We start from the raw sequence: 71,709 nt of genomic DNA on the forward strand, positions 1-71,709 counted from the left end.
ATGGAGCCATGGGTGGAGGTGAGCAATCAGGGTAGCAGTCCCTTCAGGTTGACGAGGATCTAATGACCAAAAATATGGAAATTATAGTTTTCCATCACATATATATCCCTGAAGTCCTACTTAATGTGGGGAATGTAAAGTTGGGCACGTACAACGGATTCCACGCCTCAGGACTATACAATACAATCAGTGACATATCAGTATCATACAGCCTAACCAACTCCTTTTGCTGTATTCCCAACAAAAGCCAAAGCCCTTGTGCTATTTTAACAACAGTTGGGCTGTCTTTTTTTCTTGGATCTTGTCTATTGTTACAAGCAAATCTGTCCTTAATCAGCACTGTGCTCCGAGGGGTGATTCAGCAGTACTTTTCATGATGAAATTGTATGCTCAATGGTAAAACCTCAAGCCAGAGACGATAAACATCACAAACACATGTTTGTTTACTCGCCAGCCAGCTCTGAACATGTGGATGCGGTGTCGTAAACCAGTGATACTGAGATGTGGAGAGCCTGATGCATGTGGGAAATGGATTAGTTACAGATTTAGTGTAAGCCCTTTTTTCTGTCTCGCTCACACACACACACACACACACACACACACACACACACACACACACACACACACACACACACACACACACACACACACACACACACACACACACACACACACACACACACACACACACACACAATGACCAAAGGCAGCTAAAATCTACCCTCAAAGCGTATGTGTGAAGCTATTCTTTCCGACTGTAAAATGGCCGTTGTCATCCCATTCACGTGACAGCGCTGAACTCTGACGCGCAATTCTCACCCTTTACTTTGTCGACCTGAGGAATACGAGTCCCATGGGGGTGTTGTAAAAGCATCAGGAGAGGGATTTTTTTTTTTTTTTTTACAACAAAGGGTCACAGTGGGAGCATGAACATCACAGCCGCTTCACAAAGCTCAAGGACCTCACAGCAGTGTGATTAGACATGTAGTCCATCACAGCAACTTCGGTGTCTGGGCTAAAAGTCAGCCGCTGCTTTAACTGTCTTATGTCTGAGTTATATTTTCTCTTTTTTCTTGTATAACTCAGTGAGAAAAAGGGCGACATGGTTTGGAAGATTTGATAATCATTTTAATCTGGTCAACAGCCTGAGCTTGTCTCGTTTCTTATCTCAGTATACATGTATGTACAGTACTTGTGCATGCCTTTTCATTTCATGCATATTTTGCACGCTGTCTACACGTGAGTGGCACACACGCACAGGGACATCGATGTGGCTTATCTGCTTAGGTGTCTGCGTCTCTGTCTGCCGTATATAGGCATATAGGCACGTGTGAGGCCAGATCTTGCCCACCCACCCCACTCTGCCTCCCATGCCTGACTGGGAGTGTGGGAATGTGTCATCCGATATCATACCTCCACCAAGACCTATGAGGACAGAGAAGGTAATCCAGTGAGAGAGGGTAAAGGAGTCAGAGGGGAGTGTCCTGATATGATCTGATCAGATCAACACAGCAATGCAAATGGGAGGAAAGTTAAAGGAGGTGATATATGCTGCACTCTCTGTGTTACAGTGCAATAATTCATAACCTTAAAGTGCAGTTAGGTCTTGTTTTAGCAAGCTGAAACAAAATATGCCCAGCAGATGATGTAGGAACTTGGACTATGCATCAATTTAAATTCTTCACAAAGGGATAACAGCTGCTCAGGTGCTGCAACCTGCCTTTTTAAGCTGCAGTGGAAACACCCTCATGGCTGGCCCAAACCTCAACTTAAATGAACACCAGTGGGGATCATTTAAATCAGTGTCACACGCTTAATATTGAATCAAGGCCAAAGTATACTGAAGCTGTTTTGGCAGTTTGTAATGAGCCATTCACACATATGTAGGTATTTTCTTTAATTTGGGGATTTCCTTCAGGCCAAATCAGGATGTCACACCATTAGATTTTCCATGGTGTAAGTGTTGCATGCTTTATGTGCAGTCTTAGTGTATAGTATGTTTTTCTTAAGAGTAACCATCAACGATTCTGGTCAAAGTGTAAGCAAGAAACATCGCTCTGAAGAACTTGACATTTAAATGTATGTAAGTTAATAAAGAACATACACAAAATGCACAGAGTGGACATGATGAATGAGGACAAATGAAACCTGAGACAATCATAGGCAACTCGATTGAGATGAAAACCCCTTTTTGTGATTTGAATTGCTCAGTTGGTTATTCAATATTCAGTATCCACATGAAAAATATTCCATCTGTTCAGGTTTGATCATTTGATAACTTGGGAACATATGCATCATCATAATGAAGTCACACATTTCTTTTTAGATGTCTTACAGGAGTAATAAAATCAACAGTAGTGACATAATGCAAATGTGTGACAGCACCTCAAATGCAGCCCATCTGACCATCACATGGTCTCCAAACCACAGAATACTAAATACAAAGAGAATCTGTTCTAAGTAAAAGTGTACAAGATAGAAACTAGAGATAAAAATATGGAAATTTTGAATAATTGATTAAAGTTTGGCATTTTGGATCCCTTGGCTGTCCTTTTAGTTTAGTTCGTAAACAGAGTTTGAAAGGAATCTGTGTACTTATTTGTTTGGCTCCTATGAGACCCTCAGTATTAATTTCAATTGAGCTCTTCACAGGAGAGCAAGGGAATTGGAAAAAAAAAAAAAGACGAGTTGTGTAATTGCTCATAAGCTCACTGTTTTCTTTTTCTAATCCTTATCAGCCACCTCGTTTAGATAATGTTTCCTTAATCGCTGAGTCTATATATATACCAAGTAGGGTAATTTCCCTTTCTCTCCTCCTCTGTCTTTGCTCCCAGTGGAGAGACAAGGAAACATGTGAAAAGGCTGATGTAATAACACAGATGTGACAGAATTAAGGAAAGCTTGTATTATATACAGTCTATACACGTAAGTGTTGACCAAAGAATGTTTCCTTGATCTGCTCTGACAGATTGTGGATTGAAAAAAAAAAAAACCAAAATGCAGTAGATGACTCTACTCAACCACTCAGTCCTTATCTTGATACACTACGCAGACCTCCCATCAAAACTGAGCGTCAGAGTCAAGAGCATCAGCTCTGAGTCATTCCTGGTGAATGCAATATGAGCTGTTTTTTCCACTGCTGTACACATGATTGTATAAAATAGAACAATCAAATGTGCTTTTGAAACTGAATTTCACACCCTGTCCTCATGCCAGTGGGATCCACACCTACATAAATGGCAAGATATTGGAGGCATGGATGGAGTTTAAAGGAGCATGGCCATTCTCAGTATTTTTATTTTATTTATACACCTACCGTGTATTACAATGAGTTTCGGGTGATCGATTTGCAATTGGATAGTGCTTCACCACATGAAAGTACAGGTGTAAATGCACCCAAAACGCATTGAGGATAGATTGTGATCCAATTGTGCTGGTCATGCATTGTGACCACTTTGCACACAAGTGTAAATGCAATTTTGTTGTAAATCCACATACATATATGAAATATGTAATCCTATATTTCTGCAACTGTTCCAAACCAGCGAAGTAGTAGCCATTAGCCAATTTTGTGCAACAAAAGTTAAACTTGGCAATTCATGTTCCAACCAAGCCACTTATGAAGCAATGGCTAAGCAAATGGTGAAGAAAAGTGGCAGGGTAACTTGTGACTTGTTTTAATGAACTGGTTGCAGTGCCGGGTGATTAACCCGCATTTTTCCCTGGTGGAGGGGAGGAGGAGGATGTGCCGTTCAGTTGTTTGAGCTGGACAGAGCAATCAGATCTCAGTGTGGAACCTAGAGACACATATTAATACCAGATGTGAATGGGATATGGTTAAATCATATCTAGATTTAATCTAGATACAAGACACATATTTATGTAAAGAGACTCAATGTCTCAGCAGAACCAGCTTCTTTCAGACGACTTCCCTGTCAAATCTGGAGATTCTGCTGCCCACTCAATACATAAATAAATAGTTTATTCAAATTCAGTACTTTCAGAGGCTCTGGGTTAGCAGTTAGCAGATTTCAGTCCTAATAATACCAGATTTTATAAGAATTCTTCATTTCCAAAATGCTATCTATCCATTCTGAAAGACAAACAATCATTAGCCAACTTCAACTAATTATTTATAAGTCCTGAAGCACACAATCTATCAGAATTATGTTTGTTTTCTGAAATAATAACAGTAAATAGAAATGATCATACAAAAGTAACAAGCCATACAGAAGTATGTTAAATAAATAACATGTAGAAAGCTACAAAATAACAAAAAGACAATGTAAAAACAGATTAAATAAAAACACATTGAAAGTCAGTTTTACGTAATGACATTAACTATTTGTAAAACACAAACAAAAAAACCAAACATAAGTATTCAATTGAAAAGATGAGTCTTTACAGTGACTTTGAATAAAGTCCCTCTCTACTTGTTTATCTTTGATGTAGCTCTATTCAGTTCACTTCATCTAAGAAATTCATTTTGTCACCTTATCTGCCTTTTTGGTATTATACAAACTGTCTTCATTGAAACATGCGGGAAGATAAATGGGGTAAAGTGTCTTCAGTTTGTGTTAACATGGAAACACAGAACATTTTAGTCTCTGAACAACAGAGCAAAATCCTTCAGCTGAGTGGCTTATCCAGGCCATGAGTCATCCTCGCGTTTTGTTTAGCAATTCCAGAAATATTTTGCCATTCTGTGTCCTGTGATCATGAGCATTTTTCGTGCCGAAGCAGTGAAAATGTGCCTCCATTAAAACTACATTTCTCAGCTCTCATACACACACAAACACAAAGGCATGCGTGACTATGCTAACTTAAACATCCAGTCAAAAGTTGACCTTGCGTCTTGTACTTGTCCTCAGATGAGACTTCTTCTGACAAGTTGATTTTGTTGATGTAGGAGATGAATCCATTTGGGATAAATTGGCTGCGACTGATGTTCTCATTTTTCTATCTGAATGTGTTGGACTCCCATAGGAGATCAGTGAGACATGAAGGCTTTTTGTGCTCTTCCAAAGAACCATGTCAGTGAATAAAAGAGAGAGCATGGCGGTCCATTGAACCTGTCTATTTACACAAATCATAGCAAGGAGCTGATAACAGAGTTCAACAATAGAGAGAAAATGGTTGAAGTGCTTCGGATCACTCATGATATGGTTATGTGGCTACAGAGTGGATATGTTTTATCATTGCAGACATCTACAAAAAGCTATGTTCATATCTCTCTCCATGAGTGGCCTAAATGTATAATCAAACCAACCGCAATGCAAATCATCCGTTTTGCTGTGCCTGGATGTCTCTACTGCACTAATTCAGTACTTCCACATTCATTTAAGACTAGGAATGATTTTAAAATTACAACCATCCCTCCTCAACTAACCTTGTGTCCTTTCAGTTTAACTTTGTCTTCAGAATCCCATCTTTTCCTAACTGCAGCAAAACCATTTCCGTGGCAGAGCAATGGTTTTAAAATAACCACATGCACTAACACACAGAGATGCATGTCAGGTTTTTCCAGATGCCCCAAACAATGGCTCCATTCTTGGCAAATTCCCCTCATAGTAAATTTGATTACACATTCTAACTTCTTCTTGCTTCTCAACCACTTTGTCCTTCTCTGTCTCTCTATCTGTCTCCGAACCTCTCACTAGCAGTTGGTGTCATTTGGGTTTAAGGACAAGCAAGTTGATGCTCAGTTTATTTGGATAAAGTGCTCATTTAGTTGCAAGAGACTCTTTGCGAATTTAACAGAGATGTGGAGGCTGACAAGAAAGAAAACTATGAAGGCCCTTATGGGGTTAGACATTTTGTAGCTTGAATCTAATGTAACATCCTATGTTATAATATATTGTAGGTCATACATGAATCCCATTTATAAGTATCAGTGTCCGTCTTATTCACTCTTGGTCTGGAAACAAGGCTTGCTACCCAAAGCTTACTGGGAACACAGAGCAGTACCCACCTTGGCTAATGTTTGCTATTTTCACTAAATTGTGCTAACAGGGCAGGTAACATAATTGCATAATATTAAACTACACCGGAGCCAGGTAGAGCAGCACATTAGCCAACTGTCTGTCAATCACCGCTCACACAACAGACTTCTAAAGCTACTATAAGTCTTCAAATCTTATAAACTGAGCAATAATTTCCAAGACCTTTTTTTTTTTTTTTTTTTTTTTTTTTTTAAATGGGAGTCATATGGAGGCAGGTATATTTTGGAGACAGCATCAAGCAGTTGGTTCAGCCTCAAGCCATGGTTGTTGCTGCTTGGTTCTAAATTTTAAGAAAAATGTGCTTTGCAAATGTGTTATGAGGAAGGAAATGCATTTAGCTCACTTGTTAGACAACTTTTTGTTGGGTAACAATGAGTGTAACCAGAAACTTTGTCTGTTTACAAGAAAACTCCACATGGTACCTTTTTGTTTTTTAAGAGTTCTGATACAGATCATTTTTGGGAAAACAAGTTGCCTCAAGAAAGGCAATTCACATAACTACTTTTTCAGGTAATGACTCAACTTTCAATGAAGTGTCTGTGTCTCACTAAAGGCAGACTGTTTTACTTCATGTCAAGACACTGGGTAATATAATTCTTTGCTAAAGAATAGTTTTAGATAAACTATTTAAATAAGTGTTTTCTTAATGGCAAAAGTTAGATAAGAAGGTACCACTCATGTCTGTACACTAAATATGTAATTGCAGACAGTTAGCTTAGCTTAGCTTAGCATAAAGACTGGAAGTTGGAGGAAATGACTAGCCTGGTTCCAAAGGCTAAAAAGCATTAGCCTGTCAACACTTGTAAAGCTCGCTAATTGATATTAATTCTTGTTTGTTTCATCTGAACTCCAGGAAAGTCACTGTACATATCCAGGAAAAACAGCAAATAAACCTTCATAAGCCCCTGCTTGCAATCCTTGTGCTAAGTTAAACTACTGGTCTCCTTGCTCTACCTTTGTATTTAGATTCAGGTATTCATCTTCTAACTCTTGACAAGAAAGCAAATGAGCATATTTCCTAAAATGTCAAACTAATCCTGTAAGCCTTCCTATAGTGTGGACATGGGAAGAAAATAAGAAAAAGTAGAGTGTAACAGAGAAAAAGAAGGAGAAAAATGAGACTTTATGTTGAGGGGGAAAAAAAGAGGGAGTGGACAAACAAAGGCGAGATATACTACTTGCCATATGCCCGATGCCTGACTGTTTGTATGGACAAAGAGAGAATAACAGCTGCAAGTGTATGCCATAGCCAACTCCGACAGGCTATGAGAGTGTCTGTTAGCCCACATCTTTGATAAATAGCACTTTTACTTTCCTCAACATATTATCTAATGGTCTAAGCATGACTGGATGTGAGATAGTGTGTAGATTATTTGGTGTATGGCGATATCAAGAGGCCATATGTAAACAATATCTGTCATTCCTTTGTAAAACAAGAGGGAGAGTGAGGGGAACATGGGGGGATTCGTTGAGAGGAGGGTGAAGAAGTGAGAAAGTGAAAGCCAGGGTAGAAGGGAAGGAAGAAGGAGTAGGATATTTAGCATAATCTATTTATTTGTTCATTTATTTATGCTTATGTCATATTTTGTGCTCCATTAGGACAGAAAGCTGCTTCATCAATCACTATCAGGACAGCTCTCTTTCTCTCCTCCTAAGGCACTGTATCCAACAGATGCGCCGATGCAGCTGCTCCAAAAGTGGCCTGCCTCCCATTTTCATTCCTATCTGTCTATGAATGCACACACACATACGTACACACACACAATTTGCAAACACACACACACAGCTGGGATTTAGTCAACAAGGTAATTACAGGACTACAGTCAAGCTCCAAACCAGCAACACCACTGAAACACTGATTGATGTGAATGAGAAAAGTTGATGGCAATGAAAGGATAAAGGGGGACAAACTTCAGCGATGTGTGTGTGTGAGAGAAGGAGAAAAAAAAATCTTCTTTGACACATTATGAGAAAATATATATACCTTGCCAACATTAAAATGCTGCTTACATGTACACATCAATGAATCTGTATTAATATTCACATGATGTATATATTATACAGTATATTTTGCTTCATGACAATTCATATGTATTTTTGAATGCAGGACCTTCACTTGTAATACAGTATTTTTTTCATTGTGGTATTGCTACATTTACTTAACTACAAGAGTTGGTTTTAACTGGATATACCATATACTACATATGTGTAATTTATTTGAAGTGTAATTCAAGTAAACTAATTGGAAATGTCATTTAAGGCGCCATTTAGGTGATGGTAATGGAAACACATGGCAAGTACATGTTTTTTTTCTTCTTCAGTTTTTGTACAACAGCACAGACTTACACACATTTTGTATGCAAGGTCTCAGTGTTGTAATCTGGACCCAGCTGAGGTAGTATTATGGTCCATCTCCCTCTCTCCCTCCTTTTCTCAACCAGGGGAGAGACGCCATTAAAAATAATGAGCTTTCCTTCACCTCCTTGTGCTTGAAGCCAGTCAACAGATTCTTCCACTCTGGCACAGAGTGCTCACTGTACCCAGGCAGGGTTTAACACTTTTTTCCCCCTCAACTTTTAACAGTGTGAGAAAAAATCCCAGTTGTAGCAAGTAACCCATTAATGGCTTATGTACAGGCAGTTCACCACGATCCCTCTGGTGCTGTGCCTGAAAGTATAAAAGTTGGGTTTTTTGTTGGGTCACAAACAGGCCAGGAAATTAAGTTTTTCCACTGACTATACATAGCCTCTGATAGGATCCAAAAGTCAACAGTCACTTCTTATATTTTGTCAGCCAGATGTTTTATGGCTCTTTTATTTATTTTATTATAGAAAGGAGCTGTGTTGGATTAGTGTTTCATTCACAGCTTAGCTACAGTTTATGGTTAAAACATCACTTTTCCACTACATTGTGCCATAGTTGCTGTTTGGAATAAACTATGTTAATGATAAAAGACGCACAATTTGGGGTATCCTAAAGCTTTAATTGGGCTCGGGCACATACCGCAAACTTGTCATGTTTTGGTTGATCATGACCTTTGCAGTGAAGGCTGACTGAGCATGCACTTGGATTTTAACCAGCATCTGATTCAAACTCATACAGGAAGACATACTCACACCTGGGGGCTTTTAAGTGCAACTACAGCTTTCTAATGAGGGGCATGGGGCTGCTTTATACTGTCTTATATGAAAAAGTGAAATGTAATGCTCTATACAATGTTGTATAATGTGTTCTAATCTAACACAGTGGATAAAGATTAGGATTTTTAAATTTGGTGGATGAATTTAAATGTATCATCTCACTCCTGGCACACACACATTATGGATTGACATCATGGGAATGTCTCATCTAACTTTCACACACTCTTTCTATCCTATGCATCCAGCAGCTCTATAGGAATCACTGATGCTCCTCGCTCAGTGCATAACAGACTCAACATTGCGTCATCCATTAATCAATCTCATTTCACACGGGCATTGTCTATTTTTTTCTCTTTCCGCTTGTCAATAGCTCCGCTGCAGTTATCAGGTCAGTGTATTTTCCACATGCAGGCCTCTCGCATGTGGGACACGGACTGGGGTACGGTAAAGTAGGTGACAGAGCAGCCTCTGGGCAGCAGAGTGGTCCAGTAGTTTTACTGTTGAATGACTGTTCCATAACGAAAAGATCCCACGTCAAATCTTGCACATGGCTCATATGTCCACCCATGTATGCTTTCCAGCTTTTCTAGAGCAACACACACCCTGCCATGACACTACTTAATCACAGAGTTTATTTTTACCTGATGTTCTTATTGCATGCATTTTTGCATTCAAGTAAAGCGAATAAGGAGCTACTACAGTGACATTTCCTAAAATCTCCGCAACCAAAAAAAGTTCTGTTTTCCACGAACAGACGCATATGTGTTAAATGTGAGCTTAGTATGGTAAAACTATTTCCAAGGTTGATTTCAAACTTTTCCTTTAGTTTCATTCCTTGCAATCAAAACTAACTGAATCCAATCCAAGTGCCTTCGTGCACCCACTAGCAGACTCAGAGAATGTCACTTAGGTGTGTCGTTTAGATAAATCACTGGAATAAATGCCAGCAATGTGAATGTTAGAGCTCTTAAGAAAACAGACGGCTTAAAAGTGAAAAGGCACATACTGTAAAAAATAAGTTCATAACAGTGAAGGCGGTTGTTGTTTTTTTTTACTAAGACTAGTCAAAATGCTTTTTGACACTGTAACAACAGTATTGCTTATGCTTATTCAACCACTCTTGACCGTGTTCAGCCACCTTGTATACACAGACTGTCACGTCTGGACAATACTCAGCAGTGACTCTTGCAACAGCACGGTTGACAGGGTCTTGAAAACACACACACACTCACTGTATTTCTCTTTCTCTTTCAGGCACAGACAAGCTCATAAACACACACATTTTCAAAATCTCCCCATGCACAGTCCCATATCAGTGTCTGCTCTTATAAAAACACAGAACCACTTGCCAATCAGATGACAGCAGGAAAGACAGCTCAAAAAAAGGTCAAAGGCCACTGGAGTGTTTATATGTCTAATCAAGAACAAGAGACTGTGGGCCGGCATGTATGTGTGTGTGAGCCTCTTAGCTGGAAACACTTGGCTTTAAATCCTCCTATGTAGCATTTATAATCAATATACAAACATTTGTAAATGGTTACTCTTTAACCATCTCTCACCTCTTTGCCATAAGCACCAAAAAGGCTGGTTTAATCAAGCCAGAACATAGTAGTGTACATTGCAAAAGTCCTGACAGTCATCATGTTTTTAGAATGAATCAGAATTTAGGAATTTGGTGGCTTGGTCAAGGATGTTCTAGATAGCTGATGCTGGCCTTTCATCACTTATCCTTATCACTATCCATCATTCTATCTTTACTTGCTTCTCTATTTTTCTTCCTGCCTCTTATCTTCTTCCTCCTCAGTATAACAGGTGTTACATGACCACTTACCCATAAGCTATCCTTTCTGTGTGCTTTTATGGCTCCCACGCTTAATGCAGTGCCAACTTTTCAGGGGCTTTATGTGTTTTTCTTGGTGACGTAAAATATTCATGACTAATAAGCAACAAAAAATACTGAATAGTTTTGAAAATAACACTCTTGATTATGATTTATAAAAGTTTTAATGTTCAAAAGCTCGGGTTTTCTGCCAAATGATCGCCCCGCCTACTTCAAACTAGCCAGAAAAACACAAATACAGAAATCTTGTAACTGAAATAACCAAAACTGTGAAACTTTGCCAGAAAACTTTGGGTTGATGTAGGACCCCATCACTCACAGTAAGAAGCTGATTGAAAAAATATGTTTCTTTAAAGGGCTGAAAAAAAACAGGGGCATTTGGCCAGAGAAAACTAGATAGTCCCTCCATTCCTTGGTAAGTGTCTTTCATAACCCTCAGTTTCCTCCTCTTCCTCTGACTCACTTTCCAAGCAAAATATATATTACTGTACGTGCATGGTGAATATCTTTCATAACCCATGACTTCCTTCTCATTCTCAAGCCTTTGCTCTGCTTTTCAACTAAGCAAGACGTGTAGTAAAGTTGTCATCTTTGCTGCTGAAGTGGGTCAACATTTATCTACAGCCGGCTGGAACAGGAATCAGCCCAGGGATGCAGAGAAGTCATTCACCCATGTCTGCCTGCGTAGGAGAGTCATATCTGACAGGCCAGCCATTATGAATTATGGACAGGGGAACAAAATTTTCCAAATTGGACCCCTCATTCACACTCACTCCAGCGCCGTCACCACCCACCCACCTATCCAGGACAGGTTTGCATACATATACTCAATATGATGATCTTAATATTCAGGTCACTCTTTCTATTATCAAAGAAGTCACTTGATTCAAGAAAACTCTGCACACTAAAATTATGTTTTCCCTTGTTTTACAATACAATGTTAGGCCTTCATACTTGTCTTAGTAATAGTTAAGACAGAACTCTACAATACTTGATAGTGTTGAACCACGACCTCAATATTGATACATTAAAAAAATATGTAATTGAAAGTAACCTGATAGGGGAAAGGGGAAAAAAGTAACCTCAATGACAAATACATTGCAATTCCTGTGGCTGCCTCACAATATAAATCATCCTGTTTTTTGTTCAGTGCTTTCAGTTCGAAGCAGTACTAGTAATAATAATAGTAATCATAATGATAATAAGCTTTATTTATATAGCACCTTTCAAAAAACCTGTACAAACTTACACAATTCAGTTACATATCAAAATAATTACAATAAAATCAAGAAATAAACAAAGAAAATGTTGGCATTACCAGTAGAGCTATAGCAATTAGTCCATTCATGGATTCATTGCCAACTATTTTAATAAACATAAATGGTTTTGAGGCATTGAGTAATGTGACCTCGATGAGATCAAATCGGTCCAAGTGTGATGGGAAAGGAAGCAGATGGAGGACATGAAGGAAGCGCTGCCGGGATGTTCTCATCAAGTTAAGTCAGATTCACAACTAACTGCCTAACAGTCAGAGTGACTCAGACACAACATGACAGGCTAAACTGTCGCAGTAACCACATACAATATTGAGAGAGACAAGGTTTCATCCCTTTGTGGTTACACGTTGTAGTTTTGTGGGATAAAAATTGTTGGTTGAGACAATCTGGAAATGTTTTAGTCAAAACATCTGTAATGTTACACCTAAGTGTTGAGGATGTTATGAGACTGTAGAGAGGCCAGGGATGCCCAAAGCGACTGTAGATATTCACCTGGTTGGATATGGGGAGATATATGAGAACTAACAAAAAATCTGTATGTTATTATGAGTGTAAGAAACTCAAAGAATCATTCTGAACATAAAGAACAATTTTCAAGTTATCCGTCAATATTTTAGTTAGACTCCTAAGGCAAGAAACATTAAAACCCCTCTCATATATAGCAACGTTCAGTCTGTAAGTGTTACAAGATTTCGATTAATTAAGTGTGTCATTTTGGAATGAAACTCTTCAAAAAAGTGGAGGAACTCATTATTGCTAATGATTGTCTTTGGCAGACAGTTTCGCTTACAGGCAGGTACTTTATCAAACCGCGGTGACGACAGGCTGCATGTCAGAACCCACCTCCAACTAAAACACCCATGTAGTCACTTTTCACTATGCTTACAGTAACAAGTATTCAAAACAGCCCAGAGGAATCCATTGTGACTTATTCAGGAGGGAGGAGGTTTCTATACAGTGCTGTCTTAAAACATCCTCATCAAAAGTCCACAAATTAGTCACAGGAGGCAAAGCTGGCTCATTTTTACTACAGATCGAATGCTGCCCCTCAGCAATATAATTACACCAGGGTTTTATGCTTCATTATATTTTATAGTGGTTCTTTGAATGCCTCCCCTTCTGGTATACAGAACTTTTTTTTTTACATGAGTGAGTCTCATATGAGCTGGCATGGTGGATTAGTTTCAGATTAGGAGTATGATCATCATTAGCCTTTTAGCCATGTGGTGCAGGAGATGTTTGTTCTTACGTAAGGAACTCTGTCATACCAATATGACCAGCAGTACTTTGGTGGACACTTGACCAAGTAAATAATCACACTTTAACAAATTAGTATGTGACACTTGGAGCAATGAGTCCCTTTGGCATGTGCCTGACAATCTTTGCCTGTTGTCTCCACCTAGTGATGATTATTGTACGGTACATTTTTTTGAGTATGAGTTGTTTTCATAGTGGAAAAGTGACTAAATGAAATATAGTGAAAATAGTCACTAAAGACACTAAATTCAATGAATTTTCCCACTGTGCAGTGCACAAAGGAAGTTATCACCTCTGGAAAACAGGGTTAGATGATGAAAATTGCAGATGATGGTAAAACAACCACAGTGAGCAACCAGAACACTAATATAAATATATGTATACAGTATATATTTATAAAATATTTTGATTTTATTTTTCTTTATGAGTGCCCATCTTCATCTTTTAAACAGCACATCTGATCTTTCTCAAGAAAATAGAAAACACAGGATACTAATTAAATGTTCAATCAAAAATGTTTCTATAAGAAAAATGTACTTTATATAGACTATGGATATATTTTTGAGGATTTCTGGGTCTCTCCTTTTTATATGTAGAGATTAACAGGGTTTTTTTTTTATTCAACAATACATAAATGGGTAATATTATGTCATGAAATCATTTGTATATTTGTATATGTAGTTGTATCCTTCACTTTTTGTTGCTAGTTTTTTTTTTTTGGAAAGGAATATGAGTGTTGCTGGACTATTCAGGAACTAAGTGGAAATGCTGGATATGTGTATTGATTTTAAAATATACCTGACACTTAAATGCACTGCGTAACAGTTACAAAGATAATTGTTTAATCATTTCAGGAGGAGGGAGTTCAAACTACTGTTTTGAGTGAGAAAACGTTCAATTTCTAAATAAGTGTGAAAAGTAAATTAAAAAGAAGGAAAGAAAAAGAAAAAAAACATAGTATGTTGATTTCTTACATTCTAAAAGTTTAATTCATGGCACAAAACACAAATACAAACTTTGCACACTTGCAAGTAAACAATGGCAATGTCACTTTGTGGCCACAATGTAACACAAATCTAAAATGAAATACTTTTCACTCAGGAGTTTATACCAAATCCCACCAGCTTTAAGTGCTATCTCATTTAGACTTGTTCACATTTTGCTGTGCCACCTTTTTATTAGGAATAATATCAACTAGACTGTATGCTGTTTTCCTCATGCAGGATGAGTCTTGTGTTCAGTACTTTAACAACAAATTCTACTGATGCTGTATCACAACCACCATGGGGTCAACTGAGGTACAAAACGGTGTCGGTAGATAACAAAAAGATGTCTCTTTGAAAAAGAGAAGGTATTTTTTTGTATTAGTGTGCACAAACACAACTGGCTAGATCTGTCCTCTAGGGATCACACTTCATAATCTCTCTGAGGCAGACAGTTGCATAGCAGGAGGTGTCCAAGTCGAAGTTTAAGGTGAGAGTGAGCAAGCCCGAGTCCTCTTTTCCTTCTGCTGCTGTGACATTCAGATGCCCGTCACTTTTTCTACTGCTGCTTCCTGTCATCTCCCCTCCTCCCTCCTCACCAGCTGCTCTCTGTAGCTTGTAGCTGAGGTTGTGTAGAAAGGCCAGCAGGGGGCGGTAGCAGCCGGGCAGATTCAGTTTGAGGCTGCTGACTCTGAAGCGACAGTCTTCCAGTCCGTCTCTGGCCAGTCTCTCCTGGTACCAAGTCCCCATGGCGTTTTCTGGATATTTCACTGTGTTCCCTGGCATCGGTAGTAATACCTGATAAAATAATAAACGCTCAGTAGCAGTAGTGGTAACAGAAGAAATAGTAGCATTTATAACACAAGTATTTGTCTAAGCGCCATACTTGTCCAAGTGAGTAGACTCCCTCTTGTTCCTCTTGGTCTGTCACCACATGTATCTGGAAAAGCAAAGAAATGAAAGGTCAGTGACACTGAATGAATGGTCCCTCTTGTTAACAGCAGCTAAAATGACCAAAATGAAACCATAAGACAGCTGATTAACAGTTTGTAAAGAGAAACCTGTAGCAACTCCTCTAAAATATGAGTTCAGCTGCTTGTTTTTCTATTTTCTGTTCTATTTTACCTGAGCACTGGATTCTTGGCTGTCATCCGGTTTGTTTTGCCCTGCCTGGATCCACACCAGGTCTCCTTGCCTGGCACTGTGGCCCAAGGTAGCCAACCTGTGTGCCACCGCCTCGTTCCACACTCTGACAACCACAAGCAGATGGATCAGCACATTTATCACTGCTGCACTGTAATATTAAAAACTGGACAGCTAGCTTTCATTTTTAAATGGAAGTGAATTCAATTTATTATGACTTATTTAATGAGATTTACTCATGATTATGTCTGATCATTAAGAAAAAGAGAGTAAATCATGGATCATTCATGGCAGGATTTGTTTATGAACTGAAAGCATGAACGCAAGTGATTCTGGGTTAAACACCAAAAGGGGACAATGTGATCAAAGTCATCTTCCAGCTGTGACAGCAAACAAAAGAGAGCCATGTTTGTGTTTCAACGTGGCATGGCATATTCCTGCTGCTGACCTGCTACAGTAGGCGTGTGGGTAGAAGACTCTCATGCTGTGGGGCAGGCTGAGCCAGGCTTGGGCACAGCCATCTGGACCTGTACCGTAGCGGTTCAGAGCCCGCAGCATCAGCCGCTCCCTCGCCTTGGACAAGGGCATCAATGCCAAAGACTCCTTAGCATTATCTTTTATTAAGAAACAGAAAAGACAAAGAATGAAAGATATTAAAAAATCTCATAGTATGTTGAATCCCTATACAGCTATAAAATTGCTATATTTGTTGGTCTCAGCAATATTTGCTGTTCTCAGCACTGCAAAACCACAATGGATTTTCTACAGAATTATACATTTCAGCAGTTTCTTTTAGTTAAATTGAGGAACTAGGTATTAGGAGCAAAGTCAAAGAATAGACAGAAACTCATAGTTCCTCCACAGTTCCTGATGTTCCTGAACTTTCACATCATCTTTTATTGTTGTCAGTCAGGCTCTAACCTGTTTGAAGGAAGTGTCTCTTTGCTTGACTCTGAGGGTCATCACCGTCCTCCGGAGTGAAGAACAGATGCACAGCATTCACCTGACCCATCAAGAAGAACATGCATTATAACCCAGTACTGTACATCCTGATCCCTCTGGATTTTCAGAAACAATGCAGTGAATGAAGCCAACTTTGATGAACCAACAGCAGCTCATTTTTATTTCACAGTATTCGGAGTTCATAATATTTAGTTCTGTATATGGAAAATCATCTGCAACACTTACCATGTCTTCTTTTAGTAGAGCCAGTCCTACTTGGTCAGACTGAGCGCTCTGCCCAGTCCCAAACCTCTGAGGCCCATAGTAGTTGACAAAACCTCTGGCCTGAAAAGAACAATGAAGGTGAATGTGGCAGTGGCCATCTACTGGTATTTTAGCTTCTTTGAATATTAAAAATGAGACAGAAACAACAGTGAAAACATTGGTCCTTACTTTCAACAAATCATTAGAAGACAAAACCTGAAATGTATTTCTACTGAAGATGTAAATCTTAAAAAACAGGAACAAAAGGAAGAAATGGTGCATTTGTTGGGGAATTATTTTCAGCCGTGTATTTATACACATTTGGTGATCTAATGGGTATTTCCAACAGTAGGACAGTTTGTGAGGGATTTACTCAAAATAATCTAAATCATAATGAAGAAACATGTCTCTCTGTGCAGCTGTGTGGCTCATTTATGTCCTTTTAATCATTAACCTAAGGATGTGACATAAATGATGTGACATAAATGATGCCTTGTTCTCATCCTCAAGTTGTAAAGACTGTACCGCAGGCCTTATCACTCTTTCAAGAGAGGAATTGTAAAGGAAATAACAGTCTTCCTTTTATGTAAATAAGGCCAAATACTGTAACATTGCTTTTGGTCTAAATCTCTATTATAAATTCCTTAGATTTCATTTGTATTTTAGGATGGGGCAAAATAAATGTACTACATATAAGGATGGACAGGACTTCAAGTAGATCCTTTGTGGTGGTTTATATGTGAAAAATTCTCATTTGTGCAAGAGAAACAAAAAAAATGCATCAGATCTTGAGAAATGCAGGAGGTCATGTGTGTTGTCTCAAATTATAAAGAAATAAAAATGAGTAGTACCTTGACATTCTCCACTGCTTCTTTTACCAGTGATGCCAGGTGAGTATGTGTTTCTGCACCAGAGGGGTGTGTGTCAGCAGTCCCATGAGGCCTCAGGTGGCGGACCACCAGGTCAAAGTGGTTCCCCTGCAGTCGTCCAAGCCTCAGAGGCTCGCTGACAGAGCGGACCTGAGAGAGACGCATCCCTCTCTTCTCGAACTCTGCTGTCTTCTCTTTCAACCTAATGAAAAAAAGACATTGAACAAATGACTTGGAATAGATGTTAAAATGGTTTTAAAAGGAACAGAAGCTGTAGCAAAGAGCCTTAACATCTTGCACTGTCACAGGTTTTTGTCTTACTCTTGTCAATTTGTGAATGTCAGTATGTAATTACCAAACCAGACCCATGAAAGAAACACAACACTACCGTTGAGGTGACACTTTCTTGACCACCATGGACTGGTAGGTGATGGCTCTCTTATCCTTGATTCCAGCATAGGTGAAATCTGACGGTAGGATGCCGAGCGCAGCTGCCATGTAGCTGATGGCCTCAAGAGTCTCCAGGTTCTCCTTACGCAGAGTGAACGCTAAAACGGAGGACACATTTTTCTTCATAAAAACCCTTACTTTCTCATTATTATTTTAAAAAACTAAAGAAAAAAAATTGCAGATATCAATTACAGTGTGACTTTGTTTGATGATTTATGCCGAGTCATCTTGTGACAATTGACTGACTAAGGGCCTAAATGAACAGTAAATGTGTTCTCCTGTGCTTATTGAGAGTGGCTTTCCCATTTTTGTAAAGTCATGCATGTCAGGTGATGTTCCAGCAGGTATGATCAGAAACAGTGGGTGAAAAAGCACCTATTTTCCGATATGATTATAACCGTACCGGTGTAAACTTCCTCTTCCTTACGGTCCTCTGCTGTCCTCTTCTTTGGCCTGCCTCTCTCCCTCAGTCTAACTGAGATGGATGTCCTCTCCTGCTCATTGAAGCTTTTTGTCTCCACCAGTTTGCCAAACCGTCGGCTTAGGAAGTGGTGGACAGCAGTCCTGTGCTCCTTATCATCATCAGGTTGAAATGTGTATGACGAGTCTCGCACTTTGGCATCTATGAACCTGAAGAAGTCCTCCGCTTCCTCCTCTGTGACCAGCTGGGAGAGCTCTCTGTAGTCGGGGTCTTCCCTCACCCTGATCTCGGGCTGAATGGTGACGGTCATGAGGAAGGGGAAGCGGTGTCTGACAGCACGGTGGACATTGGCTCTCTGGTGTTTGTCAGCGAAGTATCCCAGAGATAGCTCCTTGTTTGCCGGCTTTACATCTTCTTCCTTCTCATCTCTGAGACTCACGACAAACTGCTCAAGCTCCTCGCTGACTGACTGGCCTAAAATCATGCTCAAGTCAAAACTGCCCGGGCTAGGTATGGTGACATCCCCCCTACAGTCAACTGAGCCATCAGTATCCTGTATGACCTGTAAATTATACTGCTGCTTCCATTCTGTGCTGGATTCACTGGCCTTTTCTGGGAATGCACAGTGTGGTGTCTGAAAAGCATGTGTGGCTGCTGGTGTATTGACCTGCTGTCCATTGATGTCTATTTCAGTCACCACAAAGTCTCTAATAAAGTTTTTAATGCTCCCAAGAAAGCCTTCATGGTTGGATATGAAGCATGCAGGGACGTTCACAGCATCACTGTCCTGCTTCATGGTCACTTCATCCACACACTTAGTCCTGTTGCAGAAACGGACACAACTCAAATGTTACTGAGGATAAAAGTAACGTTAAGAGTTCAGGAAAGATGACAGATGCTTATTTCTGCTGTAGAAGAGGTATTACATGCACAACATAGCAGCACAATAACAATAGCGCCCTACACGTTAACTACCTCGAGTAGGCGACGTAGAGAGCTGTTCAGAAAAGTACAGCGCATTTCAGTCTGTAAAAGCCGATATATAGTAGCTACGAATGGATAATGACAACGTAACTGCTTGTTTTTGCGATGAACCCGCCTGTAGCATTTAAAAACAACCACGCTGAAACGATTCAGTTTACTTCCGCGTCATGTGACGTAACCAACCTGGGTGAATTTTCTTAAAGGGGCCGACACCTGTCTGCTTTTGTTCTCAACTCAGCTTCAGTTTCAGTAAAGATATATAGCCCCGATATCACATTGTTTCTAGCCCTAAAACTTTACAGAGGGAGTCCTTGTCCATCCTAGCCCCCCCGTCCCTGGCTTGGACGTATTTGTTCGTATTTATTAGTTTTTATTTTTATAAATTCATGTTTTTAACTGCAATTAATTAATTTTATTGTTGTGTTTAATCTGTTGTGTGGTCTGTGGTGTTTTTTCTGTATTCCTGCTGCAAGCTAAGTGCCCTTTTGGGACAAAGAATAAAATGAATAGGAATCTGAATCTGAAATGATTTTTGTTGTTTTGTTGCAAATTACGTCATTATAACAAACATTATTTTACAGCATTAAAGTGAAGAGTGTGAGAGCTGACTACTACTACTACTTCTACTACTACTACTACTACTACCGCTACCAGTCTACTACTACTACTACTACTTCTACTACTACTACTACTACTACCACTACCAGTCTACTACTTCTACTACTTCTACTACTACTACTACCACTACCAGTCTACTACTACTACTACTACTACTACTTCTACTACTACTACTACCACTACCAGTCTACTACTTCTACTACTTCTACTACTACTACTACCACTACCAGTCTACTACTACTACTACTTCTACTACTACTACTACTACTACTACCACTACCAGTCTACTACTACTACCACTACCACTACTACTACTACTTCTACTACTACTACTACTACTACTACTACTACTAGTACCACTAGTCGTCTACTAGTAGTAACTACTACCACTACCAGCCTACTACTACTACTACGTCTACTACTAATATCACTACTAGTCTACTACTACTACTACTACTGCTAACTACTACTACTAGTCTACTACTACTACTACTACTAGGTCTACTACTAGTCGTCTACTACTACTGTACTGCTAACTTCTACTACTAGTCTACTACTACTACTACTTCTACTACCAGTCTACTACTACTACTACTACTACTACTTCTACTACCAGTCTACTACTACTACTACTACTACTACTTCTACTACTACTACTACTACTACTTCTACTACCAGTCTACTACTACTACTACTACTACTACTACTACTTCTACTACTACTACTACCACTACCAGTCTACTACTACTACTACTTCTACTACTTCTACTACTACTACTACCACTACCAGTCTACTACTACTACTACTTCCACTACTACTACTACTACTACCACTACCAGTCTAATACTACTACCACTACTACTACTACTACTACTACTACTACTTCTACTACTACTACTACTACTACTAGTACCACTAGTCGTCTACTAGTAGTAACTACTACTACTACTACCACTACCAGTCTACTACTACTACTACGTCTACTACTAATATCACTACTAGTCTACTACTACTACTACTACTGCTAACTACTACTACCAGTCTACTACTACTACTACTACTAGGTCTACTACTAGTCGTCTACTACTACTGTACTGCTAACTTCTACTACTAGTCTACTACTACTACTACTTCTACTACTAGTCTACTGCTAGTACGTCTACTACTATTACTACTACTACTACTACTAGTCTACTACTACTACTAGTACTACTACTACTACTACTACTATTACTACTACTACTGATAACATCTACTACTACTACTACTACTACTACTGCTGCTATTTCTCCGTATTAATTTAACCTATTTACCAGTGTGGACAATATTAACCTACTGACACACTGACATCAAAACTAGTCTTTCTTTTTTCAGCAAGACGTTTTCTTGTTAGTGCACTGGATTATCAGAACAGACAGAAAAGCTTTACTCACAGAAAGCTGTAATTGACAGAAAATGTCATGAAACACATAATAAACTAACCAGATCCCGTTGTTAAAATACTATTAGTCTATTTGAACAAATGTGTTCATAACTTGGAAGGGACAGTAATTCTCAAGAATTTGAATGTGCCTTGAGATTTCAAGAGTGGGAAACCTGAGGCAAGAGGCTGCAGGAAAGCATTTCATAATGTGCACACTTCCCCTTGCTTCGTGGTGAGACATGATGAACCACAGCTCAACTTTATGTAGAAACCACTCCAGTAATTTCCCTAAATATCTAACAACAGAGAGATGTGATGGTGCTGACTTGGAGTCTTATCATCATATATTTTCACACCACTGTCTGCTACAAAGAAGCATCTGTAAATAAGGGATTGCCACAGCTACATGTAAGCCCACTCTTGAATGAAAATAAATGAAATGAAATGAAGAAAAATAAATGAAAAGAATGCCACAAACTAACTCATCCACATTTTCTGGCATTTTGTTTGATAGGCCCTACCTCCCAGAGAGGGTAGGGTAAACAGCCCAGATCATTGCATGACAGAAAAGTCAATGAGCAGACTAAAAAGGACACTTCATCCTTCAAAATAGCTGCTAGTTTTAGTGATCACTCACAAATAAACTGATTTATTTTATGAGCATATGGAGCAACATACCAGCAATGTAACACAACAAAAAAAACCTTTTTATTCCCCTAAAAAAAAAAAAGTCAAAAAACTATGCTCTTTCTTTCAATACAAACACATAATAACCAGTGGATGAGACCATATCATTGCTTAGCTCTCACGACTACTTAGGACAGCAATGAGTTATTGGCAATGTGTATTAAAAAAATGTAGCCAGTCTTCAATGGAATGAAAGAGTGACAGCACATTATTTTAGGGTGGAGGTCTAGTTCCTGAGCACTTACATAATATCCTGCAAAATGTGAACTCCACATTTTTACAGCAATGTGTTTCTAGTAATGGTGTTCCTACCAGCTGCTTTGGACTAAGACCCTGAAAGAGTCGTCACAGGGATGGGGCAGGAATTACATCTGCTGAGACTTTGTAAAGCCATGTTTAAGTCAGAGAATTCCTGTGTTTATTCCTTCATTTTCCTTAATAAACATCAAAGCAACTGAAGAAAACTTATGGGTGGAAATATCCAAAAATGAAAAAAAAAGAGTTGAAATACTCGGAACTTTTAGTCCATTCGTTTCAGACGATTAAACCACAGGTTCTCATCAGCAACACACAGGATGTTTTCCCTTGCAATGCACCAAGTGAAAATCCTCCTTGCATGGCATATCCATCCTTGGCAGTCCTCTGCACCTGTTGCCAGGCAACCAGCATTCATTGCCTCCAGGAGGGACATCTGGTCATATGGCCAGTGATCACATACCTTCCATCTCCACACAGAGATGAATTCCTCAGTTTGGGTTAAGAAAAGGAGAGCATGCAGAAAGGAATGGCATCATTATACAGAGCTGTGCTGCAAACCATTCAGTCAGACGACGAGAGCTGTGGATGGCAACATTGTCTCAAATGATGACATACAGAGTCATGCCCTCTTTCTTCAGTTTGAACCAGTCTTTCATTCAGTGCGTCAAAAATTGTGATGAGGTGTTCGTTATTGTATGGGCCAATAGTTGGCATGTGGCAAAGGACACCATCATTGGATATGGCAGCACACATGGTGATATTGGCACCCTTCTGACCTGGCACTGTAACAGTGGCCTTTTGCCCAATGAAGTCTCCTCATTTTAGTGAGGTTGAAACCAGCTTCTTCCAAATAAATGAATATGTGATGTGCCCCTTCAGGTTCAAGCTCCATTGATCTCTAAAGAAACTTCATAAAAATGAATTCTTCCACGACCATCCATCTATCTACAATAGCAGCCTTCTGTACAGCCTTCAGCCCTAAAGATGTTTTCTCTGCCAACAATGTGTTGTAGTCCATGGATACCATAACGTAAATGTAAGACGCATACCAAAATTAAGGATATGCCAATCACATAAGTATGATTAATGAAATCACTGCATTACTCTAGACACAGTTTGTTCTGCAAACAGGACAACAAAGTAAAGCTAAATACATAGTGGTATATAGTAATACATTGTGACTTACCTATTCTCATTCCAAAAAATTATGATAATACATGTCACAGTGCTCACACTTACAACATCCTGGACCCTCTGTCCAGCCTCTCTAAAGGACAGGCCATGATTGATGAAATGGTCAATTGTTGCCCAAATTTCATTTGACACTTGAGCTCTATGTACTCCTCCTTCTGCAGCTCCTCCACCTTGCATGCAAACTCCTATCCCACGGGCCTCTTACTCTCCTTACTTACCTTTGGTCTCTTCAGATGCATCTCGCAGATGCATTAGAGATTCAGAATTCAATTAAATTCAATTAAATTTATATAGCGCCAAATCACAACAAAAGTTGTCTCAAGGCACTCGAGACAACTTCTAGCAGGTCTAGACCTTACTCTTTCATTTTGAATGATAATTATGCAAGTAATTGCTATCAGCTCTGAATAGATGTTTTCCTTTTAACACAGTTGATACGATAGACTTTGGAGTCTTTCTGAGATCTGTGTTAACTTTTTTGAAAAATGGTGTGAAAACAATGAAAAGGTATTAACATGTTTGCAAGAGAAGACTGCTGCTGTGCTTAAAAGGTGATGAGGAATATCAAGTAGTTTAATCAAGCATGTCTCAGCAATTGAGAAAAACGTTAATGGGAACTTGGAGTTTATAGAAAAAATAGAGGGAATACTGGATCATCACCTTAAATTATTATGTGCTATGCCTGCAAATATAAACTTGAATATTACAGACACATTTAAAATTAAATGCAAGAACCATTTACAGTTTTTAAAGTTACTTGTACATATGAATCTCATGAAGCTGTTTTAACCAAATTAAAACTAGAGATATTAAGATTGTACACTAAAAGTTATTTATTTTGTAATTATATTCCATGGTAGGTCTGTGCAAGGATAATTTAAGCCATTCACAACTTTCTCTCATGATACTACATTCATTTTACCATCCGTCACAAATATTTCTTGAAGTGTTCCCACATATCCTGAAGATGCTCCATGAGAATCAAACAAAAGAGAATTCGTCCAAGCATCTTCAGTAAAGACTTTTGGCTCTTTACATACTTCCACCCACCAACATCCTCTGCACCACAGACGTCACTGTGCATTGACTTTCTATGTGTGTGTGTGTGTAGACATCCTGCTCACCAGATGTTCATCTGCTCCAACGGGAAATGCTCCACTCTAGATCTGTTTTAACAATTGAACCCTTTTTGTTCTTACAGGGAACTCTAGGGATCAATAACATTGCAGCAATGTTGTCTGTGTGTGTCTGTTGAAGGGGGGTAGATAGATAGATACAACTCTAAGAAGTCATGTGACGCAGCCCCTCACTGGTTCCTTTGTTCTTTCAAGACAACAACAGACAAAAAGTGCTTTATAGGGACTGCGCTGAAGGCAAGTTCAGTCATACAAAAACACACACAATCTAGGAATTTGGTGCTCTTGCCACATATTTCTACTAATATATATACATATTAATCTATTCTGCTTGATCCAGGAAAAAAAACCCAGAGCCCTCCACCACTCCAAAATATAGTGTTCTTCCTTTTCCTTTGGTTGGATGTTTGAGCTTCACTGTGTAGAATGATGTATGTGACATATGAAGGCTGTTTTGACATTATTTTATTTGCTGAAAGGTGAAAATGTCTTTGAGTTCACCTTAAATCTCAGTTTGAAGTGTGAACCTACCAGTAGGTTGTATGACGTCATCATTATTTTGCAGCCAATCTTGGTCCAGTATGCAACTTACACAAGTGTGATGTGGAAACTGGAAGAATCCAGAGACTTTACAGTGGAGTAGGAGACGTCTTGCATCCAGCGGTAAAACTTCAAAAATGTTTATATTTACATAGTCATAGATTCTGGATTTTTTAGTGAGAGAGAAGAGTAGATGTCATTTTACGATTTTTAACAGTGTAATTTTTTTTGCAGAATAATCTTGTCAGACACATATTATTCTTCACTGCAGGGTAGTTTCATATTTCTCAAAACATGACTGCATCTTTGGCACATCTGTGTGTGGGAGGTTTGCAGTACTACACAGAGTCAGTCCTTCAGGAACACTTTTTACTGCATATATTGAATTTATCTCTTGCTTTTTGGATCAAGTCTCAAAATCTGTCTGTGGTCAACAAATTTCACTTCTCCTCTATAAACCAAGCCACCAAGGCCCAAAAACAGAATGAAAAAAAATAATAACATTTTCTACTAAGTATTTCTAAACATGTGTACAACTGTTTCCCCTTCCAAACATGACACTCATTATTCCCCCATTGCATCCCCACCACACACCCACCCACACTTACCCTGCCCATCCTCCCAGATGGGAGGGCCTTGTACTAGCAGAAGAGCAGGGCTCCCTCCCCCCTGCATTTATAATCATCAGGGTGCTAAAGTGCAACATCTAGCAGAAAAGTTTCTATGTAAAACCAGGATCATTTCTCTCAAAAGATATTTGAATATATTGCTGAAAGTTCAAGGGAAACAAAATGGGGAAAGTGAACGTCTGTGTGAAAGGAAGTTACATTGTTGTGGTGACTTTGATGGGGGTAAGTGTTTCTTTTGCTGCTGCTTTCGACAGAAAATGTGAGAAAAGTGAGAATCTACTTGTATTATCATCTGCACTGTAAAGGACTATACAGTTTTGGATTGGATAGAGAGCCACCAGTGCAGGAAAGTTAAAAGAACAGGGTGGTAAATACTAAAACAAGTATCTCTTCAACATGATTAACAAAAATAGTATTAGTAATAACTTATAAGCAGTAAAAGTCCCTTTTTGAAATAACTTTTAACATTTGATATTATTGGTTAGTTAGCATATGTGGTTTCCTGCTCAGTGTTGCCAATATTGGTTGATTGTGCAACATGTGATGTCCCTGTTTTTTCTAATATGGTTTCCTCCTTGCTGTTTAGATCATTGTGACTTTATGTACATAGTGTGTGAGCACACTACTCATGATTTAGTCTGAAGGTCTTACAGTACAAACAGACTCTGTGATGCCTCATTAATAGCAACACTAGCAGTGAGATAGGCCGGTAACAGGGGAATGAATTAACCTATTTAAGTTAAAGAAGTGATGCCTATCATAAACTTTTTCTTTATCGAGAGTGTTGGTAGTTAACTGCAAAAAACAACCTTAGATTAGTTTTACAATACCATGTTTTGATGAGAAGTGATGGTGCGAGCCCCTAGTTTATATGAGTTACAGAATTAAAGGTCTTAATGTAATAAATAATGCTTAATGTGTTGATGATGTTGCAGATTATCAGTGCCCTGCTGTTGGCAATCACTCTGTTTACTCATGGATATTTCTACGGAGAAGAAGAGGTAACAAGTTTATCTGTCTGTCTGTGAATGTATCTTAAAGATTGACAATATTGATAACATCTACTATCATGGTATATCCCAATATTGAAATATGTAATGTGAAATAAGAAATTGGAGAAAATTCAACTGAGAAACCATCAGAGTATGAAATTGTATAGCAAAATGGTTCCGAAATTTCTGTAATCTCACGGTTTAGATCTACATATCACCAAACCTTGACCTGTCTGTTTGGCAAAATTGGTTTCACTCAACTCATCAATCAATATGGTAAATGATCAACTGAAATCATTGAGGCACTGTCAGGGGAAAACATGGAGAATATAATTCCAATGTTATATATTCATTTTGCGAAAGGCAGAGGAAAGTCTGTACACTGTAGCTCCCCATGCAGATATAGTTTTAATGGGATATCAAATCCCTTTTTTCTGCCTTTCATAGATTTAGTTCTGTGGTCAAGCACCTGGTTTTCTGTTCTGGATTTTTCTGGTCTACCACACTTTTTCATATATTCATTTTGAAAAAGATTTCCTCACACTCACACAGAATATGCACAGTATACTCCAATTAACCTTGTTGTGGTTATTGTTGTCTTCAAATGAGTAATTTAATTTATAAGTTCAACCCTTAAGTACAGTTCTGGCATGCTGACACAGTTGGATCAGACCCAGATTTTCTCCCTTTCTAACTGAACTGAACTTTTTTTGTTTGTTTTTTCTCCACAGATAGAACACATGCTTGCAGGTATGCATTTTATGTACGCTATTTCCATCATAACCCTGCTCTTGTCCATCACTGGTGTGTATGGCGCCTGCAAGGAGAAGAAATGGGCACTTATTGTGGTTAGTAAACAAGAAAACATTTTTTTACAGTTTTAGTAATACTTAATCTTTTTCCCAGAAACTGATTGCCCATGCCTGTGTGTGTGTGTGTGTGTGTGTGTGTGTGTGTGTGTGTGTGTGTGTGTGTGTGTGTGTGTGTGTGTGTGTGTGTGTGTGTGTGTGTGTGTGTGTGTGTGTGTGTGTGTGTGTGTGTGTGTGTCTCAGTTTGCAGTTGGATTGATCCCGTGTACTCTGTTCATGTTTGATTTGGAGAGGCGAGAACTGGGTTTGCGGCCAAAGGTATAACAAAGTTGATTTTGATATGTGTTGTTCTTTTCTGTGATATTTTTTTGCACACAATATATATATATATATATATATATATATATTATTATATTATATTATATTATTATTATATATATTAACCTCCTAATCTCAATCTCTTGTCTATATGTGTCTTTAGTCTGTTATAGACAAAGCAACTTCCCAGTGTCTATGATTGTTACTCAAATGAGCCATAAAACTGTTTAACCTAACCAATGATAACACTTCCTTGTGTTCCAACAAAATAATATTTTTAAATAGTACTAGCTGAATTTGTAACATGTGTTTAACAGACATTTCTTTGTTTTGTTGTTCAGGTAGCTGAGAATATTAACGGGCAATACCTGAAAATACTGCCGCTGAGTAATGCCAGTGGGCATGATATAGAGAGCCTCAACTATATACAGATGGAAGTAGGTAACTTTGTGTGTGTGTGTGCGTGTGTGTGTGCGTGTGTGTGTGCGTGTGTGTGTGTGTGTGTGTGTGTGTGTGTGTGTGTGTGTGTGTGTGTGTGTGTGTGTGTGTGTGTGTGTGTGTATGTGTGTGTGTGTGTGTGTGTGTGTGTTTGTGCGCACAATCACATTTAGAAAAAAAACTTTAATGAAACTCCTTAAATTGGCTCCCTGTGATGCAGAAAAGCCTTCACAGACGTTTACCGGATGTGGAGGATAAAAACACATGCTCCCCTGATAACATGAGCACTTAAGGCTCATTGTTCAGCTGCTTGAAGGACATCACTGGATGTTACAAAATTCCGCGCAGCTGAGCAAAGAACAGACTGAAATTCTATTGTATCGTAGTAATTTAGTCGGTGGATGACAAAGGCTTGAGTGTTTTCTGGGGAAAAGATGTGACCCACAAATTTTTTCGAATTTTGGTGACCCATTGGGAGCAACACACTGTTGATAAGAGGCAGAATATATTAGTACTGTAGTAAGAAGAATGGGATCAGCAAGTGATTTGTTTTCATATATTCATATTTTCTCCTCTGGCTTCCTTCTCAGTTCCATTGTTGTGGACTGGATCAAGGCTATCAGGACTGGGGCTACAACATCTCAGAATCCTGCTTGTGCATTGGAGACTCCAAAAATCCATGCGTGAGTATCAAGGCTATACTTTCGGTGTTGTCTGACAAAAAGTCAGAATTAACTGATGATTTGTGATTTCAACTGAATAACTTGAATCCCAACTGTACACCTCCATTGCTGTGACATCTACTGCACAGGTAGAGCACCTAGTACTATTTGTTAGTCATTGAACTAATGATTTGTGTCTATGTGTGTTTCAGGTGGCAGCCCCCGAGAACAGTAGTCTGTTTGAGCATTATGAGCATGACCATGACATCATGATTTATAAAGAGGTAAAAAAAAAAAAGTATTACCGGCCTCACAGGTTGATGTATAAACTGTTACTAAAAATATCCCCTACTTTCATACTACCCTTTATAGTGATGTTGCTACCCGTGTACATAGAGCAACAGTGCAATTGTTGATTTTTTTTTTTTAGCTGACTATAAAAAAAAAAGAATGAATAGGGTAAACATTTTTATCCTTAAATAACTAAACTAAATTAGCATGGAACTAAAACTGATAAGTGACATTTGTTTATCAGTCTTGCTTAAACATTGTATGAAGCATGCTTTAGGGTCCAATGAACTCTTATTTTTCTGTCTGTAAGAAGGATCCTTGTAAAATTGAATGAAGATGTTTCCCATTAAAAAACCCTTCAGTAGTCTGAAAACTATTATGATACCAAGCAGCAAGATCAACCACATATCCCCAAAATTAAGGCTCTTAGTACTTCCCTGCTTACAGATGCAGTCTGAGAACTCTCCTTCATCCCTCCTAAAGCCGGAAGTCTTATGTGAGATATAAAGTATGTGAGTTATCAACCCAGGGCAGCAGCTGGTGTCACTAAGTTCCTCTTCATGCCCATATAAGCGCATTTATGAAATCTTTTGAAATTTAATGTCAATGTGACCTTACTAAACTCCAGGTGGTGTAAGAATTCAGTCTTGAGGATGCTTGCTGCAGACAAGGCTGTGTGATTCTGAAGATGCTGTATGAAAATGTCTTCCTAACTATATTCATGTAGTGTGAGTTGTCCATTGTATGATAGATTGTAGTGATTGATCCTCTTCTGTTTCAGCCATGCCTTCCAATCATTATCTCACATGCCTTGTTGGCCATAAACTTGGCAATAGGTATAAAGTTTGGACTCACATTAATCTGGGTATGTACTGTCTGTCTGTATGTCTTATTAAACTGTGTACACCTCCTGTACCTGCATCCCTCTTCATCTTCAATGCTGTATCTTCACTTTCATTTGATTTTTTGTTTTGCCATCCTCTACCTTTTCTGCCATTTCAACACACAATATGCACTGATTGGTCATGACCTCCATTGTGTGTTTTTACCTCTTCAATTCCTCTGGAGCACTTATTAATAAAAAATTCAGTTGTTTCTGTTTTCATGAGCCAAAGTCTTTAAGATAATTATCTTTTTTCATCTTGTCATACTTTATTTACTAGCAGCAGTGTAACTGTTAACCTGTCACTTCATTGTCTTTGTCTTTTCCGCCACCTGCAGTCTCCTTCTAACATTGCAGCTCAATGTAAATCATTTATTGGCATAGGCTTAAACAACATAAGAAAAAACATGAATGCAAAGTACAGAATTGACTCTCTTTCATTTTCCTCTAGACGTTTTCAATCGTGCTCTGTATTATCATCCTGTGCCAGCTAAGACGGAAGAATGATAAAGATTCCCCCACAGTGATCTACAGCCCAGAGGCAAAAACTGGCAACTACACCATCCTCACAGAGACTGCAGAGTACAGCTGATTTCTGTATTTTTGGCTGCTCTTCATTGTGGCGAAGGTCACCATGTCTAAAAAAGTTAAAGCTGCCACTCCACTCAAAAATGTGTTTCATTTATTGTTGTCCCCCTTGGATGTTTGACCATCAGTGCAGAGTTTGACAATAACTGGTGGGCCTTAAATCTGAATTTGATACATGAATGTATGAGTATGATATGGTGACATCACAACTAGTTTTGGAAAACAATCGTAGTCCAGTTTGCAACGTCCACAAGTGTGATGTGGAAACTTGAAACCTCCAGTGCTGAGAATGGACTTTTGTGTCAAGACGATTGATTATGATTTTTCAGTAAGGACAAAGGAGTACCTTAAATAATGTTCAACAAGATAACTGTTAGGGTTTTTACAGTATGTCTCTTTACTGTTTATCTCATAAATAGTTCATGCTGCCTCCAACAATAAAAACTTGACTGCATTTTAATTTTTCCTTAAATTGTACTTAGATTCCTTATATTATTTCAGTCATGAACATCTTTTGTCATCCCTGCAAATACTATACTATTTCTTATCTTATAATGGAAAATTTTGGGCTATGCAAATTACCAAAGATTATTTCCTTTGCTTTGTGATAATCAAAGAAGATGGTGAAAAACTAAGTTATACAAGGTGCATATTAAATCTTAGACCAGTTAAGGAATAATATATAATTATGTCAATTACATGAATGTTAATTAACCTTCACCCTCCTACTGCCTCAAAGAAGTGTGAAACAATAATGTCAAAACTGTCATCTCCACTATCTTCAACAGATATCAAAAAGCTCAAATAAATGTATTTATTTCATATGATGTGTCTTAACTAACAAATATATTTTTACATTTTCATGCCAGAGTCTAATCATAATGTGGCAAATCTGATTAAAGATTTCTGGTGAGCTGCAAGGTGAGGCATAAAGAATGGAAAATAATCATTAAAATGATATGCTGCAGTAAAACACAAATGGAAATATGACTGTAGAAAGGTTTATATTATGTAGCACACCACAGATTTATTCAGAATGTCTGATTTGGGTTTTTCTTTTAGCGCTTTGATGTTCTGTATTATATTCAGCCAAATGTTAGACTAAAAAACAAATTACCAATCACCTTAATGTAAGAAGAAGCTGCCTGAGTGAGCACTTGCTTGTGTTCATGGCACTGTAGCAAATTAGGAAAAGACACAGTAATACAGATGACAGGGATGGTGCATGTTTTGGAAGCAGCTACCAATTAAAACCTGTCTCTTCTTTCCTAAGCGCTGACATGTTAAAGAATCCCATCACTCCCTTTTCACTCCACCTCCCAATCAGGTGTCAACTGTGACCTTCAGTTTGTTGGTTTGTATTTGTAGAGACAGTCATGAGAATTGCTGTGGATACTTTGAATTGTGTAATAAAACAGTTGTAGCCTCCTCATTGTTATTGGCTTGGCAGGTTATTTAAAAATGCACCACAGACAATTAACATGAAAACAAAAAAAGCTATTTCCAAATGTTCAATTAGGTTTCAAAAAAGTTTTATATTGCTCACATACATCTACTGTCAAGATATTTCTTCTCACCCTGATAGCCAATATACATTTCCTATTTTAGTTACTTCCTGTTTTTTGGTAGGTTTTAAGATGTAATCTGTAAACTTTACAGACTGTAATATAAAAATTGTGATTTTGGTCGATATAAATAAAATTGACAATGACTCTTTTCATTTGTAGCTTCAATACTATATCAAACTATGAGTTACAGGGATGCAGCTCTAGTGAATTCAAAGTTTCTAAGGTCTAGGGTATTTCAAATGAAAAACTACGACATCAAAGGAACAATTATATTTTTATTTTTGCTATTTACAATATATTACACAAGTTCATTCCACACAATTGAAAAAACAGTATATGACAGAAAACAAAAAAACATACATTGAAAGAACATATTATATTAGGCAATAATGGTTAAAGTGCACAGGTAGACATTGGATCTGCCATTTCAGATGAAATTAATTTGACGATTTAGCCAAGGAGCCATTTCAACTGCAGGCAGCTCATGCAGCGAGTCATATTGGAAGTGATGTGGCGTAAAGGCTACTTTGGTGAGAGTGGCATTACAGTCAGAATTTCTGTAAGAATACTGATGACCCATTTTCCTACACGAGCCTCTCACAACCTGTCTGGCCTCGCCGAAAGCTCCCCAAACCTTAACAGCAAACTATATTTTTTGGAGACAAAACAAATGAGGTTTTACTGCATGTCTACTGAATGTGCAACAAAACAGAATCCCCCTCAGCTTTTTGCCTGGAACAAGTGGAGATGAGCAAACATTGTTTACTCAATGAATGTGCTTTGAGAAAGACTGAATGAGGTTTCAAAATATACAATGTGCATATAACAAGGCATCAAGACATTCTGGTGTCCCAATAAGAACTGTGACTCATTCCTTTGTCTGACCTGATTATTCACCCATGAAAATCCATTGCTCAATAATAAATAAATATCACTTTCTTATAATCAAAGTACTTTGTAAACACAGTTTAAGAAAGGTGCTACATAAGAGTTAATAATGTTATTATTTGCTTGTTCAAAGATTATTACTTGTTGTAATGCTGAAAAGCTTAAGATAAGTACAAATATTTAAATATGTAAGTTCAATTGTTTAATTAGTTAAACCCATTAATTGATGAACTTCCAGTGATATTTTGTGTCTTCACTTGGTTGGAAATTTTAGCATCAATCGTTCATGTGTCATGTGATCATTACACATGATGCTATGACGTAATACAGCTGGTTCTTCACTAATGTCAGAGTTGAATTGGATACTACAGAGTCACAGTACAGATTTTGTGAACCATGATGATGGATAAATGGCTGTGAAGCTAAATGCAGCACTACACTCCCCGAATGCAACTCCACCAAAAGAAAACAAATAAATTAATAAACGTTTTGTGCTAGTGTCTCAAGTGTTTCTGTACAGATGAATTAGATTAATGTCTGTCTTCTAAAAGACGCATTGAGGTGCGAAGGAAATTTATAATAAATAAGACAATACTGTACAATAAATAACAAATGTAAATGGGGCCAGTGTATTTAGCCCTCAAAAAAACTGGTCACCTGTCTGGGGTTTTACCCTGCCTTTTATCCAATGCATGCTGGGATAGGTTTCAGCCACTGAGACACTCACCCCAAACAGGATTACACAGTTTAAGAAAACAGGCAGCTGGTTAATGCTTGGTAAGATATTCATTTTAGATCATAATTTAAGGTGAAAAAACTGTGAATCAGAGATATGACAAAAGCATGTGAAAATGTGACGATTATTAAAGATTACTTTGAGTTTTCACAGCAGTAGGCAAAAAAAAGACTCATCTGAAACTGATCTATGCATGTAGAATACTTTGCAACATCAGTTACATGCATTAACATGTTAATAGAAAATCAGATCTTAAACATATGTTGCTATAGCACAAAGTATCCAGGTTATGGTGTACAGTATAATGTGTGTGCAAATTTAATCAAGGTACGCCCGATAATAGTTTGCAGTGTGTATGAAAATATACTTGGTAGGTGACTAGAAGGCACCAGGAACATATCTGTTGGATTGAAGAAGAGCCATGAACTCCTGTTTCCTTTCTATCTGGACCATCAGCTTTATGCTCATAACAAGTAAAACCACCTGAGAATGAAATCACAAGAGTAACATTTTAAAAGTGTGTAAAGTTCAGTAATAGTTACAATGATATTCTGCTGACCTAGCATCAAATCTGACTACCAGAACCCTTTCTCCTGTGTCTATAATAATAATATTTCTCCTTAATTTTAACCTTAGCTTGAATTTGGTTTTTAAATATGATAAACCTGCAAAAAATGTGTTTATTGCTATATATTGTATGAAATGTGTGTCAAATCAAATTTATAGCTGTTTATAGTCCTATCAAATATATACTGTAAATGTGTAAAAATGTGACACATACCCAAAACACTCCGCTTCCAAATTTAATACCCATTGCCAGAGAGAATCCACGTTTCAGTGCAGCAACATAGATTGGTAGACAAGGCTGTAAATAAACGTGTAAATGTACTTATTACATGTGAATATGTGAATTACAATGCAGCAATACTTAATCTGGGTACAATTCATATGAAGATTTTGTCATTCTTTTTGTCAATTGTTCATATGTAGAGAGAAACACTTAGAAAACGGATTACATGCTATGAGTTAGCCTGTTTATGAGATCTTTTACCTCTTGATAAACATACTGGTTCTTTGGAGCCCCGAGTGTTGCGGTGCCTCGCAGTCGAATCTGAAGAGGAATACAAAATCCCATTACATACTGACAAATATATAATATGCTTAATGACAAAAATTAAGTTACAAAAACGTTTTTTAATTTCTATGAAAAATCTCAGATGAAGGTATGATAGCCTTATTATTACGTCAAAGTAGTGCTGCTGGAGCTTTACTTTTTTAGACTTTTTCCCTTCTCCATGCACCTTGGAAGTGGGTGAAGTTGTGCCAGAAACCTCTACTCTGTTTCTATAAACAAGTGTTTTTCCCCTTGTGGAGAAAGGTGGACTATCTTTACATGATTACAAGTCTGGACCACAAATAAACTGGTGAATGCAGCAGGTTCTTTTAAATTGTTTTTGCACGTGCCCCTTCTGAGAAAATCTGTTGGTATGAGTGCTTCTTGCAAGAGGCCCAATGTGTGGCTTTAAGACAAGCAATCCTGATGAGTCACCTTCACTGTTTATCTTCCGTTTATACACCAGTGAAATGAGATACTCACACATTTTCCTGGATATTGACAGTGACAGGAAGCAGGAAGGTTGGTGCCCCAGTCTTTGTAGCCTTCAACAAGACCACAGCACTTAAACTAGGGGTGACACACACAGAAACACACACACAGGCCAAGTGAAAACCTTCAACATCTGGTATTATGGCCTTTTTTAAACTCATTTTTATAAATACAGTCTATTTTAAACAGAGCTGTGACTCTTTTTTTTTTCACCAAAGCATCTTTTTTGCAGCCCAGGTTCCCCTATGGTCAGGCTGTTTTGGAAGCTATTCACATAAAATCTGCATTATTAATGACCACCTACACTGATTGCCTGGAAGTATGGCCCTCACCTTTACCCCCAGGAAGCCAGAATACTACCTCATGAATAATGCAGGTTCCCTTATACCAAATCTTTACCTGGAGTAATGGCTGCAGCTGGAGATGTCAGACAGTATACTGTATAGGAAAAATCATGTCTAAAGAGATAGCTAGCTAAGCTTTAACACAGATACATACTATACACTTGAGCAGAGAAACAGAAAGAAACAATGTTTATGTGTAGGTTTGTTTTAAAACTTAATCCAAAGATTGAAGATGAAAAATTTGAGAATCCTGCAGCTTACTGAGTCTGGTGAAGCAGCCAATTGGCTGTGAAATGTATGGAACAAACGCTTGTCAGTAAAAGAGAGAAGATCGTCTCCAACAATGAATTTCAGTCATTCCTGATGTAACGTTTCATCCTCTGGAAAGCTGTAAAGATTTTTAACTGCTGAACAGCCAGCAACACTTCCAGTGCCCTGCTTTGCTTGTCATCTGGCTGCAGTGCAAACTCTGACTAAAGAAGTTACAACAGGGGTTGGCTCATGCTAAAGCTTCCTAGCATATTTGATTTGACTCTCTGGTGTTATGTATTAACGGGTCCTGCCTCTGCTCGCAAATTTCAAATTTCCAATTGAGTTATTTTACATTACAGGAGGATCCCCGCCATCACCATAATTCAACCCAAAGCTAATTTTTCTTGTTTTCCACAATACTAACCCTTTAAGTTATCCAAAATCAACAAATAAAAACAGGACAGAATGTATTGCACAATATAAAACACAACAAGAACATCTGCTTGCATGAATGACCCTTTGGACCATGCAGTAACATTGCACAATCCCTTCATCATCAACAAGTGATATAGTTGGTCCAGAATGCTGCAGCTTATCTTTTAACAGGAACACACAAGTGAGAGCCCATTTCCCAAGTACTAGCCTCCCTCCACTGGCTCTCTGTGCATTTTATGATTGATTTTAAGGTTTTACCTACAAATCATTAAATGGGCTAGTTTTAATCTATTTCTCTGACCTTTGGCAACCGCACTGAAAGTCCATGACATGTCGTGGACTTTTGTGTTTGTGGTTTTGTATGTTGCAGCTGGGGAAGGTTACAGTGTTTATATATTTTGTTAAGCTATGCCAGTCAATTTGTGGAGTCATTTCTTACGGTGTTCTATTATTCACTTTAAGTAAAAATACAGAGATCTGATATTGGCATTTGTGGACTTATGGGTTAAGTTTGTTTATGTTTTCTGCCTTCGGGTTTTAATGTGTCTTTAATGAAATCTAAGTCCTGGCTGACATCTCTTATAGATCATTTGTGTTAATTTCAGAAGACGACAGATTATATGAGATTGTTTCCCTGCTGTGTTTCCGTGCTTGCTTTTCCCTCCTCTGCTCATTGACACACCTGCCCTTCATCTAGACTCGTTAGTCCTGCCCTGATCCCAGTTTCATCCGCATCTGTTCTGTCATTAGTTCTGTTTATATTTAGTTCTGGTTTTCCATCTTTGTTGGATCCTTTATTCAGTTCTGTTTGGTCTGCTCGTGCAGTATTCTGTTTTGCTATGACCTGCTAGCCTTGTTTTGCATGCACAAGCCTTAAAGCCTTTATTAAAGAAGTTTCTTAAGCCTCACTCAGTCTGCTGTTCTCTGCACTTGGGTTCCCTTGACTGCCAAATCATGACACACATGGCCCATAAAGGTTACTCAGGTCCGCTGAACATATGTTACTGCTTGTTTAAAGATCAAAGTGGAAGCACAGGGGAGGTTGTGCCTTTGCACTTATAGACCCCAAACACTATTTACAACCATATGCATTACATATTCAATATGTATGAGGGATGACTCCCACAGGTTGAGAGGAAGTGGATACCTCTTTAAGATAAGACACGCCTGCTTGTTCAGCCACACCCAAGAGGTTACATATACTGCAGGCATGGCCTCATCGCTGTTTGTTCACCACCTGAGTGCACTGACTGCTTCATTGGTCTTTTTCCTCTTTATTCTTCTAAACTTGCTGTCTAAAACCAGTCATGTTCCAGTGGCCTCTGGCAAGCTGCAGGCTGTTTCTTCTCCCGTGCCTCCTAATGTTTCTCTTTGCCCTATTGCTCCTGACTTTAGTGGCTGTTTTGAGATAGTGTTCCCACTTTTAAAATGTATTTTTCTGGCAAAAACCTTGAAAGAATAAGTCCCAAACTACCCCTAAGATAACACACTCAGGTGGTTGTCTGTGTGGAACGCAGTCAAAATCAGCTAACACCTGACCTGAAACTGCACAGAGCTTTTATGCTGGTATTAATAGAAAGCTAAGCTAACCACACTATGCTAATTGTAAACAGTCGTGTTTGGCAGAGATGTACATCAAGCTAGCAGGGATAATCTTGTGTGGGGTTTTCAGTACCATAGTCAAATGTGTGCCTTGTAGGCCATCAGCAGTTCAGGAATAAGCAAATAATCCCTTCCCACACATACATGGACATGGCGTGTTACATAATCATGTATCAAAAGAGAGGAGAAATAGTCTCCTCACTGAGAGAGGTTAAAACCTAATGTTTTTGTGTTGGACTTGGATAAATTTTATTAATACCGGTCATGTGACGAGATCATGCCTTTCTAAATCCATAGAAAGTTGGAACAGTGCTGACAAAATATTTGAGAATTAAGCTTTTATAGATGGACAGATGGTCACAGTGCACAGATGCATTGGTAAACAACAGAATGGACTAACAGTGATCCAATGTAGAGCTGAAGTCGTAGAAATAACAGCTACTTCTTTGTGGTCAAGATGCTAGTACTCCTGCATGTGTGAAGAAAGATGGATTATATTTAGATTGTTTATTGTAGAAACTTCCCCATATCAATTAACTTAAAAGTAAGGAAAAGTAAATAATTACTGACGTGTGCTTGAATACTGTATAGTAGGGTCCTGTTGGCTTTGTTGGTTCCAGTAAGTGGCATCATGGCCAGCAACTTGGACTCCTCACGAACCACACCTGTCTGAGGAAAGAAATCACATGGAGCACTTTTATTTTACACAGTATTAAATAGCTGTAGGTTATGTTTACACCATGGAAATGAAATGCAGAAAATGAGATGTTGTAAATGCAAAACATTCAAGTACTGTACCTCATAAACGTCTTGGTAACTTAATGCTGTTTTAACAATTATTGTTTGACTGGCTGCCGCCATCCCAGCTGCAAACTACACACACACACACACACAAACCATTGATAGTAAGTGAGAAAGAAACACCAACTGCCCTACATTAATAAAACTTTGTGCAAAAATTGTGCACAATATTTGCTTTTCTCAACACATTTCTTCTCTTGACCACAAAGATACAGGAATACATGCACAAGCACGAAAGCCACACACTAAGAGATTTTTCTGTTGTGTTTTTTTTTTACCAGAATCAAACACCATCTCTTTCCTTTACAAGCTCCAATCACACCGAGCACTGACAGCAGCAGACAGCCAATTTCTAGGATGTAGAGTATCACTACAGAAACATTGGACACCAGCTGAGGAGAGAAATAACACTGATGTTAAAAGAACATTTTCTGGACATATACCCTGATCAACTCTAGAAGAATCTAATTTCAAATCCACTTGTTAAGTCATTTAATTACACATGTTGTATTTTGATTATTTGTTTTCAGAGATTAAGTAGGATTGCCATGTTAACATGGCTTTAAAAGGGGTCAAAGGCCAGGGTCACTTACTGACCATTACCCTTAACACCTGAAGATAATTCACCATCATGTTCAAGGACACGTCAACAGGCAGATGCTTGCCAACATTAGCGGGCTTGAACTCTTGTTTTTTCCAGAGAAAGGACAATATTAAAAGGCACCGCTGTAGTGGGTGGCAGCAATATTGATGGAAGACCCAGCATGTAAGCCTATTAATCATTCCCAGGGTGTTCTTGGTTATCCATTCACTTGTGTTATCTATCATAATTTTAACCCAGTCACAAGAAAAAAGACAGTCTTACTTGGCCAGCTTGTAAGAGGTCCCTATGACCCGCCACTGTCATAGTCAACATGAAGAAGCACAGTGCCTTTTGAAGAAAAGAAAACATAACATTAGATCTGCAAAGTACTCCAAGTTAAGAAATGAAAATGCTCAAGGCTATACAAGAAAGAAATATCTTTGTCATCACATGTGTCTTTACACTTGTGCTGTCTTTTAGTGAACTCAAAGGTGTGACCCCTTGGAGGCAGAGGAGCTGATTTTGGAACAGAGCATGATTAAATGGCAACAGCACGCCATCTACTGTAAGATCGGTCCAAAACTGAAATAATGATGGTCTAATCTTGCCATTACATGACATTCACATCACAGCCAAGTCCAGGCCTACTGACAGTGAGTGTTAACTCACAGATGACAACAAAAACAGTGTCAACATGAGCATCATTAGACAGTTTGATGAGGGAGGAAAATTATGTTTATCCTTCTTTGTAAATGCAAATGTATAAGCATAATTTTGATACAGCTACCCCTGAATGTATTTCTCATATCTTTAAATGTGTTACGTTAAATTATTATAGTAGCTATACATTGGACTGCAGACGTTGCAACATCATACATCATTTTGATGGAGCTTCCATCTCTGTGTGTGAGACATGCATAACATCTTTAATTGGATTGATGATAAACTGAGTAGTGATTTAGGACAAATTAACAGTATCCAACCACAAACGACTATATAATCGGAGACACAGACAATAAAAGGCAATCAGATAGGCCTCCTTGGTTTAACTTGCATTCATAACCAGTGAAATCTACCTACCATATTCACAGCACATGCGAAAATAAACGGCCTTTTCAGGCTCGTTTTATCCGCCACCACGACCACTGCGCTCCGCTGCATGCTGCCGATGCTCTGCCAGGCTTTAAAACGCCCTTTCAGACACAGAAAACGTTAAGGTTATATAGACCTGCTATGATTTTAACAGTGAAGCATCTATCCGCACAGGACGTCACTGCGATGTACAGGATGAGGGGGTCTGTGCCGCCTTCACGTGCAGTCGGAATTGTCGGAATCAAGGGGATTAGCGCACAGGAATGACGTTCAGGCATGATGGTTGCATACAATATGAGCAGGAAGATCAGATGTCTCCACATAAATCAACACACCCCTTACCATCCTCTAATATATATTTTTTAAATGTTTTATTATTTTTTTATTAAGAATTAAACTTTTCAGACGTGTTTATTTCTCAACATGAAGGGATGCTGTTTTGAAGCCTCAACAAAATTGGAGGAGGTAAACTGGAAAACAAACATTCATTCGAGCTAAATAAATTCACACATGACCCTTGTGTCCTATTAGATGGGTTTTCTCTTTTTATGCAGCTATTAAGTGATTTTGTAGGCTTATTTCTTTCATCCCTCATTTATTATTCTAATTTGGGCATCAGTTTAAGCGTCATTGTGCCATTCAGGTAAAATATTTCACACCCTGCCTGTAAGAAAACAAAAAATGTTACTCATGTCATGAGTAGACCATGTCATGAGTAGACCAGCATCCTTCAAAACTAAGAACCTAGGGTTGTAAAATGAAAGTTACAGCATTATTCATCTATCGCCATTCATTAGCAAAATATTAGTGATGTTTCCGAGTTGGAAAAAACACGTTGAGACTTATTATGTATGACTTACATGTAAGACAAAAGTTAGCTTATTAAAACTTTGCAGGTAGTGAAATTGGAGATACATGATATCTGACCAGATAATTCATCAATATTTGACGTTTGTCTTCGCAAGCCCATCACAGACAAGGCTAAGTGACTACTTTTTTTGTGTTAATCTCTTCTGGACCAATGAATGGGTTTATCTTCACAAGTGTATGCATGGCCATTTGTTCAAACCCACACAAATTCACTTTAAATTCTAGATGAGATCCCAAAGCTGCTTTAAAATGTTATTAGAGAGAAATAAACACAAAATGATGCTCAAACATTTAAAAGGATTTTCTTTAATTCCTACTGCGTAACATATCATATTTTTCAACGAGTTGGAAAAAGCAGATGCAGAATGTGATGTCATGCAGCATGGAAAATTGTAAAAGGTCAGGATCTTTTTAGAGATGTAGGAACAGCCCTAATGATAGGAATGCTGAGTTAAGCAGAACATCTCTAACTGATTATCATCTAACTAGTTTTTCATCTGCTCATAACCTCCTGTTCTTTGTTGGCTGTCTGAGGTGGGCTTTATTCTGCCAGACCACATGGGGGCTGTACTGTAGATCCCTTTTTTCCTTAAACTGCAGCATCACTGATCGCAGTTTAGCCCTCAGTCTTTTGGTCAATGTTGTGTTCTTACTTCTTGAAACTTCCAAATAACATTTTCCCAACTGATAAAATATGTACATATTTGCTTATTTATCATTCTTATCCTGCGTGAATCATTGAAATCCAAGTTGCCCTTTTATGACTATAACACTATCCAAAAACATTTATTGTCCCAAAGGTCTATGAGGTTGACTAAGCTCCTAATAAACTGCATTTCCCACAATCCCGCAGCTGTAGTGGGGCTGGGCCACTTTGTAGAACAGGTAGGGTGGAATTCTATTGTTTCCACAGGTGCTCTGTAGAGAGAGAGAGTGTGAGAGAGAGAGAGAGAGGAACCTGCTATATAAGTCTGTATGACCAGGAAATACTGATGAGAGAGGGAGACGGCGTTAAAGAGAGGGGGAGAGACACGGGAGAAGAAAACTGACACGTGTGAAAGAAGAGCAGGTGGATCTGACAGCACCCTGGAATTACTGATGAAACGGCAGTTTTGCATCCTTTTTTTTTACATTCTATCTTAGTTAGCGAAAATTCCTCTCTTTGTTGACAGACAGCTCACCAGAACCTGTGCAGGAGGCCAAAAATGATGGGATGTGTATTTATGCTCTCTGTTGCTGCGGGCTATAAAGTGGGTCAACACCTGAGAAGGAGCTGAAAGGAGCAGCAGCAACAACACTGAGACAGTTTTTGTCCTGCTGAAAGAGAGAGAGACAGGCAGGCTGAGCTGGTGAGAGACACAACAGCAGAATTAGAGAATATAACTGAAGAAGACACACTTACTTACTGTTGCTTTCAATTTTTTGTAAAGCAGTAAATGTGTAGTCAGGTGCTTTTTAACTTCCCAGCAGCACTGTTTTTAAAATAAAAAAAGGAATTTACATCTTGACAAACAAACTTTCCTACAACCTCAAACTGGTTTTACAAGCTACATGAGGACTAATTTAACTGAATTCACCCTGCTGTTAGGAATCTAACCTGAATGAATGAATGAAACTGTGTTCGATTTTCCATCCTTTTCAATTCTCATTCAAGCGCAAGAGTGACTTTACATCTTTCAGCGTAAAGGCCAAACATTCCTGCTGATCTACAGTCGTCTGCAGTTGTTTCCTCTTTTCTCCCACTCTCACAGCCACAGAGAGAAAATCTTGCTCTACCTCCAACATGCAGACCCCAGGACCTGAACATGACGATTCTTTTGATTTCCTGTTTAAGATCATCCTGATTGGAGACTCTAATGTAGGGAAAACCTGCGTGGTTCAGAATTTTAAGTCAGGGTTTTTCTCAGAGAAACAGCAGAACACCATTGGGGTGGATTTCACTGTACGCACCTTGGATATTGAGGGGAAGAAAATAAAGGTTAGTATGTGGTGTGTTTGAGTTTGTGTGTGTGTGTGTGTGTGTTTGTAGTGGACCTAAAGACATACATATCAATGGGAATATGTAAATGTGGGGTCTGTCAAGTTGATTGCAGTGATGTTAAAACATAAAGCAGCCAACATTTAAAACCCTGAATTACAAAATACAAAGCTGCATACATCTGTTCAACCAACCACAGGTAGAGGCAGAACTTCAACAATATCCATTCAAAAAATGAAGTTAACAGAATAGATAAAACACAGCTGTAAAAAGAGTTTGGACATATATACATTCCACAATTGATTGATTTAAGAAACACCATCAAAATGGAGCATACACTTGCATATGACTGTTGTATAATGTAAAGGTTTGGCATTTGGAAGAGCTAAATAAGGACCATAAGAAGACCGTATTTTGCAGTGTTTGTTGCTAAATACCCTGATCATTATCATGAAGACTTGCTGGTGTCAGCTGCCTCTGACAATGACAGGCTGCTCAACATGATTGCAGGTCTTTTTTGTTAACTTTTGAATGGAGAGATTGCAGAGTAAAGGTAATCATTTGTCTTAAAGGATTGCAATATTTTCTCTTCATGCCAAAGATGCAAAAGGGGCCTGTCCTGTGTGATGGCCTTTTCCAGGATTAGGAGTAAATTGAGCTACAGTGTTGTGTCCTTTGGTTAAAAATGTCAGTTAGACTCTGTCCAAAACAAGTTAGACAAGCTTTAATCATGCAGGACCTGAACTTCAGGTTTCTCTGCCCTGTGTTTAGTACAGACAAAAACAAGCCTGGAATGATTTCTTTTCTTCTGTAGCGTAATGACAGGAAAGGAAGTAAATGATGTAGGTGCAGCCTGATAAGTTCCACATGCATCAAAAGTCAATTTGTCACTGCAATATTCACTGCTTAAATCAGATTAGTACCAGCGCTGCTTATTTGTTTGGGAAAGTCAATAGGCAAGAAAACATAGCACTTTACAAGTGAAATTAGGCTTGAATGCATGCATTTACATTACTGAGAACAAACAGAAGGGCTTAAGTCTGAAACCCATTTAATGTTTAATTAAATTTATTCAGGCAAATCATCACTAACTTATAAACTGATCATTTCCTGCCAGGTGCGATGTGTAAATATGCCCAGAACGAGCCACTTTCTGTATTGATATATCAACATTTAACACAATTTCTGAATTCTCACTGTCTCTCTCACGAGGTTTATGTGTAAATTTGTTCTAGCCATAGGCAAAAGTGGATTCTGTTACACAACACACACACACACACAAACATATATAGAAAAACACACCTATAGTAACTGTATTGTTCTGTGGCTCAGCTATTTAGATGATAGAGTAAAAATTCATGGCACGCCTTATCAAAAGACAGATGTTATCAACTTACCTTAAATGTAGGACAGAACATTCCTCTTGATCTTTCAGTATTTATGGTTAACAGAAATATTTAAATATATATGTCTGACCACAGGCAGGCTGTTAGCTGTATTTAACAGCTATTACAGTAGCATTACTTTCAAATCAACAAATCAATCATTTCAAGCTTGTAAAAGTAACACAAAGAGTTAAATTATTTGGTAATTCTAGAGTTTTGGATTCAGGCAAGTCAACAACAAAAAAAGACAGCTCCTGTCACCTCAACCCCCAACCAGCATTTCAAGCCTGAGGCTGTACATTTGAGCCAGCCTGTTTGGTACATTTCACTTCTGTTTTTCTTTGGTAATCAGCAAACATTACTGTGCTGTTTTTTTTTAAAAACACAAACTATATGCAGAGTGATGTTTTCCTTGAATTTTTGAGTAAGTTTCTTTGTCTGTTCAGTTTTTTAAAAAGTGAATCACTGCACTCCCTGCTGCCCTTTATCTTTACTGCGTGCATATAAAGCATTAAGTACCATAAGGCAGAGAAGAAAGCACAGGATCTGTTTAGGGAGCTGATCACCATAAGATCTGGTTTGGAAGCTTATTCAGCAAAAGTAGCCGCTGTTCAAAACCTTCAACACTGCTCCTGAAAACAAACAGGTTGAGCTGAAGAGTCTGAATCCGTTGCTATGGGAGCTGTTACCACGTTGACATGTGGTCTGTGCTGTCAGATGCTTGGGGACTATCCTGCTGTGGGAAACCAAGGAATCACTATTTCCACAGAGAGAGTGTGTGTGTGTGTGTGTGTGTGTGCGTGCATGCATGTAAAGCATCCATCCAGTCATTTGTATTGCATTATATATAGCTGTGTGAATGTTAAAGATGATTCACTGTTTTTACATCTGTGTGTTTGTGTGTGTCATAGATGCAGGTGTGGGACACAGCAGGACAGGAGAGGTTTCGTACAATCACCCAGAGCTACTACCGCAGCGCTCACGGTGCCATGATCACTTATGACATCACACGACGCTCGACCTTTGACTCGGTGAGCGAGTGGATCCGAGAGGTGGAGCTCTATGGAGCAGCCAATGTGGTGCTGGTTCTCATAGGTGAGTATGGATGTGACTGTTACACGTGAGTGCACATATTTTTTTGCACAAGGACACATGGACAAAATAACAGGAACATCTGAGAATATACTGCAATGATAATAATTGGTTTATATTGTAAACGTTCCTGCTTTTAGATTTTTTTTTTTCTGCCTAACCACAAAGTAATTAAGTGCTGAAAGATTTTCTCCACCAACTGAGTAACGTGCTTCAGTTCTCAGAGAATACTCGGATGTTTGTAATGCTGCATAAATGGTCTTCCCAGGACAGACTGCAATTTCTGAATGTAGTTAGAGGTAATAATTTGAACTTAAGCTAACAGGTGTGGCTTTTTAAATGCCTTTTAATAGCATAGGTAGCTGCAGAGGAATCAATATTTTGAGTATGCGCTGGATATACACAGAGCACTCCACATAAGTATCAGGGATTTCAAGTTCACTCAGCCACTGCAGCTCTTTTCCCTCTTGGTAGGACATTTACACAAAGCTATGACACACTCCAACACTCCAAATAAGTCGTCATAATCTGTCAAGCAGAGAGAAATCATTTAAATCAATAACTAATTTTCTAACCATACAATTATTTCTGTTATGCATATGTAAATTTTAAAAAAAAACAATCCCATATTTACAAACAGGTCATCAATAATTGTGATTTTGTGTGGTGAAAGTGACTTTAAGTCGAACTTGGTTTCTTGGCCTGTGAATAATCCTGTTGTGTCTGTAGAGAAAAAAGATTTCAACTCAGTGGATCAATGATGTCCTAAGAAAATGCACCATCTCTTTGCAGCAGCACTAACAATACTGTTCACACACTGTTGGTATAATAGATAATAAATCTTTTGTGATAGAGACTCTGGTGAGATATTAAAGTTTATTTGAAGTTGAAGTGGTTTCCTGAGGTGTTTTGTCTGCATCTTAGTTCCCCATTTGTTTCATTGTAGGTAATAAATGTGACTTGGAGCAAGAGCGTGAGGTTCTATTTGAGGAATCCTGCAGTTTGGCAAAAGAGAGGGGTATCCTAGCTGCTCTAGAAACATCTGCAAAGGTAATAACTATCTTCATGCACATTAAGCACACATCAGTTACATTTGGGTCAGATGAAATAGCAAACCTAAGTTCTCCCTCTGTATGGCTATATCTAGGAGAGTCAGAATGTGCAAGAAGCATTCATGATGATGGCGAGGGAGCTGCTGTCTCGTAATGGCCTTCATGTCCAGCAGGGAGATGTGGAGAGCGACGGTAGAACACCCAGAGTTCTCCTCCGAGCCAACTCTCGGCCAGTGAACGGCGCCGCTTACACAACACCAGAAAAGAAGTCTTGTTGTTGAGGAAGAAAGTTCAAGGAATATGAAAATAAAGAGTTAACAGTCGATGGATAGTGAGACAGGGGGGAAAAAGAGGAAGATCACGAGTATACAAAGATGCATGGACGTGGAATATGGCTGGCAAGGCCTCAAGAACCGAGGAAGTCTGGGCCATTTATTGGAAAGTATTGTACCATCCTGTTTCTGAGGGCTTACCCATTGCAAATAGGATTGTTTGTACTACAATGACATAAAAGTCAATGCTACAACCAGGCAGGTTTGCTAATAAGGGGGTAAAAGACAGTGGTCAGTGGTGATGGGTGTGATCAGTGTTAGGGGAAGGTTGCAGTAAGCCGATGTAATTTATATCAGCCTTACCTTCACTGTTTTATTCCTCCATTTCATGCCATATCATCTGCACAAGATGCTGTGGGACTGTCACTATTCCTATTTTTGAAATGTTTGCACTACCAGAAATAAAACAATCAATTAAAGAAAGCAAATTTCATAAATAGCATTTTACGAACTTTTAGAAACAAAGCCAGAAGCAGTTAACACAAAAAGTAACAATAATAATGTGGTTATTTGCTGATATCCTGCTCTTATCCACACTACCAACAGTGCAATTAAGCAAAAACCCAAAACAGTTCAATATCTGGTGTGTTTTTGTCAAAATGCTGTATTCATATTTCAAACAACTGCTGGTAAAAGTTTTGAAAATTATGAAGGGACTTATTTTATTGTAGTTGGGTGGCTTATTTCACCCAAGTGAGCTCTTGCGGTGCCTCTGTGACGAGCTGTGATCTTCTGCTGCTGCAATCTGGATGAAACTGTCCTGGAGAACCTGTGTGCAGTGTGCTCAAACCTGCTGAAGCCAAAAGACTGAATTATTACTCTTTTGTTTGACTTTCTCTTGTAATAGTTATATATGCAGTAATGTCTCACTTTGTTATAAATGTATTTAAAGGGCAGTCAATGTGTTTTCAAATGGATTCTTTCACTGTCTGATCAGCTCATACAGTATGATGAAAGAGGAGAAGCTAGGAAACTGTTGGCTTGTTTGGTGTTCAATGTGGATCTGGGTGATAAATTAAAGGAAAATCCAATATGAAGTGTAAGGTTTTGGGCCGCTGCGTGCCTTCAGAACAGCATTAATCAAACGAGTGTCTTGAACTCAAAAGATATTACCTCGTTTGGTACGATGATTATGGCGGTGGTGGGAGAACGTCATCTAACATATATCAGTTCAAAATCCCAAAGGTCATAATCTGTCAGATCTGTTGACTGTGAAAGCCATAGCATCTCATCTATTCTGTTACACTCTACAACTACTGCACATTGGACGCTCATCGGCTCAGGCAATAAAGACCAAATTAATCTAAAATATCTGAGTGGCAATAAGAAACAATCAGCGAAGCTAATGGGCCTAATCAGCTTGAAGGCCAAATCATGCCAAACTCACTTTGTAAACACAGCAGCCAAACTAAAGAAAGCTGGCTAAAAAGGCCCACATCCAACATATAATCTTTCTTGGTGTAATTCCAAATTGGCAGATTTTATGTAAACACCAACCTGGAAGTTGGATAGCTGAACTCAATCAGCTCATGATTGAATAAACTTAATGATTTTTAGGCAGGGCAGCCGGAGCTAAAAAAGCCAAGGGTAGCCAAGTCAGTGATCAAAAATGAAAATTCACCTCCATCTGGTAAGCAATAAATGATCAATTTATATCCATAAAACCATTTTATTCCTCTATTCATTTGGCAACAAGTAAGTTGTAATCTGGTCTGGTTTTCATTCGTTAACTGACAGCAGGAAATGTTGACATATTTGTCTTAGGGTTAGGGCCAAATATAAAACCCAGACATCTTAAATGCAGAATGTGCATTATAAGAGAGATTCAAGTTTCAGAGAAGAAACATGTGATTAGGTCTCCAGTCCACTGGGTGGCGCTGACTCATCAGTGAAAACTGTGTTTTTTTCTGCCTTTGGCTTCCAAAAATATAAAACTTCATCCAAAGAACTCTTCTTTCTTGGGTGCATTTAATATCTTATTTTTAATATCATATGTAACTTGTGAACAGTTTTGTTGTTCAGTTTCAGGTGTAAGTTACTCATTCACATTTGAAATGTGAAGAAAATTCATGGTGCACTTCTAAGTAAAGTGTATCTGAAACCTATCTGCCTTCATGAAAACAGGTCACTGTATGATGCTAATACATCTGCTTCCTGTCATATTTTGTGGCTAATTGGTGGCACTTGGAAAACAAGGTCTGTGTGTGTGTGTGTGTGTGTGTGTGTGTGTGTGTGTGTGTGTGTGTGTGTGTGTGTGTGTGTGTGTGTGTGTGTGTGTGTGTGTGTGTGTGTGTGTGTGTGTGTGTGTGTGTGTGTGTGTGTGTGTGTGTGTGTGTGTGTGTGTGTGTGTGTGTGTGTGTGTGTGTGTGTGTGTGTGTGTGGGGGAGGAGGCATGACTTTCAGGAACACAAACCAGACTTAAGACAAGTTAACTGGGAACAGCTTGTGCAGTTGGGGACAAATGTATGTCAAATGAGTCCCCACCTGGTAAAACGTTGATTTTTGGGTTAGAGCAGTGGTTATGGTCAGGGTTAGGGTAAGTGTCCAGGAAATGAATGTAAGTCTATCTAAACACCGCAAAAGTGACTTACCTGAGTGTATGTAGTCTGTCACATACTGCTTTTGGGGATTTCAGATAATGCACCAGTTAATTGGGGACAGCTTGTGCAATTGGGGACAAAAGCCGTGTCCCCAAAAAAGTAGTTTTTTGGGTCAGTGATTAAGGTTAGGGTTAGGGTAAGGGTTTGTTTTTAGGCAAGTAATGGTGATGGCTAAGGTTATGCAGTCTTCAGGAAATAAATGTAAGTCTATGTAATGTCCCCAAAAGTGACCATGGTCTGATATGTGTGTGTGCATGCACTTGCACTATGTTTTTTTCCCTCCATCCCACAAGTCTGTTTGTCATTCAGTAAAACAAATGTTCAGAAAAAATAAACCCAGTTTTATTTCCAGAAATCAGGTCGACTGACATTAATTAACACAAGAAATACCAAAAACTAAGTATAGCCTAAACAAAATGTCAGAATGACTAACAGAAAAAAAGAGCACCGGCAGTAAAACTCAGAAAGAATTTTGTTTTGTTTTGGGGCTGTAAGGATGCTGGGGGGTTATACTAGATCTGATACAGATTGGATTGGGGATGTTTTGCCAAAGGATAATACAAAAACCCAAATGCCATCTCCTAAATCAATGTTTAAAGGTAAACTCAGTAATATGACATTGATTCTGAGTATCTCTTAGGAAAATGAGCTGTTTTTGTTATCCACACAAGATGGGAAAGGATGAATACAAAAAAGACTTCTTACACTTGAATAATTATCCCAGAATTGTACTACTTATTGGTCACAGTGGCATTTCAAAATATAAAATCACTGAGTCTACCTTTTATTAATCCATTCTTCAGCATGTCCACAGACCTTCATTTTAGTCCAACACTCCATTCTCTTGTGTAAATTTCCCTCCACACTAAACATAACGAACCACAGAACTACCTCCATTCTAACTCAGCCTGATGATCTCTATCTTATTCGGCTTCTTTTCCCTCAGGGGCCTAGGCAGGAGCCCCTCAGCCGTCTCCTCCATCACATGTGCTTCATTTTCCATTCCTCCTTGTCCCCCCTGCCCCTCTTGTCCTGTATCTGTCTCTCCTATATGGTTATCCTTGGGACATTCCCCATTGTAGGTCTTCACATAATCCGCGACGCGCCAGCCCTGGAACTCCTGCGGCTCGGAGCAGATCAGGCCGGTGTAGGTGACGCCAGGATGGTGCTTGAGCCAGTAGATCAAGTAATGGATGTTGTAGTCGCAGATCCAGGGGTTATTGTCCAGCGTTAGCTTCCGGATAAAGTAGAGGTCCTCAAGCACACCGTACTGGAAGTAATGAAGGCTGTTGTTGGACAGGTCGAGCTCATAGAGGTACAGCTGGCCTGCGAATGCGGCTGGGTGAAGGAGAAAAATAGAACACAATAAGTTTTCATTGTATTGATTGTGTGTTTTCTTTAACATAAACCACCGAAATGCATGGTTTTGGCAAAGTGTTGCGCTTAAAATTAATAAAAACTTTCTGTATGAACTATGCACCATGAAAATAACTCCATCTTTTAAGATTATTTGGCTGTTGCACCTGTAAATGCATCATATGTATATGATTCAAGTGCATTTAATAGAAAAATGCATCATTTCATAATCATTTTGATAGTATTTTTTTCAGTTGTCTCTCATACAACTTCATATGAATCAGCTCGAATAAACTTGAACAAAGTTGGCTGACATTTTTAATGACTTGCAGACATAGTTCATGTTTATGTGTGCATGTGTGTGTTAGAAGGGGAGTAATGGGACAGTGGAGACTGTTTCACGCTGTCCACTGGCCTTGGGCTTCGCTTTGATCTTTACACAGCGGAAGAGAGGAGGGGAGGAAAACAGGACGGGGAGGAAGAGGAAGAGTGTGTGTGTAGAACATATAGAAGTTAACAAATATGGTGCAAGTAAAGAAATCACTGCAATAGAGACAATAAAGGAAAAGAAAAATGGATACTTTGAACAAAAATCATTACATTTTCAAAAATTGATAAGTTGCTGTCACATAGAAGGAACTAAAGGACAGGGAGGGGCCATAATGGAGGGATAATAGAAGGATGAGGGACGTCCCTTGTTTCATCTCCTCATCCCCCTCTCTTATCTCTGCCCATGAAACTGACGCTCCTCATTTGGCTACTGTTCATTTGCTTCTTTTTTTTTTTTTTAAATCCACTATGACCACAGTAAGCCCAGTGTGATCTACTTTCATCAAAGCGAAACAGTATGAGCAAGAAAATTGTGTTCAGTTTGCACATGTCATCAGATTATTAAAAGGATAATGATCATAGGAACACAAAGTTTGATGATGCTACCAGAAGTTGCCTTGACGACAAAGCTTTCTTTGGCTAGTTGGTGTGAAATGTCATTTATTTCCCTTTGTTCCCACTTTCTATCCCTCCTGATCTCCTGATATCCTTTCGTCCATCTTTTGTCATGAAATAAACATGAGCAAATAGCTCCAGATAAAATCCTAAATTCCAAGTAATTTATCTAGTACTCCCACCAGGATCCATACAACTCACTGAGACAACAGTTTTAAACCCTGTCAGCAATTTTTCCAGCTGTAATATAAACAGATTAAAAATTATTTGAGCTAAAAAAGAAACAGAATCGCATGAAAACACAACTCCCATCTAACTTCTGCAGAGGTGATGAATTAAGGGCTTACAAGCTTGTCGTGCTCTGGGCTGATGTTGGCTACACAAAATCAGCATGGTCAGCATAACAAAGATATCACTGTTTCATAAGTCACATGATTACATCTGTGTCTGCTGCTGTGTTGTTGCTTCACTTACAGTCATGCTGAGGAGATGCAGGAAAGGTCATCTTCTACAGTACTAAGATTTGGTTCCCCCTAACAGTGACAATTCCTTTAAAAAGCAAGTCATAGCAAAGTGTGCTAACCTGACCCCCAAATGCACTCTACTTCTGTGACTGGCTATATCATTTTGACTACTTATGGGTTCATCTAGCATGGAAAACCACAGGCATCTGGCACACAAATTCGCCAAAACCAACCAGAAATAATTGCACATAATCATTACTGTTAATCCAACTGTTCTGGAGTCTGGAGTTTTTCTTTCTTCATTTATGTTTTTTTATCACTCTGGCCGACTTCCACAATAACCGTGTAAATAAAATAAAAACTCCTGAAAACCGTTCTAAAATTTTACACCAAATGTGAGCACAATTAGAAAACCACTGCCATATATTGACAACATCTGAACTGCACCACTTCTCCAGAACATAATTACTACGTATGCTAGATTGTGTCTACTATCCAAACGTAACTGTGGGTTATTTTTGCCGGCTTCATTTTTTACCTATGCTGTCATATTGCTTTGAAGACGGGCTGGTTCCTGGGTAATGAATCAAACTGCAGGTTTTGTAAAGGGAGTTCCTCCAGGGCAGGAAAACATCATTAGCCTGGAGAGAGTAATGAGCCTGCACTTTTGTAATGCTCCTCTAGTACTGAGGAGAGACACTGTTCAGAACAGCTGTTCCGCCTCAGTAAAAGCTCCAAATAGTTTTTTTTCCCCCTGATGAACAGAGGCCTAACTCTCCTTATGCAGCCTTCCTTAATCACTGTTTTGTGTTGAGATATATATTTGATTACGTGTGTCTTAAATGCACTATATTTTACATGTACCCTGTACATCTTGCCTGGTGAGTTGAATTATATTACAGCCAATCACGGACGAGTTTAACCTTAATCAACATGAATGTCAATGATGAAATGAATCCCTAATTAAGGAATAACACACCAATGAAGCTAAGAGATGAGCTGATGAATCACATACATCTTTTGCTGTCTTAGGCAATACTTGTTGTAGAAGTGTTTTATTTTCATTACAAGTGCATTTGAAAGGTTTTTGTTATGGCAACATGTCATCTGATGGGCAGTTTTCCCATCATATCACCCATCAATTGTGTACCTTCAAATGCAATCTCTTAGCAATGTAAATAATCCTGGATTTATGGTTGAACATAAACATAGATTGGTAAACATAGATTGCAAACATAAATATGCACACGTTCAGTTGCTTGTACTGTTAATGTTTGTCTGTGGCTGTAAGTGTAGATTTGAACACAACATGTTGTGCACATAGTGGATGTGTTCTGCATTACTTTTTTCACCAATGACGTGTCTCAGCTTGAAATCCTTTGTAGGCTAGTCGTATTTGGCAACTCATCTTGCTGAAAAGAGAAGCCATCTATCTTTTTTAAGGCTTATTTGTAGTCAACTTAACCCATGGTAACACCAAATTTACGAGTAACACTCAACTGCTAATTTCCCAATAGCAAACTCACTTTATAATTTAAACTACCAAAATTATATCTGAGCGACCCAATTGTGTGAATTGTGAACACCTGACAGCCCATCAGAAACAAAACTCATTAAGATGCCTGTGGCTATGATACAAGGTGTTTGTGTCACCAGATGTATGTGCACAGGTGTGTGACGGGATGTGTTGTTACCTTTGTCTATACGCTGCAGGTTGTTGCTGCTAAGGTTAAGTAGCTTGAGGTCTTTGGACAGCAAGAACTGCTTGGGCCTGAGATGTGTGATTCGGTTTTGGGACAGATCCATCTTCACTATGTCAGATGGCAAGTCAGATGGGATGTGATTCAAATCTGCAGGAAGAGAAAGACAGAGAACATGAGTTATTACACTCTCAAAGGAGCTGGCAGCAGAATGAACGAGGGAAGAAGTGAAAGACTGTAACATGTAAAACTTGATACTTGCCATTAAGCAACTTTGCAAAGATTTCAAATAGAAAGAATGAAAGACAGTACAAGTATTCATGGTAGGTATTTGCATAAATATTTGCAAACATATAAAGATGCATCCCTGTTCATAGGTTTTGAGGTGCAGATACTGCAGATGTGCAGTATGCAAAAGACCAGAATCAGCAGTAGCGCTGGAAATCCAATCTGTCTGCATCTTTATATATTTTCAAGATGTCGTATGGGTTGTGTGCATCATTTAACATTTTCAAAAAGATGGAGTCAGCTGTGAGAGCATGTGTAACAATATTTCACTTCTGTGCCAGGTACGAGGGTTTCCACTCATTTCCAGTGTTTCCAGACTCTCACACACACATTTCCCTCCTGTAAGGGTTAGGGTTAGTTTGGTTAGATTGTCTTTGAAGGCCATAATGCATGCAACAGTGATTCCCACATATTCCCATCTCGAAAAAAGATCCTTTTTAAGTTTTAAGTGGAAGTCTCACGCCGAAGTACATTTTTCAAATGCTCTATCATCCCTGCAATGCCTCGGCAGATAAGATAAAGATCTGTCAATGTCCATACATATTATCCCAAAGCAAAAGAGTTGAAGCTAGAACCTGGTTTCAAATTAGTGGAAAATGTCTGGAGCTTCTCCACATGTGATAAACAGATCCAGAAGTCCAATTCTGCTTTTTTGAAATTCGTTGTTGGATTGGTGCCTTTTTAAAGTAAAAAAGCCTCTTAATGAGTTTTGAATTGTTTTGTGGTTCCCAGTTATTAGGCCTGTTTCATCTATCAGTGTCTGTAAAAATATGACAATGATTTATATTGGAGGTTGCATCCGCTGTACTTATCATGGTGTTGTTCTGTTTAACCCTTTATGGCAAACAATCTAAAATCGGAGGCATTGATTGACAACAACCTCCTAAATGTGAGGGTTCTCTGAAAAAGAACCCATAATGCATTTGGCCTTTCCCATGTGAATTTCAGTGGAGCACAATGCATTTCATCAGTCACGTGTCTTGAAAACGATGAAAATGATGTCACATCCGGCTCTAAGAGAAAAGCATGCAAATGTCGCATCTGGTCTTAAAGTGATATATATATACATAAATGTTCTAACCCTAACCCTAACCCTAACCTCTATCTCCAAAATTAACATGGTTGATTGGTTTAGAAGCAGTTTGCAAAATGGTTGCAGATGAGAGGATGTATATGTTGTATGTTTAAGCAGCGAATATTTATTTTGATATAAAATAACCTTTATTTTGAAAAAACAAAACAAAAACATATTGTGTACAATATGTGTATTTACTGGCATACATAAACAGGATGTATATGTGCATGTGGACTAGCTTCCTGTCTGTATTTATTTACATGGACTGTATAATTTGGTTTGAGGAATGCTTATGGGGACTTTTACAGCGCAGATGTTGCAGTCTTTATGCACAGTCTTAACCCGCTACAGCATCTGTAGCAGTCATCATAAAGGCACGGTGCCATAAATCATTACTGACTCTAAGAAAATATAATTATACACTCTCAGACGGGACAAGCACAAACAGCATGCATACAGATGCAGCTGATACACTCAGGAAATGTAGTTAGTATTGTTCAGTGATTCTGTGATGGCTGATAAATGTGCAGCAGGCAGAGACATTAACAGAGGCAGTTCCATGTTACAATCTATCAGTCCTCAACAAAGAAGACTTGAACTCTAAAGTGATTCCCACTCTACCTCAGGTCAGGTGTACATGTGTCTGCATCTATTTCCAAGCAGCTTTTCCCTGGAAAAGCTGGAAATTGCTGGCACTCTTCAGTTACAAACCTCAGACTCAAATTCCCAGGCTCTCTTGTGAGAAATCAGACATCAACCCTTTGAGCCAAAGAGAAATCCTCCCTGTCCAAGACAGTTACATCTGTGGTCTTCTCTGTTTTACACTGAGCGAGGATAATCTCCCACAGTGAGACAGTAGATTGGGTCAGTGGTGTCTGTGACCAGAAAAACCTATGCTTCTCTGGATAAAGGAGAGAAAATAACCTATAACAATCCTTTATTCAGAGGTATGCTGTGCCTCTGCTGTTTTATTGCTTCCTGCAGCTAAATATGTTACCAGGAATAGGCGCCTTTGGGGTATCTTTTGATTTTTAATGGAGCAAATCTTTTAGATAAAGTGTTGCGCTCTCTCCTATTTGAACATCTGTCTTATATGCCTCTACAGAGAGGGCGGCTGAATGAAGAAACATACAGAGAGAGGTTGGGAGAGAGAACATGTCAGGAAAAGTGAAAATAATTCATTCATTCAATTGGGTTTGACTGGGTTTGAGGGGGCTTATCTGATAAGCTCTCCCTTTTGAGAAATCCAAGTATCTCACCTGATTGCAACAGCACTGATAAAACATATTCTATGGAGACTAAATGATTGCACCTGTTTTATGTCAAAGTGCCTGCTTTGAATTACTTTGTTTCAGCCATTTCATTCTTCCTTTATCCATCCATTATTAGTATAACACGTGGATCTTGCAATGCAGTGGATGTATAGCAGTTGAATAAGAGGTCTTCAAGACTTTATCTAAAGATAGAGCTAGAAGCTATGTCCATGATTTAGTGCTGCACATTAATCTGGATAATCATCTACATATCCCACTCCAGAGGCTAAGGGTTAGCATTGAATGATTTACAGAAAAAGTAGTCTGTAGTCTAATTGTTTCTCCCTCCTTTTCTTCACCATTTATCATATAAGTTGTCTTGCAGTGTTGCCATTATCAATCTCATTTTTCAAACGGTAAAATATACAGCACCATCTGCAGGATATATTTCATTACAGCATTAATACTGAGTCTGTTTGGAGCAGGTGGTGCAATATAATTTACTGTTTAGACAGTAGGAAGAGAAGCAGTTAATTTTTTCATTGTGCTGACATGATTACTCCGGGGTCAGCTGTGCATAGTGCAATGAATATTTGTGTTCTGGACCCATGCCCCAGGCTTGACAAGGAGAAAGATTTCATGAAGTATTTTCTGTATGATAGTATCAGGTAGCAGTACTGTATATTGGTTCATATTTGACCCGTTGCCATCCAAAATGTAACCATATTCAGGTAAGATATATTGTGCTTTAGTGGCTCAACATACTGCACAATGTATGAGCCACACAGGTTCTCAGGCGAGCTCTGAAATGTCTTGCTATAAAAAATAAATATTCGCTCTAGGTTTTGAGTTGGTTTAAATATACTGTACTGTTGGGGCATTGCATTGGCTCTGCTTTGTTAGCTGCTGGAAACTTTTGTGTAGTCGTGTAGTCTGACTACACAGAGTTGTGTAGTCAAATCGGTTTACTCCTTAGGGAAAGAAGTAAGACTGTTCTGCATATCTGTTTCAATCCTTACCCCAGGCTCAAGAAAAAGTCGGAATGAGTAGCAATCTCTTCCATCTCTTCCTGTCAGCATCCTCTATTGTTTCCTCCTATGTTAAAGATCTGGATTTTGTATGCGTGTTATATTTGCTTTACTTACAACACTTTGTCATCATTCAGGCAGAAGATATAGAAGCCGAGGTGAAGCCTTTTCTAAACATGCTGACAGCCCTGTTTATATATCACTATTACAGCAACCAGATTACTGCAAGTAGTCATGTCCTCCCTTACAGTCATGGTCTTGGGGGTTTACATCAAGCTCCATTTAAGAAAAAAAAAAAGCCAATGTCATTGGCTGAGCATTGTGGTAGTATGTATTTATAAATCCCAAAAAGCACACCCTCAGCAGATCTTTAAGTCGGTCATTAAACTCACAGTTGATGTTTGGAAGCTGTACATAATCTGTGCAAAAGGGCTATTTCTGTCTTGGCCAGGACTGAGTAAATTAAATTCCCTCCTTTTGATTTTGTTACTATGACAACAGTGTCTTGGGCAATAACAAGATAAAGAAAATCTTCTCAATATAATAAACTTATTTTCATCAAAGGTGCTGCAAATCATGCAGTGCAGTAACTGCCAACTTGCCTAAAATAACATAATAGCAACTAGTTTTAGTGGAAATTCTTAGATCCCATGGTCTGTTCTCACAATGTTTCAGTGACTTTTTCACCGCAGCAAGAAAAAAAAACGATTTAGGGAAACTCTGAACCCCAGTAGTCAAACTCTGGTTTCATAACATTTCGACAGTACTCCGTGTGTAAACAGGACCTGCAGGAAAGCTTCTTGGCACCTTCTTGCTGTTGGACAGAGCGATGTTCGATACTGTCCTCTTTCTCATTCATGCTCTCTTCCTCTCTCCCTCTTGCTCAAATGACATTATGGAAGATTTCTTTTTTCTTTCTGCTGACTAACTGCCTGCTGTCTGTGAACCAGAAAGTCCTTGGAGAGCCTGACATAATACCATCCAGGAGTCTGTGTGTTTGGGAATTATCCAACTCACCATATACAAGTCAGTTTTCTGCCTACTCACTTTTCTGCCTGAAGTTTATGTGGAGGGTTTATGTTACTTCTGAAACCTATGGGTTACAGATGCCCAAACTATCTAATACCAGCTTTTTAAAGATTTATTCTTTTGCTTAGAAGGCTAAGAGGACTTGAAAATAATAGTTTTGGTCTGAATAATTTCACTACATTTCCAGTACTGAGACTATATATTCTCAAACATAACTCTTATTTCCATCTATGAGAAACGCAGAAGAACTCCCATATTGACTCCAACCACTCTGTATAGCACTGATCTCCAGTGAGAATGATGTGGAGCCTGAGATCTGCTGTGGTTCACCTCAGAGAAACAGCCTTCAAACCAGAGGAGGGGGGGCAGAAAGAAAGAGATAGGCAAGAGGAAAATTTTGAGTTTGAGACAAGAGAGATCAGAGTAGGTTTCCACTCTGTTCTGGGGTTTTTTTCTATTTGCTGCCTGCTGGCTTTCCAGTCCTGTGTGAAAGAAAACCATGTTCCACATTTCGTTGCGCCTGTCCACACAAATTGTTTTCACTTCATCTTTGTCTTTACATGTTTGTCAAATTCTTCATTTCACTTAAAGTCTCAACAAATTAATTCTTAATGTCCCAAGTCCTGTTCCTATGTACAGACCTAAGGGGCCCCAAAAGCTCCAGGTTCAGTGCACGTCAATTTGTTTTGGCAATATAATTCTTATAAAGAAAACATGTGCCAAAATCAATTTTTGGGGTTTTATTTTTGCTTTGTTTTGGGCATGCATATTTCTGATACTAAAGTTGTATCTAATGGAAAGACCAAAAAACTCCAGATGGAGATGGAGCAACCCAAACCCTAACCCTAACCCTAGTAACGCTATGAGTTTTTTTATACATGTGATGTGATCAGTTGTGGAAGGAAATGCATTCAACGCATTTGTAGATCACACGGATACACACAATGGGCCTGATTTTTTGGGCCTGAGGTTTGCTGGGTGTAAAAACATGTGCAAACTTGACATCACCCGCAGAAATACGTCTTGTATGTGCAAGATAATATGCACTGTCCATTTAGTACGTTTGCCATGATGAATATGCAATATGGGGCATTTTTACACCAGTGTGCAAAATACAGGGTGGAGAAAATGAAAATGTGTTAATTTAGTACAAGCATTGCGATTTACCATGTTAATTTATTTGGAGTGGAATATTTTTGGTTTTACTAATAGCCCTGACATTGTCACAAATACTCCAATACTCCAAACTCCAATATAGTGTTTTTTCTGGTAACATTTTTTTTTTTTTTTGCTTTGTTTGTTAACCTCTTCCACCAGAACCTCTAATTCCATGGGATCAGATTTCATCCTGGAGGGTTTCTGCACGTCCAAACTCCCCATGAAGACAACCAAAACCCTCACTTAAATACTGCTGTCTGCACCTGTTGTCATTTGCGCAGTTATTATTAGTAGATCACCCTCAAAACGCATGCTAACCAAACATGCAATCTGTTGCACTGTGCACGCAATTTAGTACCCTTTATTAGGGATCTTAGTAAATCCGGCCCAAATGTGTTTTGGTGAGAAACAGTGACTGTAAACATAACTTTTGTTTGTTTACAAGAAAGCTACTTCCATCACAGTTGCAGTTTAATAAGGAGAGACCTTGGCAAGAGGATACATAAACGTGGCACAGGCGCTATTAGCTGGGGTGTCAAAAGGGGCCCAAAGGCAAATTTCCGCCCCATAAACCCCTAAAAAGTCAATTCAGTCGGGTTTCACTTAATCTGAGAGGGTCACACAGAGGGTCATCAGATAGTAATGAAGGTTAACTATAAGAATGCAAAACAATAGGTGTTAAGTCATGCAATGTGATATCCAAATTTTTAAAGGCATATCAAAGTCTGCCCACATCTGTACGTGTTGAACAAATGTAGAGAAAACAAGAATGTGTAATGATATAATCTAATAATCTTAGATTTCACTGTGATTAACAGCTAATACAACCAATGAAAACATTGGTGCTGAAATCAAATGCAGTGAAAACAACACTCACCCAGTATTAGCTTACAGTTCAGCAATATGAAGGTTTTCACGAATCAAAAGCACAGAAACAATGTATTGAATGTAATGCGCAACAGCTGTTTTATATTAAGCAGCATTCAATCACTTCACTTATCGCTTTCATGGTGGGGCACAATTTAGGAGGCAGGATGGAGAGAGTTATTAGCGGTCATAAAAAAAATAAGAAGGAAAGATGGATGGGAGAATTGGCCTGTGAGAAAACACAGAAACCTCACAGTGGTTCAGATAAAGAATCAATTCAAAAGACTTACTGTAGAAAAAAATCAGGAAAATATGCGAAAAACTTCCTCGAGCATTTGCACAACACTCACTGCATTGTGTGGTTTTGGCTTGTCTGTGCTCTGTGAAAGATTGCTTTCTCTGGAGGCCATAAGTGCTCCATTTATAGATGCATCCAATTGCTTGTTTAAATCCGGGAGCTCACTTGGTCTGAATTATGGACACAGACAATCTTTCATTTCAGTGTGTTGACAGTGGATGTTCTTTGGGTGACAAAGACAGGATGGAGATAAAGGGGTTCGTTGGACAGACAGATGAAAGGAAGAAGATGAGAGAGCAAACCAGATTAAAGAACTCATATTAAAGTGGCAGAGCTTGATCTGTCTGCACAAATTTAGCAGTCGTTGTACGTGCCTCCATTTGAAAAGCAAAACTGAAATATTTTTTTATAGAAAACTGGGGGACATAACAGCCACTACGATAGCAGCCGCATAGTGGCATTTTTACGCAGGGAAAACCAGATGTGAAAACTGGAAGAGCTAAAAGAAAGTTGGAAAAGTTGTCCCATTCCCTCCCCCCTTTCTCTTTCTCTTCTCCTTTTATTTAGACTGATGCCTGCCTGTTTTCTATCTTTCCTGCCGGTTTCTACCCAGGCAGTTTGAAAACCAAAATCACAAACAGATTGAGATGGTAGTCATTACTCTCTTTTAAAACCTCTAGGAGGAACAAAAACCTGCAGAAAATGCAGGATTTCTATTACAGGCCTTGACATTTCTTACATCACTTTTATACACAGCAGCCACGATGGCTAGTGATTTTCCAAAGTTATAAGCCACTCAGCATTTTCACTTGCCACACATTTCACTGTTGGGAATTTACATATTATTTGATTAAAGTTGACTATTATAGTTGAACAGTTATATATATATATATATAACTGTTCATATAACCAGCTATTCTCGACCTGGCTTCAACTCTTTTTCTTTGTCTCCTCTTCCTTTTCAGTTTCATCATCAGGTTTTGTGTTGTATCTCTGGGGTTTGTTACACCTGTTATGTGCTGACACATCATAGCCTGTGTTTCTCCAGAGGGGCTTCTTGTTCAGGTGTTCGGTCACAGGCATGGATTAGGTCTAACACGAATGGTACAATGAGCAAACACTGTGTGCATGTATATTTACATAAATCATTTAAATGAAATTTGTCAAGCCCTGATTAGAATATAATAGATGTTGTAAAGATTTGGAAAAGCACTGAGCGCCACAAATAACCACATAAAAGCACAAATAAACTACCCACAATGCAGCTGACCAAAATGCCACACATAACTTGCACAACATGGTACATTGCAACTACAGCAAGTAGCCTGAAATATGATAGAATAAAGTGAAATGAAATTACTTCCCCTACCTTAAACTTCCTTCCTCAAACCACTTTGGGGAAAAAAGAGTAAGTGTTTGAAAGCACAGACTACGTCCAGCCCAGAGCTCTTGGCCGCCCTACATGGCAAACTTTATAAAAACAAATTCAAGTCTACCTTTTCAGCCTTGTGGTAAGTAAAACATTAGACAGCTAAATGACTACTGGCACTCAGTTTTACTGAACAAACAAGTGTAAGTTTAGACTGGAGAGAGTTTGTAGCTGAGTGTTCACTGAGCAAACCTAACAAATGTACCTTTTTGTATGTGAGTTAGATTTCTGCCAGGGCTGCCTATTGTGTATTTGCCAGTAAAATTATGTCTGTACAGTAGCTAACTATGATTGCATTTCATAGACCGGAGTTTGGCCACAAATGAACTGGAAATGTAAATAGAATCTTTGTATTAGTTAATGGTTGTTCAGTATTCGGTTTTTACCATGCCTCCCGTTTCTGGGAACACAGAAGCAGTTTGATTTTTCCTTACTCTTTCAAGGAAGGAAGGTTAGATGTTCATCCAGTCTGATTGCTACTTTCACATAATTTAGTTATAAAGAAAACACCTACTGTAACTACAAAACCATCTACATGAAAACAAAGTAACTCTATCTGCTTGAGATGGAGATATGTCTCTAAGAGTTTTAGAAACAAGTAATTTGGCCCTGTGTTGAGAATTTACTGTTTCAAAACATGAAATTTGTGGTTCAGAGTTTGTGTAAAGTTCACAAAATGTTAGGATTAGGTTGCATTTTGGCATGGCACAACACAAGATAAAGATCCAGGAATACAGAACTTGACTGTCTCACCTCTGTTGCTGCAGTCCATCCGAGGTTTAGGGAAAATGTAGGTGTGGCACATGGACGTAGCGTCTGGCTTCACTTTGAGCGGTGGAGGCTTCGACCCCTCCGGGCCGATGTCCACCTGGTTGTCACACAGCGATTCCACGATCACCCTCCTCAGTTTCTGGCCCCTCAGTGAATCGGGCTCCGCGCATTTGGCGTAGTTGCCCAGGTTACGGTTGCTAGGCACCTGCAGTGTTGTGATCAGGCTCTCCAATGAGCATCGGCAGCTCCAAGGGTTGTCATAGAGACGGAGGTAGGTGAGTCGGGGCAAAGGAAGCAGGACCTCCTCAGAGGCTGTTTTCAGTTTGTTGTGCTGGAGGAGCAGGGTGGTGAGCTGGGACAGGCCGCTGAATGCTTGCGCCTCTACCATGGAGATGTCGTTCTGTTGGAGGTCCAGGCTCCTCAGCCGGGTGAACTGGGAGAACATGTTGTCCCTCAAAACCTATAGAGCGAAACGTGAAATGTTGATTTTTGTGGATTTTCTGTCATTAGTAGTAGAATGTTAGTTCAGTGTTCATTGAGAGAAAGCAACAGTGCACGTGGGTTTTCCTTATATGACAACAATATCTTAATTTCTATGACAACATATCCCCACTCTAACCATGGTTGTAGTAGAGAAGCATCGCCATAGTTTCTGAATAAAGGCGCTGTGTAGAGCACTGTTCTCTAGCTGGCCACATGGCGCTGCGTACACTCTCTCCTCATTGGGAACAAATGAAAAAAGAACTCACAAAAAAACACTACATGGACACAAGCTTTAAGGTAATCAATGTTCCACTAGGTTCACCACTTTTTCTGTCTGCTGGGTAGGTAACGTAATGTCCACAGCTGTTTTAGCTGAAAACATCTGCCAGCTGTTTTCTAAAAGCTGGACTTGTGAGAGTGAAATGAAACAGCAAAGTTATGGGCTGCGAAACAAAACAATCAGATGAAAGATGCTAAAACACTTTTTGAAGATAATGATAATTCCCTGCAGTTTAGGCACGAGAACAACTCCTGTCACGTTTCATGTAATCGTTTGACCCACCGTTAATTCAAAAATATGAATTAGCGCAGCTATGAGTACAGATTGTAGATTGCAACTTTAATTTGTACACTTTGAATCTTTCATGTTTTTATGCCAAATCAAACAGGGTCAAAGAAACAGCTTAAAATAGCACATAATGGACTTTCTTCATAGTTTCCTTCACTGCTCATTCATTCAACAAACCAACTCTTTGAACTTGAATGGGAGAATGTAAACCTTAAATATACTAATTTCTCACTGATTTGTTCAGCGTTTATAACTCATTCATCTTAATTCATTACCTTGCTGGCAAAGTATTTTGTTTTGCTCCACTCAACACCTGTGAGCACACATCCTGTCAAGACACGGAAAACCCGACACACACACACACACACACAGCAAGAAAAATCTGTCTTTGATCTCGCCACCAAGTAAATGGTGTACAGATGCTGATGGTATCAACAAACTGGTTGGGTTTAAGATCAGGGTAATGCCTTGAGACACTAACTTCCAATTGATGCAGTGAGCCTCATTTGTTACAGAAAGCTGTAATTGACATTCTCAGAATTGTTAGTTATGGTTAGTTGAGTCTTATATCCGGACCGTAGCAGCTGGTCTGTGTCTTATATCTTTATATTTACACCATGCAAGTCTGCACTTGCCTGAATCTTATTTCTGGCCAGCAGCAGGTGGTGAATATCTTTGGGCCAGTCTTGCATCACGGTGGTCAGCTGCCTGTCCTGGCAGTCCAGGTACTTCTCTCCTGCCTCCATGTACTCCTTACACTCCTGAGTATGACGCCTCATGATCCCGGCCCTGCCTCTGCCTCTAACACGGCCCCTGGCGCCCCTCTCTCTAGCCCCAGACCTAGGGCCTCTCCGGGGCTCAACTGACTGCAGGAGCAGGAAGAGGAGGAGGGTGGTGATCAGACGCATGATGGGAGAGGAGAGGAAAGGAAGGGAGGCCTCTTGGTAATCCGGTCAACCTTGGAAGACTGCTGTCTGAAGATTGGTGTGACAGGACACAGGAGGCCGGTCACAACTGTGTATGAGGAGAAAAATAGGAGAGAGAGAGAGAGAGAGAGAGAGAGAGAGAGAGAGAGAGAGAGAGAGAGAGAGAGAGAGAGAGAGAGAGAGAGAGAGAGAGAGAGAGAGAGAGAGAGAGAGAGAGAGAGAGAGAGAGAGAGAGAGAGAGAGAGAGAGAGAGAGAGAGAGAGAGAGAGAGAGAGAGAGAGAGAGAGAGAGAGAGAGAGAGAGAGATCAACCATATGAAAGTGGATTTTCAAGGGTTGTCAGTTTGAAATCACACAAATAGACTCAAATGTATGACTGGAATAAATTGTTACATTTACTTGACACTTGAATTGCTGCAGGTGAGTTGTTTTATGTTTAAAAGATCTTTTGCAGGAATAATCAATCATTTTATTCACAAATGAAATAAAATGCAGAGGGACTTCTCTTGGTGGCATGCTTACAACTACAATGGTAACACACAATGCACATGTTGGAAGAATTAGTGGGAGGAAAGTGGGGAATAAGGGACAGGAAAGAGGAAAAGGCTTTGGAGGAAAAGAAAGAGACACATTTGTTACATGTTTAAATGTTATATGATGGTAAAGTTGAATGTTTTCTACCATCAGCTAAACAGACCCTGATGTTTCCTCTCTCTACATTTATGTTTTCTACATTTACTCTTCCACTACTACTTTACTCTTTTTCATTCGCAGCACCTTCCTAGAGACTTACACGTACCATTTTTTGGGTCCCATTTTATCAATTAAAACATACTCAAACATCCATCCACTTGCAGGATGTTTACATTTGTGTGTTTGGCAATGCTTGTGTATAGTAAAGCTTATGTTTGAATCACTAAGTGGTAACACCTGTTTCAGTACATCCCCTGCACACACAAAAAGAAAAACAGAACATTTGATGTTATCCTATGTGAAATATTGCATTTAGCCTATAAAATATCCACATGTGCTTTATATTTGAACTTAAAGTCCTGACCAATATGAATGTTCCAAAAGGGACTTTTAAAAGCATTTAATGAACTGCCACAACTATGGTATGGCAAAAAAAACCCAAAAAACTAGGGAAAGTTGGAAGAAATGAATATTGACTGTCAGTAGGAGACAAGACACAAACCACCATCCTCAATGTCGAAGTCACACCCAATTCCATCCTTATTTCAAAGAAGTTTTGAGGTTGAAAAATAACTTCATGCAACTTCCACTTTTCTACTGAGAGAGAAATGTACATTTTTGCATGACTACAAGAGGCTGTTTGTCCATAAAACTTACAAATACTGTAGATTGCATTTGAACAAACATGCACTATCTGACTCACGACTTCCTCACATACTGTCCTTGTATCTTTTTCTCTCTCCTCCTTTCAGCCTAGCAGTCTGGCCATTTGTGTAGCTATGTAAAACTATCATCAGCTGCAAATATGAGGACTCCAAGACTGGAAATATTAATTTTTATATCTTGATAATGAGGGCGATTGTCTTTTTTTGCTACTTGTTTTGGACTCCCTGTTTCTGCTGCTGACTATATGAATACTGTACGTGGGTGCACGCACATTTTATGATAAAATAAGTGAGTCATGGGTCTCTTGTGTGATCAAAAGCAAAAAGGCAATGCCCATTATGTCTGCCAAGAAACACTGTACACACACACACACACACACACACACACACACACACGCAGGCACACATGCACGCACACACAAGCACACTGAGTCAGTCCAACTGTACCAAACCGCAGACCCCCTTACAGTCTTCCAGTGTCTCACACAGTGGAACAAGCCTGTCAATGCAGATGGTGTTGTTCCATTGAAATTACAGACGGGGCATGTTAGCTAGATACAGACAGAAACAGCTGAGAATGTATCTGGTGACACACTTTCCAGTGCATTTAGTACTCTTTAACAATCCAACTATCAATCATCTCAAATGAACCACAAATGAAAGTTCAATATATTTGACTGCAGATGATGCAAGCAATAAAACACTTCAGCAAGCTATTACTCCAAACCCAATAGAAACTGACTTATTTTCAGTTAGTGTGTTTATATGTATTCATATATAAGCATGCCCTTATAGATTGGCATGTTGTTATGCTTACATAAACTTGGATGGTGTACAGCGCATGTTCTTGGGCAGCTGACGAGAGACAAGTTTCAACACAAGGCTGAGACTCGTGCCAGCCCAAACTTCAGACTAGACGAGACTCTGAGGTGGAGAGCATGGGGAGAGGTCTTTAGTAGATCCAGACACAACCTGCTTTTAGTTTAAGTAGTTTTGTCTAGTAGAGGTGGTTGATATACAATAATGCAATCCTACTTTGGCACTATGGTCACTGGGTGAAGCATGGCACTAAACTACAGATTCAGCTCAAGGCGAACACACGCTCTAGAGCAGTTCAGCCACATCCTCCAAAATACACTTAATGTAGAAATTACTATGAATGTCCGGGTAACAAATGAAAGGAAAAATAAACATGCACCTTGGCAATGAGCCAACACCAAGCCTCCAGAACAGCTTCAATGCTCATCTGCAAAGAGTATCTGGAACTCCTCTGGCGATAAGACATCCTGTCTCCAAAAGAGTTGACCTCATTTGATGGTTTCATGATGAGGGAATACTGGTACATCATTTAAAATGTTATATTGGCATAACAGAAAAGGCAGAAGTCAACAACTCAACCACGAGGGTCATAATAAGTTTTTAGAAGTTTTTTTGCCATCACTTTGCACACCATCATCTAGACACTAATGTTCATAAAATGGAGTACCAAACTTAAGCACTAGCAAACAAGCACATTGTGGTCTGAGCATTATGTTTCATATTGCCATTAAGTGGACACGAGTGAATAGTTTGGAAATTATTCATTGAATTGAGAATCTATTCTGAATCATGTCGTGACACCAATAATCTGAATCAGTTCAAAACATGACATTCCTAAGGAGTCCCGCACCTAAGGGACAGCACTATAAAAACATATTACTCCAAAATCTCCCATAGGTGTCCAACTGGGTTGAGAGCTGGTCCCTGCAAAAACAAATTAGCACTTTGATTTGATTTTGGACCTTCTATACATGTCACTGACTGTAAGACAAAAGCATCTACAGTTGTCTGTCCATTATTTCGTCAGGCCTCTGTATGGGTTACTCTAAATGAATAAAGGATGATCTTTGTTCCAGAGTGCAGTAGTGACAGAGGCTTGTACATGTGTTCAAAATATATGTACAGTATGAAGCAGAAAGTATTACTTTCTGTAATAAGTGAAATAATTTGGACCAAGTCAAGTTAATTTATTTATAAAGCACATTTAAAAACAACAGGCATTGACCAAACTGCTTTCCAGAGAGATTACATTTATCAGATTGATAAAAACACAGAATAAAAATAACAGCACATACATGAGTAAAACATAAAATCAGATAAATCACCACACAAGACGCATTGCACAAACAACAAGTAAAGGCCAGGATGTAGTCAGGCATGTCTTCAAGATGACTAATAAGAAGTTAAAGAAGGAGATTAGTCTTTAGATGGGTTTTAAAAATAAATAAATGAAGCAGGAAGATCTTATTGTTATTGGCATACTATTCCACAATTTGGGAACAACAACTGAAAATGTTATAACTTGGTGCATGGAATGGAGGGAAGTGATTGGTCAGCAGATCTGCAGGGTGAGGAGGTAGAATAGGGGATGAGCAGTTCATAGATGTAGTTTGGTGCCAGTCCTTGCACAGCTGTAAAACCAAATCAAAATATCTTAAAAACAATTCTGTATTTCACAGGTAGCCAGTGAAGAGAGGCTAGTACAGGGGAGACACAATCTCTCTTCTTGGCACCAGTCAGGAGTCTCCCTGCTGCATGTTGAACCAGCTGCAGTTGAGATAAGGCTGACTGACTGATTCTCACATAGAGAGAAATGCAGTAGTCAAGGCGAGAGGACATAAAAACATAAACTATAATCTCCAAATGAGTGCACGTACTCCTCAGATACTTTCAACATCACAGCTGTCAAGCAGGAAAAGTACAGCTCTTCTTAAAAAAACCATGACCACGGTCAAGAGACACATTCCAGCTGTGACCATAACAAACCCACTCAGGCCAAACCCAGCCCTGAGGTTCAACTCATGCCCATACTAGCCCAAATTAGCTATTCCAGTCTAGTATTATTTCTGAACTTAGCTTCTTCTGGTCAGTCAATGCCAACCCAGAGAAGTTTCAAAGAAAAACTGTCTCTTTAGCGTCTGTAAACATTTTGGGTCAGTTCTTTTCGCAGGGGCATTGCTCTAAATATCATAAAGACTTTTTTTCCCCCTTCCACTGCCATTTGGCCTAAACTAGCACAAAGTTCAGTCTGGATATGAAATGTGGTAGCAGCATGTCTCTTCTTTTGGACCATGGAAAAATAATTATTGTAGGAAGCATTTTAGGTCTTTTTGAAGAACAGATGGTGGGTAATTTGTCTCTCCTATACATGCATGATGTGTTTTTTGGAGTTTGTATTGAACTTTGATGATGAATACACATCCACAAAAACATTAGAAAACAACTGTTGTAATATTAAACTGCATTATACAAAATCATTTTTCAAAATTTAAAGAAAATTAAGGTTAATTAAGCACTGAATGTAACTAGCTATTTCATTAGCTATTTTCTTTTCAAATGAAACTTCGTCGGTTAAATCATTCAAAATAAATACAGTTCACAGATCAATGGCTGGTCACACCTCATTCACGACTCTGTCTGGGTGATGATTGGTCGATTAAATGTACTGCTGTCCTGTCCCACCTACTGAAAAGTCAATCCAGTTAGCCACATTCACTGAGAAATATTGGCGACTCCCTTCAAGGAGTTAAGGTCTCTCTAAAAAGTTGCTATATATGTCACTAGCCCCTTTTTTGGAAAAATAGTCACTCAAGGGGTTTGAACAGTTGCTAAATATAGTGACAAATTGCCTAAATTGGCAACAGAAAGCTGCTAGCATGTTAACATGTTCACCATCCTAGAATCCATCGTTTGAAAGTCATCAACTACTGTAGATGTTTCTCAAACTCCACAATGTTATGTTTACATTGTCTGGACTCCAATTTAAATAGACCAGACTGAAAAAGTCAAAGTTACTCCTGTATGTCAAATACATTATCTCATAAATCATATTCTACACTTCATCACTTTATAGTGCCACATTTTTGCTGACAGTTTTATCAGTTTGTTCATAGTTAAGTGAAGGTCCTGCATATTAACGAGTAGTTTATATGCCTCAGGGTAACTCTGTTAATGGTATGTTTTTTGGTTTTTATACTGGGTGCTAATCATTAGATATTCTATTTTGTTAACATTCCTGGCTCAATACTCAATACTGTCACATTTCAACCACATTAGGTGAATTTTACAGCGAGACCGCAATTCAATAAATCTTTATTGGGTAATTCTGGTGCAGCATGGTAGAAACATTATGTGTGTACAAAAACAGCAAAAACACTATATACAACAATAGCAAACATTAAGTTTACAAGATGCAATAGGTTTAAAAAAAAGTGTAAGGACTAGAATATATGAAGTGCAACAATAAAAGGTGGACTATAGTTCATGGTTAATGCCAGCAATTGCCTTAGGAATGAAGGAGCTCTGGAGCTATTGAGCCTGGGGACCTTATACCTCTGTCCTCTGGGCAGAGTGTGCAAGAGGTGGGATCAGCCAGCCGGGATGGAGGTAGCCTTTCTGACAAGGTGTCTATAGTACAGAG

General features: G+C 38.8%; 5 protein-coding genes across 5 annotated transcripts; 2 read left to right on the forward strand and 3 right to left on the reverse strand.

Moving 5' to 3' along the window:
- Nucleotides 1-14,468: 14,468 nt before the first annotated feature.
- Nucleotides 14,469-20,175, reverse strand: pus7l (pseudouridine synthase 7 like). The gene is made up of 10 exons (XM_062443716.1): nt 19,564-20,175; nt 18,571-19,409; nt 18,106-18,265; nt 17,700-17,919; nt 16,831-16,929; nt 16,564-16,645; nt 16,091-16,256; nt 15,625-15,748; nt 15,386-15,439; nt 14,469-15,297 (listed from the first exon to the last, which is right to left on the reverse strand). Exons 2-10 carry the CDS (start codon nt 19,382-19,384, stop codon nt 14,917-14,919), a joined length of 2,100 nt encoding a protein of 699 aa, XP_062299700.1. The 5' UTR covers nt 19,385-19,409; nt 19,564-20,175; the 3' UTR covers nt 14,469-14,916.
- A 5,933-nt stretch (nt 20,176-26,108) lies between these two features.
- Nucleotides 26,109-31,848, forward strand: LOC134004450 (tetraspanin-8-like). The gene is made up of 9 exons (XM_062443725.1): nt 26,109-26,280; nt 26,994-27,059; nt 27,782-27,898; nt 28,103-28,177; nt 28,519-28,614; nt 29,206-29,298; nt 29,490-29,561; nt 30,350-30,433; nt 30,903-31,848. The coding sequence occupies exons 1-9, from the start codon at nt 26,221-26,223 to the stop codon at nt 31,041-31,043; spliced, it is 804 nt and encodes a 267-aa protein (XP_062299709.1). The 5' UTR covers nt 26,109-26,220; the 3' UTR covers nt 31,044-31,848.
- Nucleotides 31,849-32,874: 1,026 nt separating this feature from the next.
- On the reverse strand, nt 32,875-41,057 carry LOC134004484 (tetraspanin-8-like). Its single transcript, XM_062443780.1, has 9 exons — nt 40,935-41,057; nt 40,137-40,202; nt 39,550-39,663; nt 39,269-39,343; nt 39,041-39,139; nt 35,829-35,915; nt 35,283-35,342; nt 35,013-35,096; nt 32,875-34,714 (listed from the first exon to the last, which is right to left on the reverse strand). Exons 1-9 carry the CDS (start codon nt 41,013-41,015, stop codon nt 34,610-34,612), a joined length of 771 nt encoding a protein of 256 aa, XP_062299764.1. The 5' UTR covers nt 41,016-41,057; the 3' UTR covers nt 32,875-34,609.
- Nucleotides 41,058-43,599: 2,542 nt separating this feature from the next.
- LOC134004426 (ras-related protein Rab-19-like) lies at nt 43,600-47,604 on the forward strand. The gene is made up of 4 exons (XM_062443688.1): nt 43,600-43,794; nt 46,091-46,274; nt 47,218-47,321; nt 47,419-47,604. Exons 1-4 carry the CDS (start codon nt 43,600-43,602, stop codon nt 47,602-47,604), a joined length of 669 nt encoding a protein of 222 aa, XP_062299672.1.
- A 2,993-nt stretch (nt 47,605-50,597) lies between these two features.
- Nucleotides 50,598-65,875, reverse strand: lrrc17 (leucine rich repeat containing 17). The gene is made up of 4 exons (XM_062443950.1): nt 65,603-65,875; nt 63,899-64,376; nt 54,715-54,870; nt 50,598-51,593 (listed from the first exon to the last, which is right to left on the reverse strand). Exons 1-4 carry the CDS (start codon nt 65,873-65,875, stop codon nt 51,154-51,156), a joined length of 1,347 nt encoding a protein of 448 aa, XP_062299934.1. The 3' UTR covers nt 50,598-51,153.
- Nucleotides 65,876-71,709: the final 5,834 nt, after the last annotated feature.

The sequence above is a fragment of the Scomber scombrus genome, chromosome 22 (genome assembly GCF_963691925.1).
Source record: "Scomber scombrus chromosome 22, fScoSco1.1, whole genome shotgun sequence".
NCBI classification, from domain to species: Eukaryota; Metazoa; Chordata; class Actinopteri; order Scombriformes; family Scombridae; genus Scomber; species Scomber scombrus.

What these genes read in the sequence shown, in the direction of transcription:
- pus7l (XM_062443716.1), bottom strand. Translation starts at nt 19,384, where the DNA reads ATGAAGCAGGACAGTGATGCTGTGAACGTCCCTGCATGCTTCATATCC. An exon ending in AAGAAAGTGTCACCTCAACG is followed by an intron (nt 17,920 to 18,105) that starts GTAGTGTTGTGT and finishes TTTTTTCATTAG; the next exon opens with GTTGAAAGAGAAGACAGCAG. An exon ending in GCCAAGAATCCAGTGCTCAG is followed by an intron (nt 15,440 to 15,624) that starts GTAAAATAGAAC and finishes TTGCTTTTCCAG; the next exon opens with ATACATGTGGTGACAGACCA.
- LOC134004450 (XM_062443725.1), top strand. Translation starts at nt 26,221, where the DNA reads ATGGGGAAAGTGAACGTCTGTGTGAAAGGAAGTTACATTGTTGTGGTG. An exon ending in AACTGGGTTTGCGGCCAAAG is followed by an intron (nt 28,178 to 28,518) that starts GTATAACAAAGT and finishes TTTGTTGTTCAG; the next exon opens with GTAGCTGAGAATATTAACGG. An exon ending in GAGACTCCAAAAATCCATGC is followed by an intron (nt 29,299 to 29,489) that starts GTGAGTATCAAG and finishes TGTGTGTTTCAG; the next exon opens with GTGGCAGCCCCCGAGAACAG.
- LOC134004484 (XM_062443780.1), bottom strand. Translation starts at nt 41,015, where the DNA reads ATGCAGCGGAGCGCAGTGGTCGTGGTGGCGGATAAAACGAGCCTGAAA. An exon ending in AGAGATGGTGTTTGATTCTG is followed by an intron (nt 39,344 to 39,549) that starts GTAAAAAAAAAA and finishes GTGTGTGTGTAG; the next exon opens with TTTGCAGCTGGGATGGCGGC. An exon ending in TATACAGTATTCAAGCACAC is followed by an intron (nt 35,916 to 39,040) that starts GTCAGTAATTAT and finishes TGTCACCCCTAG; the next exon opens with TTTAAGTGCTGTGGTCTTGT.
- LOC134004426 (XM_062443688.1), top strand. Translation starts at nt 43,600, where the DNA reads ATGCAGACCCCAGGACCTGAACATGACGATTCTTTTGATTTCCTGTTT. An exon ending in TTGAGGGGAAGAAAATAAAG is followed by an intron (nt 43,795 to 46,090) that starts GTTAGTATGTGG and finishes TGTGTGTCATAG; the next exon opens with ATGCAGGTGTGGGACACAGC. An exon ending in CTCTAGAAACATCTGCAAAG is followed by an intron (nt 47,322 to 47,418) that starts GTAATAACTATC and finishes GGCTATATCTAG; the next exon opens with GAGAGTCAGAATGTGCAAGA.
- lrrc17 (XM_062443950.1), bottom strand. Translation starts at nt 65,875, where the DNA reads ATGCGTCTGATCACCACCCTCCTCCTCTTCCTGCTCCTGCAGTCAGTT. An exon ending in TGGCCAGAAATAAGATTCAG is followed by an intron (nt 64,377 to 65,602) that starts GCAAGTGCAGAC and finishes TTCGCTCTATAG; the next exon opens with GTTTTGAGGGACAACATGTT. An exon ending in GATGGACTGCAGCAACAGAG is followed by an intron (nt 54,871 to 63,898) that starts GTGAGACAGTCA and finishes CTCTTCCTGCAG; the next exon opens with ATTTGAATCACATCCCATCT.